A 72089-nucleotide genomic window follows, 5' to 3' on the forward strand; every position below is an offset into this window, starting at 1 on the left:
TGATTACTTAAATGAGGTGAACATTCCTTCGACGTTTAAGCTTGAATACAGCAGATTCCCAAACGTCTTATCTGAGGTTGTACCAGGACAATAAAAAAAGCCTCTGAGCACGTGACACCGTCTCCATGAGGCTTCTCTCTGCCTCCCTCTGGCGGCCGCTTCACATCACAGCGACAATAACGGAACAAATGATTTTGTACCGTAAAACCCGAATGAAATACACCGGGAAAAATCCCAGACAGGTGTCAGACAAAGGCACACATTTGAAGGAACCCGCGCGTCTCAGCCATGAGGGATGCGCTGGAGGAGGGAGGAGGTGAGGGACACTATTTCTCCCCCATTTCCCCTCTGCTCCTACTCAAGCACGAGCAAACCAATAAAGAGAGAGAGAGAGACAGAGAGAGAGAGAGAGGCAGGTATGAACTGGAGGTATGGAGGGGAGGCAGTCACCACTGGGGCAATCAAAGGACAGGAGGTGATGCGCTGTGCAGATGGCTCTCTCTCCTCCCCTTCCTCCTATAGCGCGTCGCCTTCTTTTCCAAACTGGGACGCAGGTGTAATCCTCCTCATCCTCACTCCGCCCTGCCAACTAACACCTCTGTGAATTGTCCATGCGCCGCGCGTCCCCGTGCAACCGGCTCCCAGTTCCGAGCAGCGGCGGCAGCAGCAGCAGGAGCAGCAGGAGGAGGAGGAGGAGGAGGCAGCTTTACGCGCAGGAGTGAGAGGAAGAATAACATGATCATGTCAGATGAAATGTGGTGCGTCTCTTTTGTGCGCCGTCTCTTGCCGCCGTGGTGAAGACGATGCCGGGTCTGCAGCCTGCACAGATGACCTGAGGCGGGCGGCGCAGGAGGTTGCAACTACAGCACTTGTTCCATAAAGAGAAGATATATTAATAACCATGGCTGACCAGGTAAGGCCACGCACCACACCTCGTGCGCTCCTCACAATAGACCAGACTACACACACACACACACACACACACACACACACACACACACACACACACATTCACACTCTCTCATTATCTCTTTCTTTCTCTCTCTCTCTGTCGGATGTGCAGCTCTGTTTGTATGCAGCTCACCTTAGTCCCTTTCAGTCACACTTATCTTTTAAACTCAGAATTGGGGGGATTTCTCATCTTCCCTCTCAGGAAAGGATTTCTGAATATTATCAGGCCTTCAGGGACACTCAGTGAGTCTGTACCACTCTGCAAAGACTTTATAGTAAACTTCACTTGCCCACATTTTTAGGCGCCAGCTATATTTTCAGCCTTGTGATTATAGCTGTGATGTGTTTGCAGTAAATCCTTAGTCTGGTTACAGGTATTAAATCCATAGCTCCAAGCGATCTTTGATCCCTCTATAGTGTGGACATGTTATTCATCATAAATGATTTCATATACCTACATTACAATCATCTAAATTGAAGTTTAAAGAACAGTGAGCATGGTCAGGAACATTCACAAGTTTACTAGATACTGTGTGGCTGCAGCAGGCTCACAGCAGCAGCAGCAGTGAGTGTAATTTGGCTGCAGAGACACTGCCTGTAGTATTAATTTTGTATTGTACACTGTTGTTTGCCCCAGTTTTCTCGACAGCCTGGCTAGAGAAGGAGATTAACCCCTGACACACTGGCTCAGAGTCTCCTGTTCTGCGTGTATGGCTCCCCTGAGCGCCACTGACAATAAAGGCCATGCTTAATTGATTAGCTCGTTCAATTAACTTAATTGAGCTTCCTCGTGTGTGTGTGTGTGTGTGTGTGTGTGTGTGTGTGTGTGGGCGGGGGAGCGTGTATGCTTTTGTTTGTTTGTTTGTGTGTGTGTGTGTGTGTGAGAGAGAGAGAGAGAGAGAGACAGAGAGAGACAGAGAGAGGGAAGAGAGAGATCAAGAAGCAAGCCAACTGTGTCACAAGAAGCCACACCTTAAACATATGCTGCAACACTACTACTATACTATACTGTACTGCTTTACAATACTATATATTACATACTGTCCTATATTATATATTGTACATTTCTACTATACTATAACATACTGTACTATTATACTATACAGAATATACTACATTTGACAATATATTAGCAATTAGTAAATTTATTTTTTAATACACTACACTCTCAACATGCATTACCCAAAACATCACTGAACACAATACTACACTACACTGTACTGTACCATAATCTAGAGTACTATATAATGAGATACACTGCTTTATTAACATACTTTACTGTACTAAGCTGCATGTTTTTTTAGTATTCAATTGAATCGATACAGAATTGATCATCTCATTATACAATATCAAATGGGAAAACAGAGCAAACTCATGAGAGATCTAAAAAGTCCCCAGTTTCTTGGGTACACCTGGACAATCTCACAATCCAATACAATCCTTTACAACAGCCCTGCAGTTGTTCCTAACCTTCTGAAACACTCAGGTGTTGTAGTTGACATTGTTTAAGAGAGGACCTGATTCAGCTCATTGCAATTTGTGTGACTTAACTTAATTTGGATTGCATTTTATTCTAATACATTCCTGTTATTGTGTCAATCCCCTTTAATTAAGCACCCGATTCTGCACTTAGCTTTTGCCGGCAGATGCCACAGTCGCCCAGGGGTGTCACTGGAGCTAGATTAATTACTGTATTAATATTGATGAGGGTCATCAATGGTTGACCTGCTGCGGTTGCAGACACACACACAGTAATGCACATGCACTCACACAGTTATTCTCATGCACTTTTTGGCAGCAACGTTATTGCTCTGGAGAACACCACTAACAGCTTTCTCAGTTTTAAATAACTAGGGATGGAGATCCAGACTTTATGTTTTTGACCTATTTTGATGTGTTCATGCTGCGCTCATGATGCACTCCATGTACAGTGTACAGCCACCTAACTGCACTTCTGCTCTTATTACACACTGCCGCGGCCTCTTCCTCTGTCCCTCCCTCTTTCTCTATCAACATACCTCCTCCTCTCTTTTCCTAACCCTAACCCTAACCCTGCTGTGTGTTGGGATTCTTTCATCCCCTTCCATCCTTTCAGCAGTGCTCCCCCCTCCATGTCTCCCTCATCTCTTCACCCCTCAACGTCGGCTCCACTCTTCCTCTTGAAGGTTTCCCTTTGACACACTGCATCTTCATCAGCATCTTTCTCTTACACTGCCACTCTCGTCCCTCTCACCTTCATTATTTTTACCTCCCTCCTTTTTCACACACAGAGACCCCCCCACCACACACACACACACACTCAGATACACACACACAGACAGACAGACAGACAGACAGACAGACAGACAGACACACACACACAAACCACTTCCACTACCACCCCATCCTCCAGGGTCAACGTTTCAGTTAGATTCACAGCCTGTTTATTTCAAGGTACTCCAGGTAACAAACCCCATATCTGGCTGTGCAGTGGCTCATCACTATATTTACACATACATATTTTTTTTGTGTTCATTTCATTCTAGTACAGTATGTTTCTCACCACGGCGCCCCCCCTGCGGCGAGGAAGCACACCTCTGCCTGTCAAACACCAGCTGCGGAGGGAAGAGGCTGTGTCCGAGGACTGCGATTGGATCCCGGGCTTGGAGCAGCCTGCCACGTTGCCCATCAGCGACACAGCGGTGGCTCGGGATGAGTCCTTCGGTCAATCGGCAAATGCACAGTCAACTTACCGCAGCCACGGCGGAGCTTTGAGAATTGTACTGCTGGGACAGAATGGCGTGGGCAAGTCGTCACTGGCCTTATCTCTGGCCGGGCAGTCCGACAGATCCCTCTCTATAGACTCTGAGACACAAGCATGTGGTAATAGCCTACACAGGGATGTGTGGTGTGTGTCTTTGTGTGCATGTGCATCTATGGCAGGACTGAGAACATTTTGAGATTAATCTCAAGGTCTAGATAAGCTTTGGTCAGACGTCTTTGTTGTGATCAATGCTGTATTTATCTCGACTCATTCAGCCTTCACACAGTCTAGCCAAGTAGGGGACAACAGGGTCAGACGAGCCTCTTTTTACATTTGATGATTTTACTGCTAAACAGAATTGTAGTTGCTTCAGTACAATGAACAATCAAAGAAAATGAGTCCTTTGGAAAATCTAACCCCAAGGTGGGGGTATTATGATCATCGTGATGGGGGGGGGGGGGGGGGGTGAATTGAGCCCTCTATAGGTAAATGGTGCCACCATTAAAAACTTTTATAAAAATGACACAAAATCCATGTCATCATTTTACAAAAGGAAAAACATATTTATTTATGTTGATCAACAGGTTTCTTAAACATTTTAGAGACAGATTTAACTGTGATCTTTGTGAGTTAACGGCTAGCTACAGAAATTAAGCATGTGTACTTAAACTTTTGTATACGGACGATTTAAACTTAATATTGGTCAACAAAGTATTCATTACATTAACATTGTAAGACTTGGAACAGTGTTCAAATACTTGAACAGTGTAGCAGTGACACAGAGAGAGTTAGTGTAGGTGTGTGTGTTCAGTGAACAATTACTGACCATTGGCTCAATTTACCCCCAGATCATTGGCTCGTTTTAGCCCACAACCACCATTTTGACAGAATTGTTTCACACAGTAGTTCAGATAAAGTTATGTTATGTTTATGACCTTGTTCAGTAGCTTACACCGACTTAAACTGACCTGCAGTGATGTCAAAAACATTTCTATTTTAATGAAGATAGATACAAGAATGATACCTTTAGCAACATTTTGTTCTGGTTTGCGTACCACTCTCCATGTGCTTGAGTCAAATATGGAATGAGTAATGTCGACTATACTTCCTAAATTTATGGTCACATGTTTGTTTGTTTTTTATGGTTATCTAGATACAGGGGGTGGCTCATCTTACCCACTGGTTCGACTTACCCTATTCTCCCGTACATCTTTAGACTGCTCAGATTTTCCCTTTAACTGCATTTCAAAGGATCAATATCTAGCAACTAGTTAGCTGGAAACAGGAGGAAACACCCTTAAAGGTATAGTTCACCCAAAAATGAATTATCTACTCACCACTGGGTGAAGTGTTTGAGTCCACAAAACACTTAAGGTGTTTGAGGGGTTAACAGCGCTGCAGCCAAATCCAATTCAATTTGAGTAAATGGGGACTTTTCATGTTTGGGTGAACTATCCTTTTAACGCTGTTGGTCTTGTACACACAAAAAACAAAGTGCAAAGTTTTTACAGCAGATTTGGCTTTTACTGCATATTTAGCAGCATCTCTTACAGGAATGAGACTGGTATCAATTAATAATTTGATGTTGCATGTTATCTTTGAATTGATCTATGCTTCTTGTTGCTCCTGTTTCTAAGTATGCTAAATATTGCTAACTAGCTGCTAGCTCACATCGATGAACTAAGCCATGCTACCTATGCAACGTTCCATTACAACTTGGAGCTCGACCCTCGGAATGACCCAAATAACCAGAGTTTATAGCGTTCCGGTAGCATCGGAAACATTTTTAAGTTAGCTAGCCATTGTTAGCAAAAACAGTTCATAGAAACGCATTTCTAACACAATAGTAACACGTCCTGAGACAGTAATTGGACAGTACTATGTGAACAACACGCCTAATGACAGTTAGTGCTAACTTTCCAGCCCTCGAGTAAAAATTCCGAGCTCCGAGGTTTAATGGACCGCAGCATTATTTCCCCAGTTTCTAGGTATGTTTGAGTTACCTAACTATCTGATAGCTTACATCTATGATCTGAGCCATGCTACTTGTATCTCTAGTTTCAAGGCATGCTAAACTAACATACTTCGTAAACAGATATGTTAGTAGTCAGCAAGAAAGCCAATGATATTCTCTTGATTGTGTAAATAGCTATTGAATCAGCCTTGATCCACTTTGCTGCCTCCCCCCCCCCCTCCCCTCCCCCGCGCCCGTCAGTCAGTAGGCCTGTCGCACTGTTTACTGCAACACCAGCGATAATCAGCTCTGGTCCTCGGCCGATCAATTTGTTAGTGTCACAAGGGCCTGGAGAAGCTCACAGGCCTCTTACTCACACCCATAGCTCACACCATACAGTATTCATTAGTGCAGATGAACTACGCTTGGATTCATGCATCATAAATGGGCAGGAAAAAGCCTTTTCATCCAAGTAGCTTGTACATGTTTCCCTGATAGGGATTCATATTATGCATGGGAATTTTAGAAGAGTGCTAAATTATTCTATGAGCTACACATGGAAATCACAAAAAGCATTCATCTGTTCAACGGAGCCTATTTGATACATTCGAATAGAAGCTCCAGCCTCAGATCAACCTCCTGGCTGGAATGACTCCTCGCTAATCAATACATGTCTTCACCAAGTAATTACCAGTAACAGACAGTCGAGGAATAACAACAGGAGCTTTGGCGTGCTGGTACCTTAAAATAGACCTGACAAACACAGCCGAATTATATTTTTCTTCTGTACGTTTTATTTTATTATTTTCACGTAAAATCGGACAGAAATAGAAATAGTGCCCAACATAGGCAGTATGTAATCCATCTTCTGTTCCAAATGTTAAAGACTACAGTGCTCTGGGGTTTTATGAATTTAGAGTACATGGCATTTTTACTGAGCAATGTTGAAAATATTATTTGTACTCAAACTTTAAAGATGAACATTTTCAGTGAGAACAAATGGGTTTTGGAGCTAAGAGCTCTAAAGTAGGCAGGGAGGAGGGGCCGGATAAAATAGACTGAAATATTGTTGGTTTGGGTTATTTAACAAGAGCTAAGTTGGAAAGACAAATGTGGAAGATTGCCTCTACATTAGAGCATAAAAATATCCTCACGAAGATAAAAAAAAGTGTCCAAAATAAGTTGGAGTTCCATTTTTAAAGATTTAATTTGGCCATCTAACCATTTTAAATAAATCGAGAAACTGATTCGTTCTGGAGTAGGTCAAGGACTCGACTTTTTTTAGAACTAGAATAACTTCAGATGACATTTTTACACTGGCACTATTATAATAAATGTACACTGTCACATTTTGTGTTTGACTTCGGTGTTTGTTTGCAGGTGAGGGCTACGAGTGCTCGGTCACGGTCGACGACGAGGACAGCAAAGTCATCATTTTCGACAACTGGAAACAGGTGAGATACTCGTTTGCTTCTTGCTTTGCTCATTGGGGCTTGTTTGTATCATAGAGTGTAGACTCTTCCTCAATCTTTTCCTGCTACTGAGCGACTGTTCCTCATAAGCCTTTTTTGACGTCTTCAGATATTGACATTGTGGGCCTGTGCTTTAGGTGAAAATAGGCATTTGTTTGATTTCCGTGATGGTCAAATGATTGGTGTGCACTGAAGGCAGAGAAAGTGTGTTCATACTTTTGCTTACACGTGTGTGTGTTTGCTGCACCATACAGGGAATCCTGCTGGAGCAGCTATGCTGACTGCTATTGAGCTTTTCTGACGCTCTTTTTCTGCAAAGTGGTGAGGGCCAAAATAGTTTCAGTGATGCATCATCCACCTTTTGAGCTGAACAGTGTGATTGGTTTTTGAGCAGGAGAGCGGCGCAAAACTACAACAGCTTGTCAAAAAGCTCCATGTGACACTGATGACATTATGTGAAATGAAAAAGTAAACAGTCATTAATGCCTGTTAATAATGATGATGAAATGTTAGAGCACTCTAATTAGAGTTTAGGGTGGATTATCCCTGATGCATCCTTTACCAGATGTCCACTCGGGTCTCAGGGGCTCCCGCCTTAAGGTTAAATTATTCACACGCTGCCACATTTCGCTCTGGGGAAGTCCACTAGAAGCTAGCTCGTGTCCTCACTTTTCCTGTTATCACGTTGTTATAGCGCTATCCTCTGTTCCTCGCCCCCTATTCCGCCGCCCTCTCCGCCTGCAGCTGTCATCATCTCCAAATCTCCCCGTCCATTCACACTCTTGTTTCATTTTTATGTGTCACTTGCTCGTCTATCTCCAGTGGCCCTTTTCCTGCCATGGTCAAGTCTCCCCAAGAGTTAATTACATTTGTTATTCTGTGCGTGTTAATACGAGGCAGGCCTTTCAGACTGAGGAAACAGACGCCGGACAGCGGGAGGCTTGGAATAACTCCAGGGCCGTCAGCAGTGGGGGAAGGCAGAGAGAACTGGACAGCATCCTAAAATCATCTGCTAATACGTGCCCATGTTTTTTGTGCTTTTTTGGGGGGAAGTGCCTGCAGATAGAAAACATGTACGCACACACACACACACACACACACATACATTGTGAGCACACATTCACTCCCTCACACGGTCAGACAGATGTGGTCCAGCTGCCTATCACACATCTCATGGACCTCAACTAGCGGAGTATTAACCGACAGCGCCCCCAGTCCCTGGAGGCAGAGCTTCTGGCCTTGTAGCGAGCTGTAAGGGTTCTCCGTGGGGCATCCAAACCTACACCAAGGTTACCATAGCAACTCACACAGACAGACACACACACACATACACACTGTTGTATGCACAACCAGGGCTTAATCACTCACTCAGGCATAACATCATGCTACAACAGTCAGCATCAAAAGCTGATGGCTGTGGGGCTTCGTCCGCTCTCTGACTGGCCCTGTCTTTCAAAAAAAGATGTAAAACTGTTACTTTGACACAGAGCGATGGTTTGTTCCAGTGATCTTATTGGTCTTGCTGATTTACTCATGGAAGTCGAGCTGGAGCTGTCACTTTCCCAACTGCAGTGCAAAGAGTGGTGCACACCAAACCCCAGGTTGCACTTATATTGCCAGTGTCGAGACATATATAGACAATGCTGGCAGGTGTGTGTGTGTGTTCGTGTGTGTCTTCATGTAGCACTGATAACAGTGTGTAAAACATAACACCGTACAAATGCACACAGGGTTGAGAGTCTGCTGTGCCAGATGCTGGGACGTTGCGAGCGTTGTTGACGTCACTGGGCTTGGATGGTTTAAATAAGTCATCCGTGTGCTTAAAATAGAAACACTGGCAAATTTGACCCAGCAAGACCGTGCCCTTCTCTGCTTTTAGCCCGACATTGGTTGTGTAATTGAATGTATCTCTCAAACCTTTAAGAAATTGGGTTCTGCATGTACGGGACCAAGTCGGAGATTGAGGTCACTGACGACTCGACGGACCTTCAGACCCTTCTCTCTAAAGTGTGTGACTGTGTGTGTGTCTGTCTTGGTGACTGTACGTTGGCGCATTACTGAATTTATACCTTCCCTGAGTCAGTCTAAGAGTTTCCATTATTATTTGATAGCCTGAAACTTAAATATTTATTAAAAACAACCAAGAGGGGCCGCCTGAGGCCTGGAGAAATGTAGGCCAGTGTCTTATATGTGTGTTACTATCAGTGCGCAGCGAGAAAAGCTGCCGCGGAGGAACGGATCATTTGTTTTGCTAAAGCGAATTAGGGAGAAGGTCCAGGATGTAATTTGGAAGGAGATAATTACTGCTTGACCACATTCTTTCACTCGATTAGGAAGAAAGAAAAACATCGTTCCACCATCCAGTTCTCGGAAAAGAGACTGAATTTGGCCTTGTGTCCTGGGAGTTTCTTCCCTGGACTATTTTCTCTTTCATCCTTCGCAGAGTTGTTCTGCTCCATTTACAGTTTCTCATTTATTGCCCTAATCCATGTAAGCTGCTATACTTTAACCATTTTGTTTGTTTTAGTCTCCGCAGGGAATCATTTCTCATTTTTCTTTAATGTGTAAAAAGAATGTGCATTGTATTTGAGGGATATCTACAAGGGAACTGCCAGAATACTATACCAGTCGTCTAGATCAGGTGTATTGAAGACAGAACCTTGGAAATCTTCAATTTTCTTTAAAAAGCTACATTGTTGTTCTTACTTGAGAAAGCATAAAATATATTTTGGTGAAAACCGTTCAGCAATATGATTCAAATTTGGAATCTACTATACTTGGTTGTCTTAATAGATTTGAACTTGCAATATATTTTCTTCTGCCTGGGAGGTTATTTTTTCACCCCTGTCCATTTATTTCGGTTTGTTGTTTGTTTGTTGTTCTTTAATTGTAAGCAACATTTCTCAAAAAACACTGGACAGATTTCCCACGAAACTTGTTGGAAGGATGTGGTATGCCTCAGGGAGGAACACATCACATGTTTGTGTAAATCTGGATCAGTGGGTGGATCCAGGAATTGTTATACTTTCTTGAACATTGTGAGATGTTTTTTTAACTTTTTCTATGATTTCTCTTCAAATAATTAAGAGATCTTGATGAAAAATTACACATATAAAGTGGATTTTTATTCATGAATGTGCAGTTTGGTGCAGTTTGATTACACTTAATGGGACCGTTGGGCCTTGGTGAAGGTTTACACCCTACTGAGTGCCATTGTAGTTGTCAAGTCTACTTGTGTGCCAAATGAGGTTCACATGAATTTTCCCAGCCAGGAGGAACTCTTTTTTGTATTAGTTACAACACCATGTTAAAGCATTGTCACGTCCCACTACAGCTAGCTACAGCAAGAAAGATATTTAACAATTTTTTGTTATTCCTAAAGCAGAGTCTCTTTGAGTGAATACATTATATACAGTCTATGGTAGTGTCATTTATTTATGCTAATGAATGTTAGCATGTCTGTGTAAATTGACCTTAGTGAGCTACCTAGAATCAGCAGCTAATGTTAAAAATAATCTTTTGATCAGGTTCAAACTGGTTGATTAATGATGCTGAAGCTAGTTGTAATTATGAGTTGAGTTCAACCGAGTCAAAGCACAAAAAAAAAAAAAAGCCAGTATATAAGCTAGTCATCTATAGCATAATAGTTAATGGTTAAAGTATCTCTAAGTGTAATTCACATTGTTTCACATAACCATTTGTGCAACATTGCATTATTTATTCATATTGTGTTTATTCGCTTCATTTATTCATAACCTCAACCATAAAGCAAGAGGGGAAAGGGTGAGAGGCAGAAGCTGATTGGGCCTTCTGTTCACATGCCAAGCACTGATTTGCAGCTGGAATGAAATATTATCTTTTTTTTTTTTTTTTATATATAATTATAAGGCCATTAATGTATGACCATTAAATACAGTAATTCAACACACCTTTCCCCCAAAAAATTTTAAGAAAATATTGCCACGTGAATAACTCATTTTGTGCAAAAGAAAGGTAGAACCTTTTTATTCTTCAGATCACATGATGTTGGGTATTTAACCAATAATGCAACATTTTATTGTGTCCTAGAGGGAAATCCTTTTTTATCCTCGCTGCACAGGGCAGGTCAGAGGTCAACTGCACACAACAGCTTTCCTGATACAAGTAATTCAGGGATTTGCTAATGGACACTTCAGCAGGGTGGAGGCTCTACATGCTGTCATAATAAAGCTTGAATCTGGGTCATGCAGGGACACTTTCTACACTACCCTTCTGTGTGTGTTTGTGTGTGTGGGTGTGTCTGTGATGTCAGCTGAATTCGGGAATGATGTGGTCATCGGTGGCCGTTGCTCACGCAGGCTCGTGTGGGCTCTGTGTGTACTCTGTGTGTGCGTTGTGTGTGTGTGTGTGCAGGCCAGATGGACTATGCAGGATATTTCCTAAGGGAATCATTGTCTCTGTGCAATATAAAGTTAGGTCAGAGCAAAACCACTAACTCAGCACTCTGTCCGCTCTAAGCTTTGTCATCCAATTATCAGATTTTGACTTAGAGCAAGTGGTTTTCCACTGTCTTTCTTCTGATCCTTGCTTCCCTTACTTCCTTTTCACTGCCATTCCCTCTTTCCTTTTGCTCTGACAGGCACAAACCAAAGAGGCAGATTGCATGTGTTTGCTTTTGATAAAGCCAAATGGTAGCACGAGTGTAACATGCATTTATCAGTGTGCGCTCTCTGTGCATGTTTGTGCAAGCAGGTGTGTGACCTTTTGTTTCCATGTAAAGGCTGTAAGCTGCTTTGCTCATGTATCTTACTCTGAAAAGCAAATGAGTTTGGAGCCAATAGATTGCAATAGTTCAGGATCTGTGTTCCAGGCAGGGGGGAGGAGCATTTTGTATAATAAGAAATACACTAACACCCGCGCAACACACAATCACACACACACACACAGACGTGCGCGCTCATGCACACTCTCAAAAAAAGGTCCGTATGCTGTGTTTTCTGCCTTTGTTCCCAACTGGGGGTAATAGCAGTTTGAGCGCTCGTGCAGGCGCACCAAGTTATGCAAATGAGATCTGATAAGTGATTCATTGTCCTCATATTTAATGGTTGCTGGTGTAGTTTGTTGGTGTTTGATGTGTTTTTGAGTGCATGTTAATGCATGTGTGTGTGCATGCTGTGTGTTGTTTCTCTGCATAATACAAAGCTTACGAAAACTCCAGTTCATTCCAGTTCAGCAGAATATTTAAGGCAGTTTTTCAACCACAGCTCCACAAGCTTTGAGCTGCAGCCCCTGGATGTAAGGTCTGCACATACCATAAATGTCCTTTTCAAAAGAAAATCATGTCAAGTCATGTATCCATACCATGCTTTCCATCACGTTTGATTGGATGTGTGTTTTTCTTATCTACATTTGCACCTGGTAAAAGGAAAAAGCCTGGCATGTGATCCTCTCTATCTGATTGAGCTTGATAGGACTGCATTGTGAACTTTCTATTTTTGAAGATGACATTTATCATGGTGGATGAGGGCCTGAATGATTGCCCTATACTCAGTTCATATAGAGTTAGAAGCTGAAGCTGATCACCAATATGTCTAAAGGTTTTCTGTCAGACCAAGTTATACCATTACAGATATTTCCATATTGCCGTACATTTCAGCTTTTAAACTGAAATTGCAGTACAGGAGGTATGAGGATGTGTATGAAAATGTGTTAGAGTTAAAAATACTGTATAAAGTTTTTAATGTTCAAAGGACAAATACTTATTAATGTTATGTTTACGGACTCAAATTCAATTTCAGCCAAAGTTTTTCAGCGAAACTGAAGCTATCAGTAAGATTGATAATCGTAAACAGTTATAGAATAAAGCCCAAAGCAACACTCTTCAAACAACAAAAATATCTATAATTTCAATGTTTTAATATAGAGCCAGCAATGCAAGGTTTTGCATAACAATCTGATGTTATTATTATTAGGTTACTGATCACTGACTATTTAATATAAGACTAAGATTAAAATGTAAAATATACCAAAGGGTCTGAACATAAAGCATGAAAAACACCTCCACACCAATTATGCTAGACATATTCACAGAATGTACTGTATGTCCACATACTTTTGGCCATTTAGCTTTGCAAGAAGTGTACAGATGTTGATCAAGGGAAACTTAACAAATCCCTGACATCACAGAGAAAATGGTCTGTTTAGCCAGATGAATTATTTGTCATTGAGATAATTTAATGAATATTTTTCCTGAATGCTCATTGATCTGAGTGCTTCTGTGTGAGCCAGGCTTTGTGTGTCAGTCCCTGTGTGTCAGTTCCTGTGTGCGTGTGTGTGTGTGTGTGTGTGTCTGCGTGTATTTGTGTGTGTGTGTGTGTGTGTGTGTGTGTGTGTGTAGGTATTGACAGATGGCCTGTTCTCTGTGAGACAGAGAGGAGCTGCTTAATCAAGAGGGAGAGAGTTGGCAGTGTCCAGAGTTGTGTTTCGATTTACTTGGTCACAGTTTTTTCCTGGACCCATTCCATCAACCTCCTAATCGATGTCCACTCATGTTGTTACTCCTTTGCCCACAAAGATTAGCTTCTCCCTCACTTTATCTCCCTGTGCCTTGTAGTTTCCATTCTTCGTCCTCCTCCCTCAGTCAGACTGTGACAGGTGGCGGAGCCGCCTCCCATGCGATTGGCTTGCTCATCTCTGTTTTTCGCCTCTCCCTTGTCTTTTCCTGTGCTCCATCATACAGACCGTGCCAAGGCACTTCCCATGAATTTCCTGCTCTGGGCTCCGATCCGATAGTACTTGGCCACTTGAAATGGTGTGAATTTTTCAGGCGTCTGAAACTCTCTAGGGGGCAGGAGTTTACCCTCAGGGCTGCGGATGTAGGGCAAGGGCATCCGCACGCGCACACATACATTATGACAATATGCAGTCCGAGGCAGGGAGGCAGATTGGGTTATCTGGTGGGGATAAAATGCTTTTGTATTGATCAGTCACTACTATTTATGGCTTCAGAGTCCTATTTTGAGCTGAAATACACATTGATTGTTTTTCCTGTTCTACAGGTCAGAAATAGACAATGTTTAGACGTAATGGAACCTAGAATTAAAGATTAAACCTAAAACTAACCCACAAATGAAATGAACCAGAAATACTTTGTCGACACAGTGGTAATACTTTGGATTGGATTTGCAGGATACAATGCTGAGTTCCATCTAGATGTGAAAAAGTAGTCACACTACAGATTTATTCTTTGGATAAAAATAAGTTTATTTCTATTGTACTTGGCGAACTTTACTTTACATAGTCTTTTGTTCTCATATTTTTAACCTCATACTATGATCTTAGTCTGGAGGAGCATTGTTAAACAATGTGAATTGAAAAATAGAGAGAGAGATAACATTTTAAGGATTTTAAAAACATACAAATTCTCCTGCTGGATAATTTAAATAAAAATATAGAAAATGACCTGAAAGACTTTAGTTCTGGGGAATTACTAAATCGGGGGATCAAGCAGATACAGATGTAAGCTGAGTGGGAAAAAGATTCCGTATCTCACTTTGGAGTTTCAAAGCTGTGTGGGTTTTGGATAGTCTTTGGGAAGTGGAATAAGCTGAAGGAAGAGTTTGATGTATTATTACCTTGAAGTTTTTAACTGAGAGCTGGGAGCATTTATCTGGATTTTTATTTCAGTATATATTCACTCTCTTTTTCATTTTTAATATCTTAAATGCTGCACAATTTTCTATGGCTAGTTTTTACCATGTCTACCTATTGTCTGGTGCTAGGCGGTTCGTAGACAGTGGGCTTATCAGTGCTTTTTTGCTATAACCTGCCATATCCCTCATTAATATGATAAATATTGACTTGTCCAACTTAAAGTAGTGACACTTAATTTAGTGTTTTAGCTTATGAAGGTTATTCTGCTCTTTGGTACTGGAGAGGTTGTGTGATTAATGATTATCTTTTAGTTTTTCACAATAAAGGCTACATGTCTCATTTGACCCATAATGTTTACATCAAAATATTCATCAGTGCATCTTTATACCAGGAAGCACGGGTTAAGGTTGACGTTTTTTTGGCCATGTTCAAAACATAGAAAGGGTGTAATATAAAAATCTACAATGCTCTGTGATATAAATGTGCATCTAATCCACATGACCACATACTTCAGACTTACATCCAAACCTGGGTTGCATTTCACAACCACACGGAATTGAGTTCAGTAAACCCTGAACCATATGGAGTCTCTGCATCTAATATCCCTCCTGCCATTATCTACAGAGCTAATCCTGAAGAGGTTGCAGGGGGAGCTGGAGCCAACACCAGCTGAGAGGCGGGGTATACCCTGTCGCCAGCACATTGTAGGGCCAACATGCAGAGGAACAGCCTTTCACTCTCACCTAGCCCCAACCTGCATGTGTTATGACTGTGGGAGGAAGCCAGAGTACCCAAAGACATGGGATGAACATGCATCCAAGAAAAGCACCTGGCCAAACTAGATGTTCTTGCTGTGAGGTGACAGTGTTAGCCACTGGAACACTGTGAGGCCCTGCATCAAATGTCACTGACAAATTACCAGATCTTTGACAGATAAAAGAGGACAACATATAATGTGGGGACTGGCTGTGAATGCTTCCTTAATGTAATCTCTTACCGTGAGATTGTGCTGTCACGTCTTGTGTTGATCAGCGAACAGGGAATGAACGATCATTAAAACTCAGGAATACCCAGGAGAACCTTGCAACGAGCAATTTTACACCCATGACCCTCCTTCAGTCAAATGTAAATGTAGCTGACAGAATCAGAGAGACAAAGCGAAAGAGGACAATGATGGTCCCAGGCACTTCCAAGCTGCTTTTTCTGCTGCAGCCACTCTTGCAAATTGAGCCTCTGTGACAGGAGCCCCAATGGGAATTTGGTGGTCACTGTTAAAAGGGTCAGGATATTCAAAGTGAAGCGTGATGTGCACACAGTCAGCTTGAGCACAGCCTCCTCTGTGTCCTCCCATGGGACAGTGATAAAAACTAAAGTGCCGTCCCCCTGGCGTTAGCATTAATTTCCTTTCAGTGGCAAAGTTCCAGCACAACAGAAAAATAACTTGAAGAAGGAGGTTGAGGTTAAAACGGTGTGCAAGGACAAATTGCCAATTTGGTGATGGCATGAAGGCGATCTTGTGTGCCGTGTTGCAGCTACGTGACATTCCACACCTATTCAGCCGTCACTGGATCTCTCCTGTGTGTGAGCAGTGCTAATCTTCTGAGCCAGGGTGTTGATTTATTAATGCATGTGTGTATATGTGTGCCTTTCTATCCCCAGGACCTGTCCGCTCTACAGTGTGACGTGTGTATCCTAGTCTTCTCGGTGACTGACAGGCGGAGTTTCCACCGCACCTCCCAGCTCCGCCTCCTCCTCAGGGAGGCCCAGCCACACACACCAATCATCCTGGTGGGCAACAAGAGCGACCTGGTCCGATCCCGTGAAATCAGCTCAGAGGGTAGGTGGAGTGAGGGGCGCTGCTCTCTAATGAAAAGCTGTCACACTCGCATGTAATTGACTGTTCTCCAAACCCCTCTCCTGTCCAATCAAGCTAAGCTGCTGCAACTAGGCACAGCATATTCGATTTCTCCATAGACCACCTTTGAAAATGAAACGTGTGTAAAGCTGGTGACTTGTTATATTATCATTTTTAATTCATGGAGGATATATATTTGTAAAAAAAGATACCTGTATAATATGTAACAATTCTTTATTAAAATGTCTAAGAACTACGAGACCTATGCTACATTTTTCAAAATATTACCCACAATATTCAAACCCAAGGAAATCCTCGATTTGAGTTTGAAAAAAACACACTGCTAGCACGTTCTTGGATCAGCTGTTTTTTTCCTTCCACTGTTTGTATTGGTCCTTGTTCACGATTATTCATTGCTGTTTGCTGCCTGACATGAATTAAACATAAATGCATTATGATTTGCACTTGAGTTGCATCATGTAGAATTTCATTGGTAACATTGTTGGATAAACTCCCATGAGCCCATGCTGCTTCACAACTTCCTTCAAACCAGTCCGTTAGTTATTGTTTTGATTGAGAGGACACCTAGGGGCAAAGTTACATATTGTAAGTTTGAATAATGTGTTTATAAGCTTGAAGTAAGATACTACCTTTAGCCTGTCTAGCTAACTAGCATGCTATTTAGACCACTAATGTTACCCATGTTACTTCCAAGGCCAGGGGTGGGGAGCATTTTTCCTATCAAGAGCCCAATTTAATTTAAATATCACACCAATCTCTTTAATCGAAGGCTGGAACAGTCTTTGGCGAGGTGTTGGATGTCAGATGGTAGTGGTGAGGATGATGCTACTCCCTGTTTGGGTCAGTGAGTCTGGAGTAGGACTGAGTCTCGCATGAATCGGTTGGGATAAGAAATGCTCATAGCAGTTGTAAGTAGCTTTGAGTTCATCGTAGATTTCCTACTCAGTGATTTCATGTTGTTGGTTGTCCATGTAGCTTTTACCACATTAAACATCTTAACAATACAGTTTAACAGTTTCTTTTATTAACTTTTCAAAAGTGAGAATCCTCACCAAATGTTTGAAGGAGCTTTGCAGAATCACTTCTGTATTAATTTGCCATAGCGGGTTTATTTTCATGCAGAGTAGAAGAAAGCACTGTGTGTGGAGGCAATGCATGATTTCACAAGTCCTCAGCTGCAACAAGGCAACTCCTTCTGAATGAGGTTTCAGCTTCTGCTCACTGAACAACTTGCCTGTGTAGGATGATCTCGTAATACGGTCTTGGAAAACGGATTTTTGGGCACATAAACTCCACCAGTTTGAGGTTTTAAGAGTATTAACTTTATCCGACCATTTGTCCTCCCAAAAGATACGGTTTAGCTGCATGTTTCCAGCTGTAGTGACGCCAGAGATTGACTTTTTTCATCATGCAACTCTGCTCCCACATTCTAGACACGCTGGGTTTTGTTTTCATTTCTCTTGGAAAGCGCAACATTGTGCATCTGCTTTGCTGTTCGCTATAATGCTTGTCAGCAAAACCACCTAACTGTGACATATGTGTTTGTATCACCCTGACCATGACCTGGCAGGGACACAGCTGAGGCTCAGGGCTCACCCTGAGGGACACGTTAGTGTCTACTCCATCCATCCATTACATTTATCCTTTCAGGCTCACAGGGGGAGCTGGAGCAAACCCCAGCTGACAAGAGGCGAGCAGCGGGAGACACCCTGGACAGGTCACTAGGATATTGTAGGGTCAACAAACAAAGACAAATGACACACACATTCACACCTATGGTCTATTTTGAGTCTCAAATTAACCCTGACCCCAATCTGCATGTTTTTGGACTGTCGGAGGAAGTCAGATTAAAATGTAAGTCTTGTCTGCCTTTTGCTGATATTAAGAACCCATCTTTTTTAAATGACCAAGTATTTCAAGTGGAATAGCTGCCACTGTTATGATTATAATGTGTGCACCCTCCCTTCCATGTGAGTACTGAAAGCTTGACAAGCAGTGCAACAGAGGCTTAGGAAATGCTTCTTCCCAGACAAGCAAACAGCTGGGTGACTGATGCAAGAAAAAGGAAAAACATAAGAAAGATTTGAAATGCACTCTGATGCTTCTTTCTAATGGCTTGCTAGTAGCTCCCAAAAGGGGACATTTTTGGTAATCTGGCAGTTATTGATGCTTTTCCATTGCTTATGATGCATGAGAGTGCTCATGTGCTCAAAATGCAAATATCTATTTAACAGACAAACCCTTACACACATTACTCATCTACCCCTTCTATTTACTCCTCTCTCTGTCGTCCCCTGTCCTCATCTCTTTCTCTCTCCATTCAGGTATTTTAACATAAATATTCCTTCAAGCCAACATTGCCTCCATTAAACAGACTCTTTGGGGATGTAACTTTGATCAGCAAAATCAATTTCCTATCTGTTTACAACATCCAGGGATAAATACTCTGTTGCTCAGGGGAAGGAATTATATCAGCTGTTATCGTTGTAAAGGGATGGAAATACGCATTGTCTACAAAATCTGTTTACCCCATAGGCTTTTTATTATGTTTTATTGTCCTGCCAAAGTGAATCTCGCTGGATGTTATTAGTTTATTATGTTGAAGAAATCAAATACACAAGAAGACCTAAAGCACAAAATAAGTGATATCTCAACAGCATTGTGTTTCAGCTGCTGATTTCTGCCCCGCAACACGTAAATCATCCAATTGTCACGTAAGCAGCCAGCTGTCATATATTTATACATAAGCAAGCTACATTCTGAAAGTTTTACCAGAACATTGGTATCGACAAGATTTTCTGGTGTGTATAGTGGATACAAATGTCCACATTCAGAGTTGCTCTAATTACATGGACACCAATACACACAATAGTGAAATTAGTAATGTTGACATGAGACATAATCAGACTATGCTCTGTTATATTTAAAGAGGAATATGTATGGAATAATCTATTTGCAAGTCAGGTAAACATCCATCAATCCGTTATCGACAACACTTATCTTTGAGGGTCATGGGGGGAGCAGGACATTGGGTTAGAGGTGGGGTACACCCATGTCGCGAGTGTTAAGTAGACCTGACATACAGAGACAAACGACCATTCACATTCACACCTTCAGAGTGTCCAGTCAACCTAACCCCATATCTGTATGTCTCGGACTGCGGGAGGAAGCTGGAGTACCTGGAGGAAAGTCCAGCTGACGCAGGGAGAACATGCAAATATGTAAGGAATCGCTTTTTGCTGTGAGGTGACAGTACTAAACACTGCACACCATGCACAACCCTTTTAAACATTATAATTGAAGTAATGTCTTATTCAGACTCAGGTCAAGTCAGATCATTGCTGTCCATGTAAATGTAGTCATTGATTGAGAGGACTACTTAATGCAGATTGTTTTGTTTTTAATTGAAATTATTGTGTTTGAGATTTGATCGATCTGAGAGCTAGCTTTACTCATTCATCATTGTTGCACAGCAAGCTTTGTAGACTTTTAACATTTTGGCATACGCACTGAACCAAGGTCCCGGCACAACACAATCACTGAGAATGCAAAACACAGCGACAAACAGAATCTGTTTAGCAATGTTTAGAATTCCCTTGAGCAGGGATCAGAGCAAAGGCAAATTATCATTTTATCTGGAGGTTATCATGGAAATATTATGAAGACTTGGCTGCAGAGTATAAGTGAGAAGATTGACAGCAGACCTTGATTTAAACTTGTATTTGTATGGTGTAGAAACTCTTAGGGTCACCACTGTGATTTCTGTCATCCTACAGTATATGTTTACTTTCTAAATGTCTCACATCATTAACATCAGTCTAAAGACATATTTTTGTGCAGCTGCAAACATTCCCATATCCTTTCCATCTAACCCTCTGGAGGGGTTACATCTCATTATATCCCTCGGCTCCGGCTCGTTTTCTTTGTTTCGTTTTTTTTTTTTTTTCCAGATCTATCCCTGTTTGAATTATCTCCCTCTTACAAGATGCTGCTCCCCCTATAATTATATATGTTTGTTACCACCATACATGCACAGCTGCATGCGTGCGCACAGACTCGACAAATGCACAAACAAGCAGGCGTACTCCCCTCATCTCTCTATCTTTTTGAAGCCGCCTCAGAAGACTGTGATAAGAGGGACGGGAAGAGGGGGAGTGACGGAGGCAAGGGCGAATGGATGAGAATGGTATGTGTGTGTGTGTGTGTGTGTGCGAATGGGAGCATTAGTTTGAAGAGGTTTGTGTGTTGCATTATGTTAGCAGAGTGTGCAGAGAGAGCCGGGCTTGTTTTGTTGTCCTTGAGAGTAACACTTAGTTTCAGACCTTCACAATGAGAACATTTCTCACAAGTCTATACAGCTACTGTTACACCGACAAACCTTCTTTCTCCATATGCCACTGAGGTGATGTCGAGCTCATTTAGAAAAATTGGATATTCTCCATATCTTTTCTTGCCGGTATTATAGAGGTTCCCCTGCGGCTCTTTTATGGAAGACATTCCTGAACCCCGGATCATTTTGTCAAGTTCTGCCTTTTTGTATCTAGTTGGAAAAAGTAAAATTGGTTCCCCGAACCACCGCAGCTGCTTGAGAATGGCTTTAAAATTAAACTGTGCAGAAATTGTCGGTGACCAGTGGTGGATTTCACTCTCAGATACAAAGGAAGTCAAAATAATGGATTAATGATGAATTCCTCACAATAATCTGTCACAGCAATATACAGTTCACATACACTTGACTCTGCTTTTAATGTTGATGTTCTATTAGTTCTTTTTTACTACCTAGGATATTGGCCCTTTGGGTTTTCTGAGTGCAGAGAGACTTTACTAAGTGAAGTGCCTTGAGATAATGTATATTCTGATTTGGCTCTATACAAATATAATTTAACTAAAAAACATGGCACAGGCCACAAAAGCCAGGTGGTTTGCTAGCACGTTAGCCACAACGACTTAATTTGCTTGTGAAGTGCAGATACCAACGGACCATAGCTTGTAACACCTCTATGAAGTAAACCATTTCATTATATTGTGGCAGATGAAGAACACCACATCACTGATGCTCCTGCCGTCCACTGCTGTTTTGAAAGAGGGCTGTGACTGCCCATCATTCCCCCAGCTGACAATTCCTTTGCCCCCTAGTGGCCACAATTTAGTTTGTGCACCTTTAAAATTATTTGCATCAACATAAAGTAAATGTTTGGCCTATAATGCTAGAGACACATGTAAAGGCTATTGCTTGACAATCAAACTACATTGGATTATGTATTATTATCACTGGATTACAAATGAAAACCCCCAAGACTTAATCAATATGACAGGGTCTTAAGAGTAGCTGTGTTTACTCTGCAATATGTGTATATTTAGTGTTTTCCAACAAAATGCAAAGGTGTAAAAGTAAGTATACAATTTCAAATGTTAGAAAGATATTTAGAAAAACTCTTCTGCTGTTTGTTGTTATCTCATAAGAGGTCATGTTGAGTTAAAAATGTAGGATTATTACTAGAGATCAAACCAGATTAATGTTCATTCAAGGGTTATGCTAATTGTTTGTAATAACTTAGGCTTTAGATGTGGAGTCAACCTCAGGCTTTGAATGTGAGGGTTGAAACTAGGAGCAAACACACAGTCAGAGGCAGATAGGAAAATAAATAAAAGTGAAATATGTGAACTTGTGTGTGTTCACTGTGCAGGTCAAATCTTGTTTGGCTTGCTTTGTCGTGCAGAGGCAGCAAGTGTAAAATGTGTGCACATCGCCCGTCGACTCGGTCAAAACTTAGGGTTACACTTAATGACACGAGTTGAAGGAGCAGGCAGGGACGTGAGGAACGACTAACGAGACATTCCTTTGCTCCATCTTTCCTTGCTTCATGACCACAAACAAAACGAGAGCGTCGCAGCGGTCACGGCATATGGAAATGTTCTGGCCTCGTTCCTAGGGGCGCCTGACATGGATGTTTGTTCTCTGCAGACAGACCACTTGTACTCTGATATGTGAGGCTGACAGAGGAAGCTGACGGGCTGCCCAGCGAGCTAACATCCTCCTTAAAAAAACAGTGGGGGGGAGGCTAAGAGTGCTGAAGTCATAAAGTCTATTTATGGCATGTACTGTGACACTTTTATTCTGCTATTTCTCACCTTCCCCCTCTTTGCTACACCTCTCTCTCCCTCCTTAACGCACACGGTGATACACACTGTCACTCACATATTTATCATTTGCTCAATATGTGTCTGTGGTGTGGCTCCCCAGGGCTTTGATCAATGTGAACTCTGGGTCCGTTTGCTTAGTCAACATTATTTTCTGTCTCTCCTTCTCCTCCCTCTCTCTCTCTCTCTCTCTCGCTCTGTCCTTCTCCTCCTCTTGCTCGTGTCATATGACATCTTGCCTGTCTTCTTCTTTCAGCATCCCCCCTTCCTTCAGCATGACTCACATTTCTTCCTATTCAGCTTAATGCCACTCTCACTTGATTCTCTGTCTGTATCTTTCTCCATCCCTCATTTTTTTTTACTTGTCAGCATACAGGAAGGGACCTTCCTCTGTTATTACCTTTGGGTGGCCTCCCGTCTCCTATCTTGTCCTCTCTTGTTTGCTATTATCACTCTCCTCTCCCCTCCATTAATTTATTTTTCTTTCAGTTTCTCCTTCTATCCTTCATTGTTTCCTTATCCCTTTACCCCATCTCTTCTCCTATCCTAATTCCTCCTCTCCTTGGTTCCTTTCCTCTACTTTTTACTCCTCTACTTGTTTACTCTACTCATCTTCTCCCTCCATCCTTATTTCACTTCATCCCCTCACTTTGTCTTCTCTCCTTCCCTCTCCTCTACAATTCAATCTCCCAAACACCCTTTAGAAGTTATATGGACTCGATCCAATTCAATCAGCTGTCATAGGTATTAGGATAAGCTTTGTTGATCTGGTTTGGGATTTGTATTTTGTCCTCCCACTCTTACCTCATCTACTATTAGGTGGCATGACTGTTGGTCGACAGCTGCTTTGTGGGTGGATTATTACACCCAGATCAAATCTCTCGCTGTGTGCTGTACCTGTGTAACACCAGTGCATGTGTGACCGTGCTGTAAAAAAGGCAGCTAAATCTGGATTCATTATTTTTCTGTAATTTATAACTTCATCACACATCAGCAGACAGAGTTCCCCTGTCAACAGATCTGTCTCCATGTCAACCAAGCAAAAACGTCATCCCCTGCTGATTACTACTAAGTAGTTGTTATGTCTAGTCCATAGAGTGTATAAAAGTGGGCAAGATTAACAGGTTGCCCAAAGTGAAGTCAAAGCGTCTCATCGCCCACTGGTGGCTGGGCACAGCAAAGGTGTTGAGGAGGAGACATGTTGTCTATCTTTATCTACAGTCTATGATGTAGTCATACAGGAACATTTATAACCTACACATTTTTTGGTAGAGTAATTTTTTTTAATCTGACCGTTTTGGTAATGTACTCTTCTGTTTCAAAGAAAACAGAAGTTCATTGTTTGCTAAGAGAAAATATAAAAGAATAAGAATTAATAGTGACGGTTGATGGAAAAACAAATTTTCTCCTCAGTGGTTCTGACATGTTAAATTTGAAATCACATTTTGGGCAATAGCCAATTGTTCCTGTTTTTTATGTCTTATTTAGGTAAGACAATTACCTGATTTGTTCTACTTGTGTTCTGTGTTTTAATTCTCTTGAGTAGATCATTTGATTTTCTGTATTGGCTCTTGCAGTATGTTATGTGTGTTGAAATCATTTTTCTAAACGAATTGACAGAAAAAAAGGCATGTTTTTCTGGAGCCCAGTTATTCCAAGTTCAGAGTGTCGAAGTTTAATTGAGTTATAATGAAAACCAACAGTCGTCTTTGTTCACACAGCTGCTCATAAGCTCTCAGATTGGCTTAGAGCATAGCAGGAATAAAGCAGAACCTTAATATGGTTGAAAAAAAAGGCTGTTTGCACTGACAGAGAAGCCTGTTTGTTGCACAGTGATCTGTATCTGTCAGCCTTCCTTATCACAGCGCCTTGTTTGACCAGAGACAATCAGGTGCTTTTAGCTGAGATACTGAGTGACAGCACGTTTAGTCACCTGTCCTTATCCAGGAGATTCACATTGAGGAACAAAATGTTTCCCTGTTTGAGCTGCAGCCAAGAGATTTGAGCTTATACCTCTCAGCTATTGGCAACATTAACCCCATCCTGACATCACTTATTCCTCTGTCTCTCTGGCTCTTATCGTTCATTTACTGCTCATGAAACCTATTTGCAAAAGGAATATGTACAATGCTGATTTCAGAAACATTTTACAGAAATGGTTATTAATGTGAGCTGTCCATATAAATACTAATTTTAACAATGTTTTGCTTTGGAACCTTTTTATTTGCAATTTTCCTTCCATTTCTGTATTCAGGATGAGTCACCTATTGTCTAAGAACCTTCACAGTGGCTAATATTTTCCTTTGGTTGAAGGAAACAATGCAATCTGGATTGAAATTTGTGCAAACTGAAATATTTATTCATTGATAAATACATTTTGCAGATTCTGGCTATTACTGAATCGCAATTATCAAATGTGACTTGATGAATTTCTAACTGAAGGTACACATACCATCTTTTTTCTAGATCTTTCAACAGTCTTCATCGGCAGGTAGTTATCTACGTTGTCATAGAGACAAATCCATTGAGTCGAAGCTCAGTGGCTGGTTTGATGTGATCCATCGCAGTTCTTTGACTTGTCCTGCCCTTTTTCGTGACCATTGAAATACTAGTTTAGAGGTTTTATTCGTATTAATATCAGTGCACAGAGAGAGGAAAGAAGATATCAAAACTCTAGAAAAAGCTGCCAGTTTTTTCATCATCACAGATCTGGAAAATGTGTCTCCTTTTATGACAACGTCAACATTTCAACAGCACAGTAAACTGAGAGGAGGTGTCAAATCCCCACAAAGTGAGATGCAGCAGACTCACTATTTGTCTTGATCTGGTGCATAAGAGGTGACAATCTAACACTTAAGAGTCTCCCAAACAGCTGTGATTCAGCCGTTGATAGCGAAACATTATCGTGCGGTGATACACATCGCAAACCAGCTGGGTCGCTGCCATGCTGTGGATGGTTTACATGCTTTCATGATCTAAAGCCCTTGCATTTCAAACTGCTGCCTCTAATTGCCATTTCCAGCTGCCAGTGTGCTAAGCCTCAATTATTTATGATGTGCACTGCACAGCAATGTTTACAGAACCCTCTCCTCTCTCACCAGAGGCCCAGTCCAGCGCCACGATGTTCGACTGCGTCTACCTGGAGCTCTCAGCCTCCCTGGACCACGGTACCAACGAGCTTCTGGAGGCAGCCATTCGGTCTGCAAGGGGCGACTCCGTGGGACCCGGTTGGACCGACGGGGACCCGGGGGCAGGCCGCAGGGAGAGCCTGACCAGCCGGGCCAAACGCTTCTTGGCAGGGCTGGTACCGCGCACGTACGGCCGAGACCGCGACAGGGATCGAGGCCGTTACCGGGAAATGAGCCGCCACCGGGGGAGCAAGATCTTCCGCCAGAAGTCTCGCTCCTGCCATGACCTTAGTGCACTGTGACACATATGTACACACAAGCAAAAAGACACTCCCACACAAGTACACACAAAATCAGATTGAAAGGTATTGAGGGGGAGGAATATATGAAAGAGGAGGAGAAGAGGGCACAATGGAAGATAGGAGCAAGAAGAGGAATGAGAGTTGTAAAATAAGAGTGGTCGGGGTATATACATTAAGCTATGGAAAATAAAGGTCAAGGGAGAAGAAAAGGAGACAAAACTGGGATAAAGAGATGGTGAGAACAGAAATCATCCTGGATCTAAGCACTCAATCTTTATCTTCTCCCTATCGATAAAACACACTTTGAGGTCAGGATTTAGAGATACAAGCAGAGAAACAGATTAGGAGGTGACCTTGGGTGAATCAGCCAGCGGGTTGGGTGGAGGGGGGGGTCCACAAATAAACACACACCCAAGTAGCACGCACTTATGTAGAGATTGTTAGCAATCTGATGTAAACATATTGTAGACCCTGTTTTATAGCATGCTGTAGAGGATTTTCAGAAATGACCCTGTAGGTTTTCCAATGACATGATACTGCATTTACCGTACCTCAGTGGCCCAATAGCTAATGCACAATCTAGCTAGTGTCTCTAGCAATGCCATCGAAAGCAAGACCCTTTATGTACAAACATGCTCCCTTTTTCTGCTCATACCATCTTCACACTGCATCCACCTTTTGTGTCACGTACGGACCTAATGAAGTGTTTGATACCACCATTGGCAAATGTTCCTCTTTGACTTTTATACAAAACTGAGAAGAAGAAAAAAACATCAGCGCAAAAGCCATACTTGCGCTGAATGCGTCATGAGTGAGCAGCACAAAGAACCCTTTACTGTAGGATGCGGAGCGCAAAGACCAAAGGGTCACAACAGCTCTAAAGCACGAGACGTTAACAGGAATGAACAGACTGAGCTTTTCTTCAGTCGGAGTCCAGTCACAGAACACTAGGGAGTTCTGGTTCGCTGGAGGACAAACTGGAGAAAAACCTAAAACCTACCTTTGGCCGTGTGGTGTTTTCATAATTGTCTTTTTACCCACTGACATTGTTACGTGTGTTAAGACTGATTCTGTGGGGTCCGGCCGCACAGGGGACCCAAGAAGAGAACGTTCTGGAAACGTTGTTTGGTTATCTCTTCAAGCGTGGCAGCATCACTGACATATGGTCACCCTTTTGTCACCATCTACGAAGCACCGTCATCTTTCCACTGAGAATAAATTCGGTTTTTCTTTGACATCCTGTATGAGCCTCTTGTCCTTTTTTATGGCAACATTTTGAAATGAATGTCTTGTTACAGCAATTCTCGAGGGGTGCTGTGGCAGGTCATCAGATGAGTCACAGGTTCTCGACAGACTGGGGCCTCTCGGGACAGTTGTTCCATTTAGGACTTGGCGGTTCAAAGACGCAACGTCAACTTTTTGCGGCTGTAACAAAATCTTAGGTTGAAAATAAATCAGGAGCCAATATGAAACAAGAGCAGGCAATATGAGGCACCAAAATTCAAGATATATACCTAACACATGAGAGCTCTGTAACGTGATCTGCCTAATCATAAGACTATGAGAATGATAAGACTATAAGAATATAGTTCTAAGGTTAAGTCCTCAATTGCAAAGGTGAATTCTCAACCTTTTTAGTCCCACATACACTCAAAGATAAAGTCAACTGTCATGTGCAGATTATGCTGATGTAAATTTACTAAGTAATGCATGGTGACGTTAAATCTTTAGGTTGGTTTGTAACATTTGCACAACTTGGAATATCACAAACTAAACCATTATGCAGGACTAAGCTTCCTTTTTGAACTATAAGTCCATTTACTTCAACCATTTATCCGTTTGGCTCCTTTAAGCTAACTGCATTATTTCAATCATTTAGCTATTACATGAACTACTTTGATTATCATTTACTAAATCTCAACTGTTTATTACTATAAACCAAGGCACTTTATTGCTACCAGCTAAACGTTTATCTTACCTGCTTGCTTGCTAACTCATGAGTTAGTTCAGGTGTTACAGCCAGTGTTGCCAAAAAAAAACTCCCCCGAAGAAGCTATTGGCTTTCTGAAATGTAGCTAAAAGTCGCTACGTAATGACGCCACATGTTATGTCGATGCGTCTTATTTGCATTCGTTGCGCTGCCTACCAGCTATATATATCTAGTCAAGCTATATATAGTGCATGGGGATGAATGGACTTTTCAGACATAGCTACAGAATGCATTTACAGACTTTGGTTTTAGCCACAAGTGGAGATATGCATCATAGCATCATGGATTTAAGGTCTGTGTCTGCCTGCAATGCAAACTGCCCTCCAATCACATCCCTGAGATGCGTGTTAAATCTGTACATGTACTTTAGTGTAGTCATAGCGGCTCATTCCACACAGGTGAGTTGCTGTGACAACACGGAAGTACAATTACAAATCTAACATAGGTGACGCTAGAACGCTAAGAAAGGCAAACGTGTCATCATTCACAAATCAGTGAATTTGATTTTGCTGTTGAAGTAGTTGAAAGTTACCAGATTAGGGAGACTTCATCACTCAACAGGTAAGTTAAAAAAAAACTAGATTTATTTAAACACGCTGTACCATGAAAGTATTTTCAATTAAAAAACATCTCTTTGTTATTAGTATTGTTAGAGATGAGTAGATTTTCTCTGAAAGGCTTCCTGAGAAACTTTGAAATAACATGGTATTCCTGTCTGCATGTAAAAGCCTTTAGACTTATTGCCGAAGATGGGGATAACTTCAGGCATGTTTCCTATACACACACTTGCACATTATGCTTTATTGTCTCTTGGGGTTTTGTCTTCCCTAATATTCTATTTTACATTTATTAGCTTCTTTTTTTTGCAGCACTGTCATCTATCTTAATCCGACATGTTGAAATTCTATTTGAACTGATCTTACCAAAGGTCCTTTAAGTGACACGTGATACTAACTCACCATTAGCCTCTGTGTGTTATATGTTTGCCTTATATTATTGCATTGTTTCGAGTTTCTTCCCTCCTCTGCTGCTGTTAGGGGTTGGGAGAGAGGCAGGGAGGGTGGGAGAGAATGTATGCAAATTACCCATTACTTATTTTTGTATTATGTTGATTATTTGCAAACCTTCCAAAGAAGATACCACAACTAATGACTCTTAATGAAATTATTCTGCAATTAACTAAATAACTGCAAATAACAGCCCCTCACCACCAACGCCTTTCTGCTCCACCCTAGTTTTGGCAGGTGTAGTGAAGTGACGACAGCCAATCACGTGCTATCACATGAGATGGCTGCAGTTTTCAGGTCCTGATACTGGTACAGGGACTGTCTGGAGGACTCTTGAGAGGAAGACAAATTGGCAAAGAGACAGAGGGGCTGAGGAGAGAGAGAGAGAGAGAGAGTCAGAGGGAGACAGGGTTGGAGAGATGCTTTGAGGAGTAATGGTTGCTTGGAGACTGTTGTCAAGGAGACGATGAGTCCTAGAGTCCTTTGGCATCTCATGTGTCCTATATTTATGTTGATTTTTCGGAAAGAGGAGCTTTTCGTTGTTTTTACCTTTTCTTACCCCAGTAGCTGAATCCGTGACAGCTGGTGATAAGCACAGAGGGACAGTGAACCCATCAAACCGAGTCAGTTTGGATTTTATACAATACGTCTCGCAGCATTTCAACTGCCACAAAAAGGGGACATTATCACACTCCGCAGGTCAGATAACTGTCAGATAATAGCATACGTTTGACAGCTACACAGAAGCCCACGGGAAACAGAAAGGGGATACAAGGAAAATATCATACAATTTCCTTATTGTCACACCCGATCGCTCTTTCAAATCGTGACAGAGATCCTCCCTCTCAGTTTCTTCCTGTCGCTGACTCATTCTGGGGGTTTCTTGGGCGGAAGAATCCTTCTCAATAGTGACAGAGACAGACAAGAAGACCCACCTGCTGTGTGCCTGTGAAAGCCTGTCGAACTAACTCCTCACTTCGCTCCAAAGGAAGACTATTTTCAGTGAGAGCTGTGCCTAACGAATGATGCTCATTAACCCGAGGTGTGGGTGTAGACACGTTAGCGAGGAGGTAATACTGGAAATAAGTGGAACTGGGGATAGAGCGAGGCATGCGGAAACTGCAGTGACGTCCATTAACTAGTCTGGCCAGATATTGAGTGGCATTGAAGGAAGTGTTGCTGAAATCCCCGGAGAATCCATGTGATTTCCTTTCAAGGACCAGTGGCTCGTAGCACTCCAAAGGTCATTGTTCCTCTGATTTGCACCGAGCTGATTATCTGTGCACGGAGCTGAAATAAAAGAACAACAAAAGGAAGCGAGGGCGAGCCCGGCCGTCCTCACTCGAAAATCACACTCAGAATGAAGCACATGCAATTAAAAAAGGGTTGTCAGAGCAAGAGGCTCGCAGTGACACCATCATTGTAACAGTGGGTTGAAAAAGAGGGCACCAATCAGCTTCATTATTGTCTGAATGCCTCGTGCAGGGTTTCCAGTAATGTGGATTAGTAGCAGGTCAAACGGTGAAAGCGAAGCAAATATGGAAAGACTAGATGCCTCAACGGTCATTAGTGTACATGGGTACAAGGTAGATCATTTTGTTATTTTCCGATAAGCGCTTTTTATGAAAAAGGTCAAATTGATTGATTTCTTGCAGAGAGTTAGATGAGAGGTTCAATGAAAGGTTCAAACTCTCGCATCTGTCTGATGAATATGAAGCTGGAGACGTTAGCTTAGCTTATCACCGAGGCAGAAAGTATAGGGACATAGGAAATATGGTTTTATACAATTGTAACAAAAGTCACTTAGCAGCAACTCAAAAATCTACTTTTTGTCTTGTGTGTTCAGAAAGTGAATTGAAAATCAATGTAGTTTTTCTTTCCCATGAGCAGTGATTTGTGAGGCTTTGTCCAAAATAACTTGCAGTTTGTTGTTTTATGGACGACATTTACAGGCTGAATCACAGTATGAATTATTTTCTCTTTAAAAATCATATGCAAAAAAATTATGAATAGATAATTCATGCAAAAATCCCTGCAGTGTACACTACATGCAATAAATCATATAAATGCAGAAAATACACATCCCAAATTTGCCAGACAATAAACAAATAGATAATCATTTATGAGTCACCAAATCTGAATTTACTATTTTCTATACTATAAATTAGTGTGTGTGTGTGTGTGTGTGTGTGTGTGTGTAAATCAGGAAGCGGTGAATCAGTGAATAAAGGTGTGATTTCAGAGTTCACAGTGATGTTGCCTAGCAACAGTCAATGACACCTATATCCCAGGTAACACATGGTTATTGTCTCAGCCAGGATGTGGTTCGTCACCTTAACACTATACAACAGCATCATCGCTTTTACTCTGGTGTGTGTGAATTAAAAAATGACAGGTGTTAAACCCAGAGGTTCGGATGAGCTGCTGGATGTTTCATTTGAGCCGGATCAGCTGTTTCCCACTACTTTCTGTCTTAAAGGCTAATCAACTTAACTCCAGGGCATCACAGCATTATCACACACAGTATATTTGATCTCTTTTACCTACACTGAAGAAACTCTCAAGCTTCCTCCAACCCCATGCTTATATTACTCATTTTAGCAAAGTTTGTTTCTAGTTTTAGTAACACAGTAGATCAGGATTGACTAAATAAGTCAAAGTGATACCTCCAAGTATCAATCGTCAATCAAATTTTATTTGCAAAGCCCATATTCACAAATCACAATTCGTCTCATAGGGCTTTAACATGGTGTGACATCCTCTGTCCTTAACCCTCAACAAGAGTAAGGAAAAATTACTAAAAAAAACTTTTAACAGGGTAAAAAGAACGTAGAAACCTCAGAGAGAGCCACATGGGAGGGATCCCTCTCCCAGGACGCACAGAAGTGCAATAGATGTCAAGTGTAAAGGAGAACATCATCAACATAAAGGTTTTAGCAGCATTGATAAGGGTAAACATAACGAGTAGCTGCTTATAATTGCCTCTAGCTTCGAGAATTATTATTCAGACTTTTATTCCAAGAGTTGGGAACAATTTCAGTTTCAGTATGCCTATGGAGGGGTGGGTGAAGTGTTTGAGTCCACAAAACACTTTTGGGGTTTCAGGGCTAAGCAGCATTGCAGCAAAATCCAATACAATTGAAGGTGACCACTTCTTCAAATGTAAAAACAACAGGATTAAAAACACAAAATGCCTCCACACTGCTCTTGCTACTTTACCCCTGAAACTCCTCAGTGTTTAGTGGACTCAAACACTTCACCACACCCTCGATCATAGCATAGGGGTGAGGATGAGTGAAGTTTCATTTTTTGGGTGAATTATCCATTCAAATTATATGAAGTTTATTTCAAATGTTTGCTGACTTGTCCAAGGTTAGGGACAGAGGATATCAAACCTTCTACACATTAGTAAGCCAATGGTAAATAGTGATTTGTGAATATGTGCAGCAGAAATCAAATATGGTAGATTTAGAGGATTCATTGGCTGAAGTGGCGACAGCGTCTTTTAGTGGACCCATAGTAAAAAGATGTTTCATCTTAATTGGACCATGAGTGAAATATCCATCCATCTATAATATAACTGTGCATAGTTGACAATTTGACTTTATATTCTGCAAGTGGAAAGGTCAGGATGTCTGAAAAACAAAACAGGATTCTCCCTCTCAAGTCTTCATCATCGGTTTCTGGACAATTTACTTTTGTGTTTTTTCCCCCAGTTGTGATTTTTCGAAGCTTTCAGCAACACAAATTAAATTGTATTCAACTCAGGTGTATTCCAATGGTTGCATATGGTAAAAATGGTAAATGCAGCTTTTCTAGTCTTGATGAGAACTCAGAGTGCTTTGCACTACATTTTTTGCCAATCACAAATTCACACAGTGCATCTATGTGCAGCACTTTCTCTATCACACACACTCACACACAGCTGGCAGAGCCGTCAGGGGATCACAGCCCTGCATACGACAGTTAGATGCCATAGATATCTGACATATCTATGGCATTTTTTTTTTTAAATGATGTTGGTGAACTGATCTTTTCTATACTCTTCAGTGGCAAGCGGCAAATTGCTCTCTAGGTGCAGTCATGCTTTAGTGATGGGAGGCTCTCATCACTTTACATTCTGACTGAAAATGGAGACGCTTCACTGATGCAAAGCAATGCCAAGTAGACTTCTGTGGTTGCACTGATGTATGTGTTATGGGAGCTTTGTGACATCTGCACTCTAATGTATTGTACTACATTGAAAAAAATATGTTTATATACCAAAAAACATACAATTAGAATATAATTACTATAGAGTAGACAACTGTGTTTTGTATCCACACCTCCACACAACACTTTCATAAAGATTTAATTTATTACACGACTGACTTATAGCGCTTTGAGGTTTCTATGTTGCAGTCCATCATGCTGATCCTCGCTGTTTTGCTTCAAAAATCAGGGTTGAAACGATTTGACCCGTTTGTCTGAATCTGTACATTATGGAAGAGTTAGCCGACCATGTGTTTAAATCAAACTAAATATATTGCCAAAGTATTTACTACATGGGGTTAAGGGGATCTTTCTTGTTGTTCCAGAACCAGTAACACATGCTGGAACGTTACTTCTTGGCTCTGTGTGACAAGCACCTGTCAGGATAAAGTTCTCTCTTCCTCCAAATTAATTCATAATCAATGATCTGTGCTAATGTGTCTCCATCAGGCCTGGGACAAAATACTTTATTTGGATTTTATCACAGCAGGGACTTGTTTTTTGTTTCCATTGAAGAAACACGACATTCAGAGCAACTGAAGGATCAATTATAGCTTCAAGGGTTTTTCCCATTATGCTCATCCCAGCAATGCCAATGACAAACAACATGACTCTAGAGGATAAGATGTTTCAGCTGTGTTCCTTTGGCTCAGAGTTTCTGACAGTTTTGCAAGTTTAATGTATGTGTACACATTGGAGCCAGTGCTTATGTCAGAACCGAACCCAGACCTCAGGGAAACATTGAATGCTCCACTAGCACCCCCTACAGGCCATGCGGATTCTTGCACCTAATGGCACAACAGTGGTTTGAGCTAAAGACTGAGGCTGTATTTACTCACCTGAGACCACACAAAGACAGACAATTTGCTATTTTATTTTATGAACATGTGTAGGAAATAACAATGAAAGCTGTTAAGAATTTCTATTCCAGAATGTCGCTGAAAAGTTTCCTCTTCTTGGACTCGCCCGCCTGTATTTCCTGCCAGTGCGCTCGTCTGTGCACAAAGTGGGAGAGAGCGAATTTGGCCCACACGTGACGAGCGAACTGATGCGACCTCAGCTGGTTTTCACTTGGAACTGGAAGAGAAGGAGCGATAGGGGAGGGAAAAGATTGCATTTGAACTGGATACAATGTGAAATTCTACAGAAAAGTAAGTGAAAGCCTTTGTTTGCGTTACCTAGGTCCTGTGCGATGCTTTGCCTCTGATTCACGGATGCACTGTTCCATATGGCTTCCAGAACCCGACTGCCCAGCCTGGAGCACGCCATCTGAACATGCAGACCCTGTGAGGAGAAATTGCTTGATGAATAAGCTTCTTGTCCTGCCTCTTTCATAATGTTAAACCCTTTGCTTTTCCCCTCTATATCAAATTATTTCTGAGATATTTTCATAATTTTAACATAGATAAAGTCTGTAACTTAAAAGTCCACAGAAGAGAGGAGACTGGAACTTTCCTCTAATTAGAAGGCGTATTTTACACCCTCTGGGGGGCGTATTCTAAAGGCATGTTTGGAATTACTAATAAATTACTAATGTGAAAGTCAGTCATACAAAACTATCAACAGTATGGTCAAGCAACCATGTCTAAAAAGATGTCTGATTTAACTGACAAAATATATGAATGGATAAAAAAAACATTTATTCCCAGATTCAATATCAGAAAAGCTGCATTCAGACATGCACTGAACTCCACAGCTCTTTTCTTTTCTCTGGAGGAGCTGTATGTGTGATTGCAAATGTCAGAGTGAGAGGCTCCACAGTATCCTTGGACTTTCTCAGCCTGGTCCCCTAATATAAAGCCCTTAGAAAATTTGTGGAAATTCACCACACAGCGTGTTCACATTTCTCTGGACTTTACCCGCAGGTCATGAAAAAGGCTAAATAGAGGATAATGACCACCACAATATCCTCAAGTCCAGAGGAACATCTCCAAATTGCTTGTTTTGTCTGAACAACGGTCCAAAGAGATCAACTCCTCGACCAATCGTTTCTGTTTTGAATATTCCATTAGCACCCTTGTTCTCGTACCTCCAGTCTCCTAAGGATCTTGCCCCTCCCTTTGTCGCTGGATGTGGTGATGAGGGCCTGGAGGACGTGGCTGCCCGCAGGGTCAGAGGCCAGCGTCAGGAGGTCAGCCGGGCTCAGGGTGCGCAGGCTGCTGAGGAGGACCGAGCGCTCCTTGAACTTGGACAGTGCCTGGACCAGCCGCGAGCCATGATAACAGATGGACGACAGCGGGACCTGGAAAATTATCAAGAAATCCAAAAAGTCACCTCCCAGCATCTGCAACATGTATTTAACATCAACAATCTGTAGCATTCATTCATAAATGATTAGATTCCTCTCAGCTGCTCACCTCTGTTGATGTGCCGCCCTCTGCTGTTTCAGAGTGGTAGTACACATCGTAGGTCAGCAGGGACATGAAAAGGGGGAGGCAGCTGACTTGTCGCGAGCCGGGCTCAGCGCAGTGGAACGCCTGCGAGTCAACAGGATCCCGATTAATCCATAAATCAAACATTTAGTAGTTTTATAGTGTTATCAAGTTTTGATCTCGGTCGTAAAAGAGGAATAAACAGTAACAAGGATTTTGTTATATTGATTCGACACCCGTGTGGACCTTTAAAAGTCAATAACATATACTCTTTAGGGCTTACACGCAGGAGACACTGCAGCATCTCGTCCTGTTTCTCTTCGCTCTCTGCACAGCTCTCCGCCAGCTGGACAATCACCCCCATGTGACCTGAGGCCAAGACGGCCTCCACACCTTGGATCAGCTCATCGAACAACTTCAGGAACTACAGAGACAGAAGATGGGACAGAGAGAGTTTAGTTTCACCTGGAGTTCAATATTCAGTTACAATTTATTACAGATTTTCCACAACAGGCACGCTGACAAACAAAAACACAGTATGAACATACAAGTCATTTAATGCTCGACATATTTGACACATAATGTGACCATAGGTACACATGCATTCTTACTTTGCTCCATCACATAAATACTGTGGCTCAGGGGGGAGAGTGGGTGTTCCACTAACCAGAGGGTCAGCGGTTTGATCCCAGTGTCCTTGGGCAAGATACTGAACCACAAATTGCCCCTGACAGCTGATGCTAGATGCATTGTATGGATGTGTGTGTGAATAGATGAATGGCAAAACTGTACTCTAAAAGCACTTTGAGTGGTCATAAAGACTAGAAAAGACCATTTACCATTTAAATGCACATTTTTTAAAGATAGTAATCCCTTAATCATACATGGATAAAATGGGATTATGACTAAAATATGAATTCCAGCCCAGTAACTATTTTATTACAAAGAGAGGAGAGCATGTTGTTGACCTCATTGTGACCCATAGCACCCCACTTGTCTGGATACATCAGGGATGCTGCAGCTTCTTCTAAATGTAAGGTTTAGGAAATTCTTCATCTCATTACTCGAATTAAAACAAACGACCTTTATGACTTTCCAGATAATAAGGATATATTGTTATGATATTTATTACAGACTTCCAATTGATGTCGTTGGGCAGACTGCACAACAAGTCTGTTGTGTTCATGTTCAAAATAAGAGTGTATCACTGACTATGTCGCAGAGGGCTGGACAGTTAGTACCTACCATCTTGTATTTGGCGGACGCTGCAGTCAGACGCTGTATGGGAAAGTTGGCGATGGGATGGAGGGCTAGGTCGACCATGTGACCCTTGAGATGGTTCTTGTAGAGGTCACGCAGAAGGGGCTTGTGGGATAGTTGTATGATCGTCTCAATGAGGTGACTCGAAGCCTGATCCTTCAGGAAGACCAGAAGTGGACTACAGCCAAAAGAAAAACAATACCCCATGTTACACTGGAAATAACATCATCTATAAAATCAATAAATGTCAGGTAGGATTCGGAACTGACCTCAGTCCCGGGGCAGCACTGCGACTCGTCAGGTACGCCATGATTTGTTTGAGGAGCTGTTTGCAGAGCTTGGGCCTTTTCCTGTGACAGACAGTCAACATGGTCTGGAACACTGCGCTGGCAACAGCATCTGTCACGCTCACTAGACAGGAAAGAGAGGAGAAGAGAGAGAAAAGTAGTCAATCTTTCTGCCTTTTGTTTAGTTACCCTGTGGCAAACTGTTGTACTTAAATCCTGTGTGTGTATCCTTGAGGTCTAACAAGCTCATATGCAAAAGAGTTGTTTTGAATATTTACATATTTTAGTCGTTCTTCATTCTGTTGTGGTGACATGGGGATACCTTGGCAGTGATAGAAAATGTTTTGAAAACTGCAGGTAGGGTTAAATCTACTTAGACAGGAACACTGGCAGTTTATGCAGATTATCAGTGTATTAATACCAAGTGCTAAAGATGAGTCAGAAACAGCCTCCAGTTATAGAAAGGCTCACCAAGTATCCAACAAGTATCCAAGTGTTTATATCAATTACAGCACATACCCACAGGAGGGACGCAGCGGCTGATACAATCCAATATAACCACTGACTGAGCCCTGCTGAGGACTGTATGAAGCCAAACCTGCTCGAGATGCAGAGATGCAGGGACATGAGTCAATGTCTTTTGAATTTAGGAATAATTGTCAGGTTGTTGATGGTCTGGTCATTAATTATTTACTTATTTATTCAACGGGATTCTTTCTATGCTTCCTGAATGGATTCAGCCATTATGCTGGAGAAGGCTGCTATAACAATGGAAGTTAGTGTATCCAATAACTTACATAATGCTATATCCTGATTAGCATTAATTACTTTAAAGGGGACATATTATGATAATTCCACTTTTGTAGTGCTTCTACACGTTAATTTTTGGCATGTGTACCATCCCAAAAACTCTGGAAAAAAACAACTCCCGCGATTTGTAGTGGTTCCTCTATGTCAGAAAAGATACACTAGATGACGTCGAATGGGATACGACCCTCGCTACATGGCCTTGGTAAGAGGGTAAGAGGGGGGTGGGGCACTCAAAACAGGTCAATCTGAGGAGGGCTGTTTTAGACAGGGTAAAAAGGTGCTGTTTTAAATTATCCTTGTGGTATTTTGACAAAAGTATGTTACAGACAATTCATTAAGATCCCAAGGAACCATATCAACTTGAGGTAAAATGGGCATACGATGAGTCTTTTAATGTACAAACGGCATCATTTTCTTTGATGGGTAGATCAGACAAGTGTTAAATGAAATGGGTAATTTTTCTTTCCCATTTGAATGGACCTAAGATATATCTAAAGCTCAGCTCTATAGAACCGTAATTACATAACGTTGTAATAATCGTAGATAATAATGTAAATAATTGTAGTAATAAATAATTATTCCTCCCTCCCTTCTCTCTTTTTGCTGCAGGCTGTCTTTAGTGTGTGATGGTGGGATCCAGCCCTGTCATTTATTGACGTTCAAAATCCAACAGAGGGTACCGAGGCCTTCAGGTACCGAGGTTATGTTTGTTTGTTAGTTGGCAAGATTACAAAAAAACTGCTAGATGGATTATCATAAGATTTGGTGGAAGGATGCTTTATGGGTCAGGGAAGAACATATTTCTTTAACCATGTTTTGCAACACTTTTCTTAGAGAATAATTAATGAATCTTTATAAAGAAAATCAGACATGTTTAGAGCACTGATTATAGGAGTGTTTAAATTGGTGCAGATCAAAATAAAAATCTAGATGTAGTGAATGTAAATGTGGTTCCATGAGGGGACTGTTGGGCTTTGGTGGAGGTATTTGCTCGACTGAGTGACAGTCTAGGTTCAATCAGTGCCCTGAGTGATGCATGGAGGATATTGACACAGAACAGAAAGAACCATATGTTGTGTCTCTCCTCAGTCATCCAGACTTGTTTTCTCTTTATGTTCCTTAATGAACAGATGAGCAGGGAGAGAATTTATTGACTTCATTTTGTTGTGATATTAAAACTTCATGGTTGGACTAATCGTATGAATTCTAAGCAGCTTTCTATTACAAACTACTGCCCTCCAGCTCTACCCCACTGACTCTCCTGTGAGTCCTCACTTGCATTTAAAAGACTGTTGTTTTGATTCCAGAAATATGCTCAGCAGAGGACAAGGAGACAGCACTTCTGACAGCACCTGTTATGTGAAATATGTGGTCGAGCAGAAACTATGAGATAAATAGATAAATAAAATGTAATCCTTAATATGTAGATACTAAATACAACTCTAAAAATCACATTTAATACAAATGTAAAAGAAAATTGTTAACTTTACTGATATTTGTTCCATATATATCTTTATATCCACCGCACCAAGTGCATAATTTTCTCATTTCCATGTTTAAAAAATATTTAACAATCATTCCAGATCAAAAGTTATCTTTTGGAAAATCTAAATGTGTGTGATGAGGTTGGCCCCATGCCTTTTTTTTTGTGCAATACCACAATGCTTGTGATTATACATGTCGGGTCGGGGTTTGATGAAAGATGACTCACGATTAATGTTGTCCAACAAGGTCTCCGTCAGGCTTTTCAGTTCGTACCAAAATGACGTGGGAATCTCAAAGTCTGTCAGCGGAGGAGGGACCCCGCGCCCTTTTGCACCTGGAGAAAAATGAGGATATCAAAAAGGAATTCAAGATTAAATCAAACACGCCTCTGGGTGTAAATGTCCTGACACACGCGAGCAGCCTCAAAGAACGGGCAACAATAAAAGCTCTATTTTCTTCGTGTCATGCTGGAATGAAAAGTAAGGTGCAGAGTGAAGTGAAAAAAGCCACACGCAAAAGCCCTTTATATCCAGACAGTTGTCTCTCTGTCTGGTGAGGGTTGACTGGAGCAGAAACGCAGGGTCACAGATGTTCAAGAAGAAAAACTGGAAAACTGAATAAAAGGGGAGGCTTGGAGTGAGAGATGGGAGGTGAAGATGCTACATGAGGTGAAACTTCCACAGCCAGAGCTCTGAATACAGCTTAGTTCTTTATTCAGCGATTTGTCCTTTTGATCAACACAAGCAGCAGTTGGAGCAGCAGCTGGAGACCAGTCTGGTTCCAACAATCTGACCGAGTTCACATCGCTGTGATGAAATCTTTACTCATTTCTTATGTGAACATTAACTGAAACTCCATATCCTGTAGCTGCGAGATGTTGTACATGACACTGCTGCCACACGATGGCTGATTGAATAACTGCACACTTTCTGGGGATACTATTATATCAGTCATGAATTAACCTGGATCAATCCAATTAGAAATCATCTGCAAAGCAGACTATGTAAAGCTCAGCATAGTGAAGTTTTAAAAGTAATTCAGAAACATTATTATTCCTGTTTATATCCCCAAAAATATCTTATGAACTGTATTTCCAAAACAATTTGAAGTTACAGATCCATTGAAATTTCATTTTTAACATTGCTTTATAAATACTTTTGTCCCTGCTTAAGCTCAAAATGGCTCAATGACACAAAAGGGATTGGCCGCAATTAATTTGGTCTCTCAGACTTGTCCTGCAGAGAAACTCTGCAGAATCGGGTCTGAACTTTCTCCGGAATTTTCGTTTCACACATACACAACACAGCAGGGGTTCTCTGCTTGGAATTGATCACAACACCGACAAATAATCTGCAGGCTTCAGGTGAGGGTTGAAGCAGTAGACAGAAGCAGGAACTAACGTACTTATTCCACTGTCGAGCTCTGACGATATTGTTTGAAGAACATCAGTGTCAGCCACGCACTAAATGTGTGTGTCTGTGTGTGTGCGTACCTTGACGGGATTCAGTGCGGGGGGGTCCGAGGCAGCCTGCCAACAGGTGTAGAAGTGTGCGGACCACGTGTGAGCCATGGACATGTTGGATGAACTCTTCAATGTTGTCTCTGACCACCTGACTGAGAGACAACACCTGCGCCTCCAGCAATTCAAAACTCTCCTCTTCTCCTTCTGCGGGATCAGATGACTCCTTCTGTGAAGACTCTAAAAAAATGGAAGCAATCGATAGAGACAAGCTGAGGTGTTTTGTTTGACTTTATAATTTTACTAAAAAGAATTTGGCACAGTGATGAGAGAGGAATCTTACCCGTCCACCTGGACATCTGTCTGACTGCACTTTCCACGACGTGGCCCCCGCAGCGATCGCAGGAAACCACCGCAATGTCTGAGCCGGATTCTCCGCCCAGTTCAGCCAGCACCTCTCCCACCTGCTCAGGGCTGGACAGAGGGAGCAGCCGCTGCAGGGTGATGCTTCCTGTGCAGTCCATCGCCACCAACATCGCTTTACCTTTGACTTCAGAGAGCACATTCTCCACAAACATCGCTATGGGAGCGACAGTGAGAGAGGAACCAGGGTCAACAGAGAAAAGCTATAATGATAACGACTGAGCGGGGGGGCAACATTGAAGTCATGAATATCTCAAGATCTCAATGCAAAGAGAAAGATACACCTTTCAGTGAACATGGATGAAATTTCTTTAAACACTTTTCTAAAAGCATATTTGGAACTTTTAAAGCTGAGAGCTAAATGACAGATTATCCGGTCAAACAAAAGACAGATCGACATAATAAGCTGTTCCTGTTCAGTAAGAACTGGGGCTACATATCATTTGAAATGAAGCTAATGAGATTAGTCGATTTAATAACCAGACCCTCAAATAATTGAAGACATTTTTCAGAGAAATGCTACATGGCTCATTCTCCGACTGCAAGTTTGAATTTTTTATACTGAATGCCTTTAGGCTTATACTGACAGTTTATTGGTTAAAACAAGCAATTTGAAGACTTAATGCACTTTGGGTTCTTGGAAATTATAATGGGGTTTAAAGATTGACATGCAACAAAGGCTAAAGTGGAAAAAAGAGGTGTCATACACGTACAAGACACAGAAGAATATTTAATCTGGAAAGACATCTGAGAGCTTTTGGTGATAAGGGCCGTCACTGGTGTCGATGTGATGTAAACAGTCATGTGATTTGTACGTTATATTCGGCCTCCTGCATGCTGTACTCAAGCGCCCCCTCCCCCCCCCCCCCCCCTATTTTCCTGTTTTAGCAGCATTCTTCATATGTGAGAGGCAAACTCAGGAAATGTCTAAACCTAATATTCCGGACATTTTTCAGAATTCATGTCTAAAAAGGGCCTTAATAGTGTTCTCATATGGAAGTGTACTACTGTAATGTCATGTGTTCTTCTTCTGCACTTTTCCAACCTTCCAGTTGCTCACATCATCAGAACACTTATTCTCACCTCTCTCCTCTTTATCTTCAAAACCTTCAGCGAGTCTCTCTCCGACTCGGCGGAAATATCCCACACTCATGGCGTCCAGGCGCTTCCTGCCACCGTCTCTCTGACTCCTCTCTCCTTCTTCACCTCCCCACTTCTTTCTCTCTTCTCCCTCCCCATCATCCCCACCGGGGTATTTCCTCTTCTTTCCTCCTCCTTCCTGTGGGTTTGTTTCCTCTGCTTTATCCCACATAGCTTTCGCCTCACGGTGATGAGTTGAAGGTAATCAGGTCAACGTCTGAGACAGGAGATGTTTGATCTTGTGTCTGTCACAGGAAACAAAAAACTCTATTAAATGAACATTGCTCAGATCCATCTGATTCACCAAGTGAATAAGTGATAGTTAGGTTTGTTAATGTTAAATGTGAAACCCTTAAGACTAGGACTAAGAGGAAAGTATCCCGTATATTTACATCGGTGTATTCAATTTCATGGTTTGATCGAAGACTGATACCAGTTGCAAGCAGGAAATTAAATGTAAACAAGGTATATCTATTTGTTTTGATCTCCAGCTTTAAATGTCTTAGGTGATATCATAACGTGTGTTTTATGAAAATTGAATTGACTTGTTCTGTAAAGAGTTTGGCTGAAACTCGACCGACAGCCGTTACTTAAGGCTCTGCACGAGAACTTAAACGGTAGTAAACTCTGAATTTATCAGACAGTTTTGATAAATAGTTAAAGAAGAGTACGAGGACCCAATCAGCCAGATTCATGTGAAATGTGACTCGATACAAACAGTCAACACGAACCAGTTCGACTCACGTGTCAGATGTGTTGAGCTGATGGTGGTTTCCTGACGCGGAGTGATGACGTAGAAGGACCGCGACTCCCGCTCCTCTTCAACCACTAAATATGAATATTATAAATGTATATAACTAAATATACACTGAATACAAACAGTCCTCTTGTTTTTTTTAATCGATGTTTTTATTTAATTTTTTTTAGTTTTCTTTATTTTCAACTTAATTTTTAAATCTAAAAATATATGTAGTTGATTATGACTCTATTCACAATGTTTAATATTTATTATGTTAAGGAATTTCTTATAAATTAAGTCTTGAAAAAGCAACAAAATTCCACATTCACCTTATTGTTATTCTGACCAGACAGAGACAAGACAAGACAACATGTCAGACCAAGACAGTATAACTTAATTAAATAGAATCTGCTTCATAAGTTTGGTTGAATGCAGTAGGACTAAATCTATCTCAAGATATAAAAAAAAAATTGTATTGCTACTGAGATCAGCTTATGCAGCTGAAGTCTCCTTATTGTCGGAAAAGCTGGAGTCTCTAAACAGCCCAAAGAAAAATACTACTGAGAAAATAAACCGTGTTATCTATTTACGTATCTATTTATTTATATATCTTAACTAACATTAATGACATGATTGTTAACCAAGTCAGCAGTATGAGGTGAACAATGAGCTGTGGTCATGGCCACCAGGGGGCAGCATAGTCAGCTGAAAATGGTCAGAGATGAGGAATAGCGCCTCAGGCATGTAACAGTAACACTATTGACGTCAACAGGGTTTTTGACACACACGAAACCTCACACCGTCCTTGATGGTTGTCAGCTTCACATTCAGTCGAAAACATATTGTCATTTTTTAATTTGTAGGCTCACTATCATGTCATGTTAATGGTTTCATAGCAAGATTTATTTTAGGTGCTGCTGAAAGAGATCCAGAAAATGACAATATATTGACACAGAGCTTCAATACCTTTATCGACTGTAAAGATGCTTTACTTCGTGATGAATCAATACATGTCAGTAAGTCTTAGATCTATTTCCACCTTTGATCTAGTCAATTATTTCCTGTAAAATTGTATAATAGGTAAGTGTGTCCCCCCCCCCCCCCCCTAATGCTTTTGACAGCCTGATGATTTTTTTTGTTCAGGTCACTGTCAGCTGCGTCTTATTCTGTGGGAAACTGCAGCTTTTGAGAATGTGCAATGAATGCTAATGAACAGAAAAAGGAACTGGAAGGGCACTCTGACAGCACATTCCTCCACCACGGCTGATTGGCCACTTTATCACCATATGCCAAATACACGTATCGAGATCAGATTCATATTCTGTGTCACTTACAAAGACATTTTCTGCAAACTGCTTGCAATTCCATCTATTCATATGCATATTAGCACTCTACATATAAATGATTTTATTCAAGAAGCTCTTTGCGTAATTATCATATAGATGTTAAAAAAAACGACATTAAAGAAAAGAACGACCTAATTCTGCCCCCTTGATCAAATCCACTCGTGGTGTGTGAGCCAAAGAAGTGTTCTTCTTTGGCTCACACACCACCCTTCAGTTTACTTTTGTTTCAAACTCACAACACAAAGTTTAGGACCAGGGACTTGACGATCGAAACAATAGGGTTCTTCCTCTGTAAAGGGACCTACCCTTGGTTTCAGTATGTATACTGTATGTCTGGGTGTGTTATTAACTGGAACAGTGATGAGTCAATTTGAAGTATGTTTGTGATTGGATTAGAAACACAGGACCTGTAATATTTTCCAAGAGTTAACAGCAAGACCAGAGGGAAGAGGGATTTCTTTACATGGTCCACGGCTGTATTCACATTCAAATGGTTTTCATTTGAGCTGAATGAGTTTGGCATCGTAACTTTAGGGTTGACAATGTTCTCTATGAGTTCTCTACTTTGGTCTTGATCAAATGATCTAAAACGTTGGGATTGGTTGTGAAGGAACATGGAGCTATGGAGCTATACTCAACCTAATTCTTATGCACATGATTGCCTGGTGCTCAAGTGTAGTAAATGCAACACCATAAACAAACCACAAACCACCATTTTTTTTACAGACAATGTAGAAGAAAAGAGCAGAAAGCTTGAGACAGATTTTTACAATAGGACCAAGTGGTACACAAAACTGTGGAAAGCGTAATGTGGTCTGTCCATCTATACATTTTTACTTTTTGAAGAAGTACTTCCTCAGTGAAGGCATTATTTTACCTTACAAAGGAGGAACATAATCATGTACTCTTTTTCTTTGTTCAGCAGCAGAGCTCCTGTTGGCTTTGTCTGTTTGTGTTTGTCTCCTGAGCAACTGCAGTGCATGAAATCCTCCGCCGCACAGCGAATTGTGAATGAACAGAGCAGCAGCTGATTAAGACTTTTGCAAGACGCATTTCATCACACTGGTGTTACGCAAGTTCTTGATGTCACAGACTTATGAATCATTCAGATCAAACACTGCACCTAAATAATATGGAATGATGAATTCTTTGTAAATTAGCATTAAACATTAAAAAAAATTGTGTCTCATCTCTCTAACGGTCTCTGGTTGCCTGTCAAGATGTTTGTGTGTAATAGGGTTAGAGGTCCTATTCTTCATAAAGGCATGGAAACAATGGGCTATTGCAAAACACTTTGACCTCTGATATCACTGACCTTTATAAGAAACACTCAAAATTAATACTCAAATGTCAGAATGTATATATATATATATATATACTGGAAACAGATGGACAGAAAACAACTACCCTGGCCCTGTCGCAAGATTTAAAAAATCAGAATTTGCTAATCAATACATTCTATCTTATTTGTTTAATTGTTACAAACCAAAGCATTCAAAACATAATTAGGAGTTTTATGGGTTTATGTGTTATTTTGAGCTGTTTGCCTGTTCTCCATCTTTAGCAAGAACTGACATAAAGTTGGCTTAGGAAACAGCTAGAAACAGCCAAGCTAGTCAGACAAAGGTTTTCCTTCATAATTAGTTTTTACCCTTTGAAGAGCTCCAAGATAACTGCTTCACCTTGCTTTCAGCCTTTACAGGGTTAGGGTTATTTCTAGATTACTTCTTTTTAAAAGTGTTTGTGTCTTTTTTGTTGGCTAATCCATGAATAGCAATCAATCATAGCTGTTTTCAGACATGACCTCCAGGTTTAAATCTGGAGAATTGGCCGCAGTCTTCACCCCAGTTGGCTTTTCACACATGCGTAAAACAACAGGAGGTTTCCTGATCAGACACGTTCACAACAGCATCAAATCCTCTTCATTATTCAGGCGAGAGGTGGAGCAGCTGGGTGCAGCAGGCAGAGACAGGAGGCCACGTATTAACTCCGCTGCCCAGATCACGTGATCATGTTTACAGCACCCCGACGCCGTCATCAGCTCCTATCACTATAAACTCTCTAGACATTTTTCTCAGTGTGTTCTACGTGTGTCACCGTTTTTTCACAAGCAGTTTTTTTTTCTATTAGTTTTCTTTCATTTGTGCGTCTGTCACGTGTAAGAAGCATTATGAGCTTTCTACAAGGAGGCCAGGCAGAGAAAGTCTGCAGAAACTACTCTTAAACATCTCATTTACACATTTGCGTTCACACTTGAATCTCTTCCGGAGAAAACTCGGAGGAACTTCTGAGCTCTGTGCATGTCTGAAAGCAGTTTATGTTAATCTAAGCAAACCGTGGTGGTAGCTTATTAAGCATGAAAACATAGGCCTTCGGAGGAGGTAAATGAATAAGCATATTTCCCAAAACAACAAAGTAATTGCTTTTACACTACACGAGCCATCTTTATGTGAGGTTTTCATCAAGGGTTTTATTTTCATTGGCTTTTAAGAATGTTCAACCCGTTGTACAGCGTTGTGTGTTGTGTGTTGTACATTTTTGATTCTTGTGTAACAGACAATGCCTGGAGAACTTGAGTTATAGTTTAACAATGAAGTGTCAATAGAGCACATTCCAAAGATTTTCTCCCTGACTCACATTAGCACACGGACAATAACCATCGGTATATGCAGAGAAAAATCAATGCTCACACCAATACTAGATATTTTCTACATACCATGAATCTCATTCCTTGATGGTATTTTTCACTTATATAATAAAAGGGTGCTTTCCCCATCATTTGATTGTGTCTCTTACAGTCAGGAAGTTTCCTTTGGCCTGCTGCTGCCCGGTTTCCCATGTACAGTGTGAGAGCCAGGACTTGGGCCCATCTGTTACACTCAGATACTCTGTGAACCCGAGTCACCTTTATGTTTCCTCTCACGCCCACCGCTTTGCAGAAGCCGCAAATGTTGTCCATGTCATTTATCACACTGGTGTCAAGCCAGCAGAACCAACGATGAGACGGGAAAATGGTCTGCATTTTTCAAAATGCAAATAGTCGTGACAAAAATCTAATGTATGGCTTTAGCAACACTCCTTGTAAGACTCATCTTTACCGTAGCAAAAATGATGAATCAGTTACTCTTGGTCGCCTTATTACTCACAGGTTTTTATTCCCCCAACAGTAGGCGCATTATGACGTAATAGCAGAAAAAGCACAAGTTTAAACTGGTATGCCGGGTGAGCACGTACAACAGATGAACCCTGGAGTAAGGACAGCAGGATGGGATTTAATCATGTTCCACATTCGTAGCTACACAGGAGCTGTTTCTGTTAAAACTTGTCGAACTGAAGATAAAGGATAAGGGACAGAACTAAAGAACTGATTTGCAGTTGGGCTTTTGGGTCATTACCTTTAGTTGTGTCCTTGTTGCGATGCTTTTTGCTGTCTGTTTTCTGTTGTATTTTCACACTGCACTTGTAAAGATTAACTACTGGCCTTGACTAACTGTTGGACTTCCTGTACGGCCTGCTCTGTGGCAGATGATACAAAATCCTAATGTTTCCTCTCTCGGGTTGACTGCTGAATGGCTTAGAGCCACCAAGCACTCAAAACACGACTAGACACATCCAATACAAGTGCAGTCAACTCTGTGTTGCTTGATTGAATTATGATATATAACACAGTTAGTTGTTTGCCATGCTTGCAGTGTTGCTCTAGATGACAATTTGTTGGTCTTGACAGAAATATCTCAACAGCTATTGGATTGACTGGAATTTTGCTCCGTTGAATTTCTCATCCGTTGATTCAACAATCTAAATTTGTAGTTTGTAAAAAACAAATATCCCTCTGTTTTAGCGTCTTTGTGTTTAGTTCTAATAAATAATGAGGTGTTGAACATTTTGGAAAATGTGCATGCAGACATTGACGTACATCACATTTCTTTAAACATGTAATGACAAGTAAACTTGAATATAAATGTTCAGTGTGACTGAGATCCTACACTGCTCTATGGTAACCATACCACGCAACCCCAGTGATTAAGAGAGGAAGGCAGACTTAGACATGAATGAAGGCTTCAGTTTGCCCCAGGCATCATCAGCCCTCATCAGCTATGTCATCATTATGATTCCCTGCCAACCACAAAGCTGAAAATCAACCTCAGTCATTCACAATCAGTGAGAGCAGAAGGGTGTGGATTCCTCGAGACAGATTACCTGTAAGAAACATTGAATCACGCTGTAGTTGGACTGGAATCAACAGCGTGTACAGTCTTGATCCAACCCTATTCTAAATATTATGGTTTGATCATTTTAGCCTTGGTTTAAACTTAGGATGTGGCTTTAGTGGACAAGAGGTCAGGAAGGGTTCGTCCTCTGAGGTTTCTCTGCCATGTGACCAGCAGAGGGGAACTGACAGTGAGTGTGCAGGGAAAGTTAAATGTCCTGCAATGTGTTGCACAGTGAGTACAACAACATTGAGGGGAATTCCTTTAAGGTTTGAGCTTGAATCAATCAGTAGCCCCTTTTTTGGTGAAATTTCAGTGTTTATGAATGTTTCATAAATGCACAATATTCTATATGGTAATAAAAATAACTTTACAATTCTATATAAGCATGTATAATCTATTCAAGTTTATAGGCAAAAATGGCCTAATGTATGCTACAATGTTTGGCATCTCGGGAAAATATCACACTTTGATCCTTTCATTCCATTTGGTTCACATTGAGATTGTTCATTGCATCGAGTACTGGTTGTTTCTACTTCATTAACTAACCTTAACCCTAACCCTACTTTTTTTTAAGTTGAGGATGTGGATTCTTTGAATATGTATCAATTTGGTTAGAGTATCTATTAAATGCCACTATATTCTGGAAGGATATGTTGTAAAAATAAAGGATGACCTTTAAAAATTATCGGGATGGATGGGGAGAGTTTTTCTGTAGCCGAGGGCTGGACTGAAAATGTTGGTACCAGAAAGAACATCAGATTTAAAGAAATGCGGATGTCGATGATCTCAGACACAAAGAAATGATCTGAGATCTGTGTTACCCTTATTGGGCCTGTTGATAAGGTTATGATAATAAATGTATCGGTCGGATTTGGTACAGTTTTGTTTGAGATTGGTGTGGTTTATAGTTTGTGTCTGTTCTATGGTGAGTATTAGAGGTATTCATTTATGACGTTTTATTTATTATTATTTATTTTATCGTAACATTAACATTAACAATATTCAAGCATTACAGTCTACTTCCGGCACTCCACTTTCTGTCCCACTCCCTTCCTGCATTGGAAACGTTTGGCTGAACATTGCGTAACAAACTTTAAATCCTCAGTGTGTGCGTGTGTGTGAGAGAAAGTGTGTGTGTGTATGTGTGTACGTATGTCTGTGTGTGCGTGTGTGGTTGGTTATAATTCACTACGTGCGCTCTTTTACGCAGCGCGTCCCCGTTGCCAGGACCTCCTGGTGGGAGTGGGGGAACTCGAGCCGCGCAGAACAGGGTGGGGCGCACTGGGCTGAGCTGGGAGTAGAGAGGGGTGTGTCCGAGGCATATAAGTATTCAGATCCGAGAACAGAGCGAGTGAAGAAGAAAAAGGTTTTCGTACGCCGAAGGAACAGAGGAGAATCCACGAAGAGAAAGTAAGTCACTGCTACTTTAAGAGTTCCTTATTTCAGAGACCTAACGGTTTCCTTATTTGGTCCAGAGAGAGTCTATTGACACAGTGATGGTTCGTCCACAGAAAGAGGGGGGGGGGGGGGGGGGGGGGGGATACATGTTTACAAAAGTAGACATGTCAAATATATATATATAAGTGTGGAACTTATTGTCTTATTCACTGGTTTTTATCTTTCATTTTGTTGGACTTGAGCATCATCAAGCTTCTGTCAGCTCCAAATAAAAGCTGAACTTTTTCTGTTGTCACAAACTGCAACAACAATCCAATTAATCACCTCACTTGGCTCAGTTAATAAGAAGTTAGGCCTTTCTGTCCTCTCAGAGATGTTGTTTTACTATTAAACCTGCGTATAAATCATCTCCCCATGTTCATTGAAACAAACAACAAGTGAAAGTGATTTCATGTGTTCAGCCTGGTTGGTCGTGGGCCAACCAGCTGCAGCTGATCATTCCCCTTCTCTCAGAGATAAAGCTGGAGGATATGACCAAAATTATATGAAAATCAAAAATAGTAGATATTGATATACAGATTATCACAATAAATGTTACAACATTATTTCTGTTAATTTTAAAGATGAGGATTTCGGCACCTGGGTCAGGTTTATGAGCGGAGGATGACAATCACTTGATAAACAGCAAAACATGGAAAAAAAAGAGAACTGATAGGACAGGGGTCAATCAGATTTCCGTTGGGGTCCAAACCCTGCATTTGCCCTGTGCAGATCAATAGTGTGCTATAGATCCTCACTGTGCTCGCACAATGCACAAGTTATACATTGATATGTATTGAACTTTTTTGCTTGGGATAAGTTATTTTCTGATAATAATTGATAAGGTTTAATGGCCCAGCCACAATTAGAAACATTGGAGGATGAGGAATTTACAGGATTTCAACTTTTTCTTAAGACATTCTAGAGAAAACATTGTTTTACTAAATGCTTTTTTCTGCTTTTTTGAGTTAAATCAACTAATCAGTGTTACATGGGGACAACATCACATGACATACGAGCCCAGCCAAAGTTTCACTTATCTCAGAGGCCAGTGGGTGTACCAGGCGTGAGAGCATGCCAATCCAAACTGACTGTGGAAGAAGTGCAGAGCTGCAGAAGGAGACAGGACACATGCACCACACATGATGTATGCTGCAGGGTGGCGATGGGCAAACCAAGAAAGCGATGAAGAAGTAACACTTCATTTCAAGCTTGGCTGATGGCTGTATTATAAACCCATTTAAGTTTGTGCATTAAAGCGTGAGGGAAGAGCAGCGCTGCCAAAGACAAAAAGAGGCTTGTGGCTTTTCATGGTTTTATGGGGTTGAGTGGGTGACTAATTGGCTAATTTATAGGCCACCTAAGGTGCAGCAGGGAGATATCTTGCCTTTTTGTAAAGCCTGTGAAGACACAAACAATGAGCCGAACAGCATGAAAAGCTGTTAGGTTTGAAAAGCATCATTGTTGCTGTATTTTTTAAACAATTATGTTTTTACCTTTTTATTTTTTCGCAAATATTCAGTCCCTTATTTTCTGTGAGTATAAAGAGGAATACAAACTTCACTGAGGTTAGGAGAATGTGTTTCACTTTGTTTCGATCAACATCAGGTTAGAGAGTGTGACTTCTGGATGATGATCTGTTAAAGACAGAGGACATTACATTGACTTACAGTGATATCCTGGAGATTTACTTTAACCTTAACTTTAAGTTGCCGAACTGTTACCCTAATCTTAACCTAAACTTAAACCTAATTCTAAACCTAAACCTACACCTACACCTACACCTATACCTACACCTTCACCTACACCAAAACCTAAATCTAATCTTAAAACATATCTTTACCTAAAAATTCAATGATTTACATTGATTTACATTGTAAAAATTCAATGATTGAAATTGTAAATCATTGAATTTTACTGTACTGTAAAGAATAATGTGATTCTGTAAACAGATTTATGTTACTACAAAATGAGTAATACCTGGACCACACACACACAGGTTTGCAAAGTTGTCCTAATTAGAACTTTGCATTGACTTCCATTCATCATGGACGGCCAAAACCTTACCTCTAAACTTAACCGATTTACGACACAGTAGGGCCATGTGGAAGAAAAAACTAATTGGGGATTTCGAACACAAAGAATAAAGTCACAATAGTACATGAAAAAGTTGTAAAGTTAAGTTAAAATAAAGTTTATACTTACAAAAACTGAGTCATAATTGTAAGAAAAAAAAATGTTTTTAGGAAGTAAAAGGGTAACAAGGATAACTCATGCTCACTGAAGTTCGACTCTTTCAGGCTCCAGTAAAACTTGAACTTGAATCATCATCCAGATGTGACGATTCTTCTTGAAATGTCGCAATTATTTTTCGTCAACAACAAGTCAAGACAAGCCAAGGATCTTTGACTGAGATAATCACTAACACACCATCATACTAACTAACTTGCTTTCTATAGCTGAGTGATGTATTAGTGATTATCTCAGTCAAAGATCCTTTTTGGTTAGAAAATAAATCTTCTGTTCACTTCTGTGTGACATTGACGACCCATTCTATTAAAAAATTATACAGTTTTAGTGTGAATCTTCCACTCTTCAAACTGTAGAGTGCTACAAAATGGAAAGTTTTACAGGAGTACCATCAGCATCTAATGGGAGGCATGGCTCAGTAAAGGGTGTTGTGAAAAATGCGAATAGTAACCCCATAAACCAAACATTGTTTATATGTGTTTGCCTTACAATGCTCCATTTCTCCTGACTACGTGCATTACTGCAGCTCAGTGTTTTACAAGAGTCAACAAAACTCAAACGCTGCTTTAAAGTTCGAGCAAAATAAATTGTATTTTGCTTGCAGTGCTCAGCCTTGAGTGTTTTACGCAATGGACAAGTTGCAGATGTTGAGATTAAAGCGCGAAAGGAGGGGGGGAAAGGGAAAGGCCTGCTCCATCTGCCTTCCATTTATGTAAACACATTTTGTTTTGGCTTCACTGCATGACATTTAACCCTGAGTTTAGAGGCTCTTATGTTTCTTTAATATGTTTGTTTGTTTGACAGGGGCAGTGAAGACGGGCAGGAAATGCAGGAAAGAAAGTAGGGGAATGATATGCATTAAATAGTTGAGCAGATTTGAACCAGGAACTCAGGGCTCAGGGAATTTGGGGTATGTGGTATGCACCCTAATCATTTGGATATTACGACGCCCTAGGACAGGCTTATCTTTAATGTGACAAATGATCTAATTCCTGAGTGATCCCACCCTCACTGTATGAGAGGGAGGAACATGGCAGTGTGATAGATGTTCATATGATCCATGGTACACCTACACCCACATGCACGGAAAGCACATTACGCAGCTGGGGTGAGGCAGATGGAATCCAGTTCCTTGTAGGAGGCGTGTTGGATAAAGGCTAAATACCCCAGAATGCTTTGGGAAAGCCTAACGACCGAGGAGAGCGCACGTCTGGAACGTGGTAATTGTGGGAAAAAGTGACAGAGAAAGTAGAAGAGATTTTTTTTGTTATGGATACAGAGTTCGGTGGAATGAAATTCCATAACGTCTCTATAATGACCTCTACAATGTCTTGTGTTGTCCATGTTCTGTCTGCTGCACCTACAAAGTTGATGAGCTGCCTCAACGTTTTCTCAACCAATGCCCTGTTACAGATATGTTTGGTCAAATTTTTCAGCTTTTGTGCCAACAAAGTTGAGACGAATGAAATTATTGTAATTTCAACTAGCTAAGCTCGCAAGACCAGCAACACTTTGATAAAATGCAACTGATACAACCCATCTTCTCCCAATGGCCGTCTAGCCAAAGCTACACCCACATGATTGTGAACTGGCTATCATCTCTGATTCGGCCAATCATTTAATTTGGTCCAAAGAAACAAATTGCCAACCATATCTTTAAGTTGCGAAACAATTTTTTTTCCAAAGAGTGGGATGATTCAATCGTCTTCTCTGGGTAATAATAACAATTCAAGCATTCTTTTATTTGTCCCCTAGAATGCCAAGCGAGCGGTTGACAGTCAGGGGCGCGTCGGAGGTAGGACGCTTCCCCGGAGCAGCCCCGCCCACCAGGGTGGAGTTCAGCATTCAGAAAGAGGGGGAGAAGAAACAGGAAGATGGATCCTGTCGCCGATGGTTCAGGAAGATGTGTCCGTGCTGCTGTAAGCGCCAGAACAGCACCTCCTATGATATCACAGACAAGATTGAATTGGTCAAACCTCCAGCCCCAGAGCCCGCCAAGCCAAAGCCTGAGAATGGAGAATCGAAGGAGATGGAAGGTAGCGTGATTGACTTTTTGGATAAGCTTGTAATGACCATAAGCTTAGATCAAATCTCTAAATGTTTTTATATCATGCACATTTGATAATCCAGATAGCAGCAGCAATACAGGCAGAATCTAAACCTGATGTGAAATGTTCTCTTTCAGAAATAAAGCTGTCGGTGCGTTCTGTTGACCAGCTGAGCTCCAAGACCGGTCAGAACAGACAGGAGCACCACACGGACTTGTATCACGGCGACGAGCTGATCATCCGCAGAGGACAGACCTTCCAGATTGAGCTGGAGCTCAACAGGCCCTTCAATGCTGAAACTGACAAAATGCATCTGGATCTGAAAACAGGTATGAGATGAATAGCTGACTGCTTCAAATTCACCAAACCTTAAAGGTCCAGTGTGTACGATTTAGGTGAAAGGGATCTATTGACAGAAATATAATATAAAATAATCCAAGTGCTGTTTTCACCAGTGTGTTTCATCTAAATTATACAAATTATTGTTTTATTAACACTAGAATGGACCTTTATATTTAAATACTTTATGTTTACATCGGGGGGGGGGGGGGGGGGGGGGGGTTCTCTATGGAGGCCGCCATGTTTCTTGTAGTAGCCCGGCCTGGACAAACTAAACACCCTTTGAGTTTTTATGAAAATTGAAGGTTACCAAAGGTTCTCTTTCATGTTTGGAATGGGAGAGTGAGGGGTGTTCAGCTGCATCATGCAGCTTCACCACTTTATGTCACTAAATGTTACACACTGCACCTTTAATAATGAAAATGACTAAATGCAGCTGATTGATTAACAATTAGAAGTGTCTGTTTTCTATAAACCAAAAAATGTGGGCATGGATGTTGGACATATAGTTGGCCCCCTCCTCGTAGTATTGTAGTGTATTGTAAACTTGACCAGACCAACCTATGGTTCAGTCCAAAAACAGATTGCCTAATCTAGTTAAGAGTGTTAAATAAAAAGAAAGTTGAAATCTACTCAAATTTGTGTGGAGTTCATCTGACTTTTTTTTGACAGATTAAGATTACCAGTACATGAAGAAAAAGCTAATGAAAATGTGTACAATTGGTGGACTGTCCCTTTAACCAGTATTTATTGCAAACCCATGTTAAATGTGAAGGACCGAACCCCTGACTCAAAACAGAGCCTGGGAAATGTGGTCAAAATTCTATGCATACCGATCACTTTTAAATAGATCAGCAGTTCAGACGTACACGCAAGTTTTGGATTCCACCACCCGGCACAGTGTTTACACTCTCCAGACCTCAGGCCACAGAACACCTCCCTCTGGTATTTACAGGCCTCACGCTGCTACGACCGGCTGAGGAATAAAAGGCTATTACATCACCAGGGAGAAATGATTATCAGTCAGCGGCAGCCTAGATTATTACATGCTCGAGAGGAGAATAACTATCAACCACATTCAACATCCACTCATTACCTTTGAACTAACGTTTGCATTAGCATCGTCCCTTAGTAAATTTGTAGAAGAAGAGAAAAACGTCCATGTCTGTTGCAGTGAAGGCGACTACATTCTCCGAAAAGACACAACATGTTTCTTTAATTGATTTCCTTTTGAATAAGTCCTCAGTGGTGAGAAAGGAAGAATGGGGTCTTGACTGGGGTCAGCTGGGGAACAATGAGATCCTGGTAAACTCCATACTCAAATAAAACAGCAAATAGCTCAGAGCACAGCTTCCGATAAGTCTTCATAGCTGCTGGGATAGAAGGGACTTTCTGATGAACCTAATTGAAAGTTGGTTCAGCTGTTTTGGAGTTTTCCTCAACAAAACATCGGGTCACGTACACAGGAACATCTACGTTAGTCCCCCCAAGATAAATCTGTCAGAAATGTGCTGGACTATCTGCAGGGAGGTGTGTCTTATGCAGGACTGGATGTCTTCCAGACCCAGAGTCCGAGGAACGTGCACAGCTGGAAATGTGATTCATATGTGGTTTACAGTTTGGTAGGATTTTCAACCACTGTGAGAGTCATACACACAGATAATAAAACATTGGGTTTGTCCCCCAGCCAGAAGGACTTTATTAAACATAAAGTCCTTCTGCTTCCACAGCTGCTGTATAACTTGAGTTCATCCAAATTCAAAGCTAACAAAGATGGAGAAAACCACTTAAATTTTTGACTCACTGTGAAAAAAAGTGTGATTAAAATATAATATTTTATTATATTGGATTGTCTTGTCTTCCTCTTTCTGACTATCTGCTGCGGTGAATGGTTATAGTCTTTATGCTAAGCTCAGCAACAGTCTCCTGTCTGTTCAGATTTAATGGACGGATACAAGAGTGCTATCAATCTTCTCACATATTTCTTTGTGAAAAAGTATATATTTGCAATAACAAAAATGAAAATCGTATTTGCATTTCTATTACTTCAAAAGAAAGTACATTTTACAGTAGGCTGCCATCTAAAGTCACAACGTAGAAACCATTACAATACAGAACACAATAACATGTTTCTTTATATTTCTTCCATCATGGTGCACTCTGATTCAAGTATCCCCTCTCTGGTGTAGGTCCCCTGCCCATGGTGTCCAAAGGCACCCACATCATCATTCCTCTGGTGGATCACCTGGAGGATGAACGCTGGGAGGCAAAGATCGTAGAAGCGAACGGCACCAAGGTCAAGTTGTCCGTCAACTCTCCAGCCAGCGCTGTGATTGGCCTGTACGGGCTCAGCGTGGTCACTTGCTCTATAAAGGGAGAGGCCGCAACTACCTACAACACCAACAAGAACATCGTCATGCTCTTCAACCCTTGGTGTGAAGGTAAGGAAATAAATTGAAGAAAATAAGACGGTTAATGGTAAAAGGCAGACGGTGTTACATAACCTGTCTGGAATAAATAATGCCCTAACATTAGCTTTAAAGGCCTTATAGCTTTAAATGAAAATATAGATTTTCGCTGGCTGAAAAACTGCTGAGCTGCCAGCAAAGATGTTCCCAGAAAATAGCTGTCGTGTAACAGCATCATCATTCAGATGGCAAATACTGGCACAATATACTGTAGATGTTTGTACAGCCCCCGAATCTATGAGAGGAGTCCTGATATAATGTTACACATGGGTGAAAAAGGCCAACTTGATCCGTGTTGCTGTCAGTCAAATAGCTACAGCGTGATCCTGTAACTATGGGAGTTATGTAACTCCACTGGCTACAGCTCAAGACAGCTGGTAAACTTGGTTGTGCTGTTACAGCTCCACCCTGAATTGTGTATAATTTTATAATATTATTTTGGCCAATTGAGGGCAGCAAAAACAAACTGAATATAATAGTATGCTAACATCTTACCCAACTGCCAGTTAATACAAACCAGCAGTAAAAAAAATGTCATTCATTTAGAGCTTCTCTGGCCGTCTGAGGAGTGTTAGTCATATATTTGTTCCTCTTGACTGTTGTTGCACTATATAATTAGCATTGTTAGTAGGTGTCAATGATGTTATATATTTTACTTTTCAAATATGGCAGTTCATACCACATTTACCAATTTCCAACTAGTAAATACAGTTTACCTCAAGTCTAAATCGTAATTTTTGAAACTGGGAAGGTTTTTTCTCAAAGTTTTGACAGATTTGTTTTGCACTAACAATTAAAGAAGTGGCCCAAAGATGTTAACAATTGACATAGCGCTTTGTGGAAAAAGTATTATTACATCATTAGCGTTATTACTCCATGTACATATGCCACTCCAGTCGTGTGGCCATTAACTGTTATTTTGAAAGAATTTGCTCCAAATGATGGTTTTTGCTGGGAATAGTATTTTTCCTCAGTTCTCAATTAATTGTATTTAACAAGTAAATAAAGGTCCGTCTTTTTTATAAATAATGTATTGGGCAGTTATTATTTTCTTATTAATTCAAATAAAAGCTTTAGGAAATGCTATCCATTGTTTATTCTCCCGACTCTCTTTCAGTTTGCTGAGCACTGCAAACTATACCCACAGGAAATTTAGCAGAAAAGCAGTGAATTTGCGACACAGCTAACAAAAAAAATATGGACCTGGATTTGATTAAAAGATGGTCTTTTATTATGGGGTTGCTGCTTTTGGCAGCACTCCCAATCTCCTCTTCCCTTTTTCAATCTTTTATTCCCGAGACCAATTTCTCCCTCACGCTCATAAAAGTCTAAATCGTACAATGACTGTATAAAATGCCAGGGGGCGAGCTCAGAGTAATCCCACAGCTGGTGACAACCTGTCCTCTCCCTCGATTTTACTGCCTCCATGTGTATTTCCTTCCTTTGTATGCCTCGCCCACTCTGTCCTACTCCCTTCTTGCAATCTGCTGACCCGACCCTCGCTGCATCACCCCACTGCCCCGTTTTGTCAGCCTCCTCCTCATTCTTCATCCTGTGGTGGGTGTGGGGGTTTCGTCATACATTCCACGATGTTCTGAGAAGAAGAGAAAACCAGAGTCATCCTAGCCGCCAGATAAAGTCAACTTCACCTCCCTCTGATCTCTCCTTTAGAAATCTCAAGATTCTCTGCTACGCTCCACTCTCTCTCCCTCCTTTCCCTCCCAAGCATAACATCCCTTCTTTCTCTGTCGTCCCTCATGACCTCTTCCCTTCACTTTGGACTGTGGGCTTTTTTCACCTCCATCCTGAATACTCTGCTACTTTAACTGCTTCTCTTTGCCGTGTTCCTTTTTCGCGACCCGCCACTATCCACTGTGGAATCAGCAGGAGATAATGAGATGGAAAAAAGAAAGACCGTGATTGTGAAACTCATGTCAGGGGTGCACGCCCAAGTCTGAGGCGCTGATGTCACTCAAAACAGACTACTTCCCATAAATGAGTGTGGGCCCCATTTCGAGGTCGAAGGTTTCTTTGTGTTTCTTAACCATTTCCTGGTCCAGGAGACTCTTGGGGACACGATTTGTGAACATTCTTTCGGGGTTTAGTCACTGAAGAGGTGAACAAGGCGAGGATTGTTGGACATTTTCGCAGACAGGGAATAAGCCAAAGTCTTCACTAGGGTCCATGTCATTAAAATAAACCCATAAGAATAATTAAAAGATGTGCCAGTGTAGAATCTTACAGAACAAATATACACACACACACACAAACACACACACACACAAAAACATGCACACACACACAAACACACACACACACACACACACACACACACACACACACACACGCACACACACAAAGACAGACAAAGACACATATGAAACACTGTATTGTCATAATTGTTTTGATGATGATAAATGATTATACACAGATATATAACTGTCATGTGTTTCCAGAGGATACAGTGTTCCTGGATGATGAGGAGGAGAGGAAGGAATATGTGCTGAATGACACTGGGAGGATTTACTACGGCACAGAGAAACAAATTGGGGCCCGGACATGGAACTTTGGACAGGTAGGCACTATCATGACACTCAGCCCGTTTGTCCATATACTGATGTTGTTAATCTTTAAAAAAGTTTTGTTTTATAAAAAAAAAAGCTCAGCTGGGAGCTATGCTGCCTGGCTAATAGGATCACACATATGGTCCCAGCTACTCGGGCAATGCTTGGATAAACTAACCGCTGGTTTTGGTCTTTTTATGGGATTTATGGATAAGTAAATATAGAAATATAAAATATTGAACATCAACAGGGTTAACCTACTTGTTAGGCCTTTTTTCAAGCATGAAGTTCATTGTTATCAATGTAGTTTTTTTAATCTTTTAATGTTTAAATGTTAAAATAATGATCAATTGTGGGGTTTCTCTTCACCATAGTTTCATGAAGGAATCCTGGATGCGTGTCTGTTCATCCTGGAGAAGAGTGACATGCCTCCGTCTGGTCGAGGGGATTCTGTCAATGTGGTCAGGGTCGTATCTGCCTTGGTAAGACACTTACATGGACATACTGCTGAATACATTAATACAAAATAAAAATGTATAGTCATATATTTCACACACAGATAATACAGATAAGCATACTGCATATTATTTAATTCAGTAACAGTCAAAGTAGTGAAAATTCAAAGCAATCTACACTAACTTTACCCATCAAAGGCCATTTATAGGCCTTGAGCAGTGCAATGTGCACATATTAAAGAAGTTATATACAGTAGTGTTTAGTTTGAAGTCTTTTCCATTTGGTTTTGTCTGAAGTATACTTCCTTTTTTTTTTTATGTAAAGGATCTGTTGGTGTGGAGTTAAAGAGACGTTAAATTACTAAACCTCTGTGGAAAGCACAGCTCTTCTTTGCTTGAGGCTCGAGGCCTTAGGCTACATTAGCTTCTAATAGCATAAGAAACCCGATTCTCAAGTTGAGCAGTTGAGTTACATTTTGGGTAAAGTAGGCTCTCAATCTTCAAAAGGAAGAAGAATATCTAGAATAAAGAAGAGATGGAAGTGTTATCTCTGGTTTCAGACGAACTATCCAGTGTCTACATTGTGTATATTACTATTAAAATAGCTACAACCTAAATGCACATGTGTATTGCACTTTAGATCAGTTGTTGCAATTTAAGTACCCCTCAACTGATATAAATTAGACCACAGACCCCGATTTGAAAAGATTTGTGCTTTTGGATGTTTTACTACAGGAAATGTATGAAATTCAGAACCAAAATAGTCACTCATTTTATTAGCGTGTTACTTATAGACCACACCCCAGGTTGAGAAACCGTGCAGCAGACGAAGTGCAATGCTACATCAGTAAATTACTTCTAAATACATCAAAACTAAACTTTTCACTTTCACATTAAATGTAACATTATATCTTAAATTTTAAGGATTGACTGTCTCACTGTCTTTAATTTTAGCTACAGCCAAAATAATTTTTAGCGTCCTGTTTGAAAACGGGATGATGGCAGTCAGATGTTATTGATTGAGTCTCCACCCTCTTTCCAGATTAACGCTCAGGATGACTATGGGGTTCTGGTCGGGAACTGGTCTGGGAAATACTCCGACGGAGTCTCTCCCTCGGCGTGGAGCAGCAGCGTGGAGATCTTGAGGAAGTACCACTCCTCCAGCGGCACGCCTGTGTCATACGGACAATGCTGGGTCTTTTCTGGGGTCACCACAACAGGTGAGCATGTGAAATAAATCCTGTGATGGTGTTTTTTTAGAGAGGCGGGAGCTTAGTGGGTGGTGGCCGAAGGCATATGAAGAGATTGTATTTGTGTGTATGAATGTGTGTGAAATACCACAGAGAATACCAGTTGTATCTCCCAGTGTTCCCATGAGCTTGACTCACAGTGTCTAAATGAAGCGTACTCCTGACTTCCTGTTTATGAGGCTCCGTTAATCAGATCTCACTACTCTGAAACAGAACGTTTCATTAAATCAGTGCTTGCAGGATTCCTCACATGATAGCACAACTGCAGCGATGCTCCTGATAGCAGGACGTAGCTCATGTCCACCATAAATACCTTGCATTGGCATTCCTGTCATACCTCCCACTTTTATCACAGATAGAGCCACATGTGTTGCTTTCATTCATGCAGGTTTATCGGCTTTCTCTGCAACCAGGCAGATGCCATCCTTGTAGAGATGTGCCATGTGATTGCTCCACATCTTTTGCATCTGGAAACATAATTCGACTATTGAATGAGTTTTCATTATTGTAAATGTTATTCATGTGTCTGTCTTTGTTTCCAGTGTTGCGGTGTCTTGGAATACCAGCCCGCAGCGTGACCAACTTCCAGTCCGCTCACGATACTGACGTGTCCCTCACCACCGATGTGTATTTCGATGAGGATGCGGAGCCAATCGACTACCTCAATAGTGATTCCGTCTGGTAAGATGTGTATCTTTACATTGACAGGAAAACCCTGCGTTGAAAATGGCCCTCTGCTAAATCCATACCTTTGGAATGCACCTTATATTTAGATCTGCTTCGAGCGCAGCCTCCTAACTTGACTTGACCCTGAGACGTTGTGTACTTACAATTATCTGCAGCTCCTTTCAGACTCAAGAGGCTGAACTGATATCCATCTCCCATATGTGTAGTACAGTCCTTAGATTGATGGGTACCATTTATTGTCCCTCTATAGCTATGAAGCAAAAGTACACCAGGGCAGTGTTAGCCAACTCCATCTGAATCAATGATTTAGGTTGAATTTCATTAAATCCATAGCTGATAGGGCTGGGCAATATAAAAATTCTCTAATTACCACAATATAATTTTCATGAACAACAATATACCATAAGTCCAATTTATATTGGTATATTGATAATTCATTGTACAATCAGAGTGAGGTTTGACACATAATTGATCTACCTCAGATTTCTTTTGCTGTTTATCAAATGCAAAAATTTGAATATTGTGACATTTATCTTGATCATTTTCGATATTGACTGATATGAAATGTTTTATTTAGGTATAATTGTGGCCATATCGTCCAGGCCTACAAGCTTACCCATAATGCTCTTTTTTGAAATTACACTTTATCTGTACCTGCTCTGTAAATGCTTGACACAGGTTTTGCCCGCTATACTTAAACGCTAATGGACATTTAAATAATGCAAATCTGAAATGAAGCTTCGAAAAGTATAATTGAAGAACATGTAATATTCAAGAAACAGCTTACTGGGAAATATGCTGATTTAGTAAGATTTTCTTCCTGAGCTTTAGATAAGAAGAATGATTTCACTCTCGTATTTTTCAGTTAATACAAAACTAATTACGAGACTGTTGGAACCATTTTATTACCTTATCCTTATCTTTTACTTATCTCTTTTAGTATTTCATTATTATGTCCATATCATTTTATCTGTCTTTGTTTTCCTGTCTTTGCTGTATCCTCATTTCATACTTATGAGATTTACGATAACGCTCCCTCACTTCCTGTTAATTTTGTCTTGCTGTGTGCGTGGATGGGGTGAGTGAAGGGACGGAGGATGTTGTTTTTATGCTGTTGTTCTTTAAAACACTTTGTGTTACATTGTTTGAAAAGTGCTATACAAACGAGGGCAGGTGATTGATCTGAATCTGAAATGGGTGGCACAGAGCAGGCTGGTGTAGATCATCCTCTTCCAACTTTTAGTAAATCAGCTGAAGAGCATGTTTCCCAAAGTGTCACACTGTTCCTCTTAAAACAACCTCACATTAAAACCTCTCATTTCCATCTTCCCTCAGGAATTTCCACGTATGGAACGACTGCTGGATGGCCAGACCAGACTTGCCTCCTGGCCATGGAGGCTGGCAGGCTGTTGACTCAACTCCACAGGAAACAAGTCAGGGCACCTTCCGCTGTGGCCCCGCATCCGTCAACGCCATCCGTTCCGGCCAAGTCTACCTCAAACATGACACGCCTTTTGTGTTCGCTGAGGTGAGTGGTATGAACTGGCAAGTGGGACAGGAATCTTGTTTTATTCACCACCATATAAATAAGAACGTGTTGCCACAGTTAGAGACAGGTGGACAAACTAAATCTCTGGGATTAAGGATATGAAATATTTATCTTTGACAGGAACTATTTCTTGGGCCCCTGATTCTGCCCATTTAATTCAAAAGAGAGATAACCCCTTACTGCCTGAATTAATTTCCAATCACAGAAAAAAAATATTATTTGTGTTTTTGGCTTTTGTGTCATACAGATGCTAAATTAAGTTGAGATTGTTGATTTCAATATAGCATTTACAGTAGATATAAAATTAAGGTATGAGGCAAATTAGCGACATTAGGCATAATGGGGCATAACCTCAATTTAACAAATTTTAATGTCTCTTGTATGTAGATTGATGCTGCTTTTGATTGAAATAGAATAAAAACATATGTTTCTGTATAATCATTGCTGTTCCATCATCACAGTATTTAAAATACAGCTTAATACCTCAAAATAACTTTGCTGCACAGTCCCAAGGGGCTAGTATGTATTTTCCACTTCGACCACTAGATGGCGGCCGAGTGCTTCCAATACCTTCCTTGGTATGTGTAGTATTTGCACCATCAGGCACAATCGTCACCTCGGCGGCATAGAAAAGCATAGAAACCCCATAAGACCGAAATGGGGTTTGAGGCAAATTTGAGACAAACGTCTACAAGGGGTTAAAGAAAACATAATTTCTTTACAACTGTACGAAAGGATAAAAATAATAAATAAGTGTGACGTATACTTTGTTTCCTCTTCTCATGACCTTTTTTTCCCCTGTTTTTCCTATCAGGTCAACAGTGATAAAATCTACTGGAAGAGAAACCTGGATGGCACTTTCGACCAGTTCCACATTGAGAAGAAAGCGGTCGGCCACTGCATCAGCACCAAAGCCGTGGGCTCTGACGAGCGGGCGGATATCACACACCTGTACAAACACCAAGAAGGTGCGGAAAAACAAGTTTATTCAGATCGATGTTTAAGAGCATCGGAAATCATTCCAACATTATTAAAATGTAGTGATTTATTAAAACAAGTGTTGCTTTGTTTGGAATGGCTGTGTGCCAAATCTCTCGCCTCTGTCAATAATTCACTCGGCATCTCCTCCCTCCACCCAATCAGGTTCAGAGGAGGAACGCTTCGCTGTGGAGACCGCCAGTCGCTATGGCAGCAAGCCAGAAGTCTACTCCACACCCATGGCTGAGGACGTGGTCGTGGAGGTGAAGATGGAGGGCGAGGGGCCGAGGATGGGCACAGATGCTAAGCTGAGCATCTTGGTGAAGAACCTGAGCTCGCAGCCGCGTCAGACAACCCTGCACAGCCAGGTGGCCGTCATGTACTACACCGGTGTGCTGAAAGGAGCCCTCAAGAAGGAGCAGATACCTGTGGAGCTTTTGCCCAATGAAGGTCAGATTTCCACTAAGCCTTAAAGTATCAACCTCTTATTAGTGCCGTAGTCTATATATTTTATATTAACAATATATCAAACGATTAAGTGTTTAAGGCTAATTTTGCTCACTGTATAGATGAGCAAGTGTTTGCAGTTTGTCTGATAAACTGCGCAGCTAGTTCAGTTCAACAAGATCTCTTCTGGAGATTTTTGGTAAATCTTGCTTAAAGTGACAATGGTGACATGATGGTAAAAGTTAAAAGTAGCACAATTGTTCACGGGTAATGACTTCATTAAACTGCGCCTGTTACACAGCTATATCTAGATAAAGTTAGCTAACATTATTCACCGTAAGCTAAGCTGGTGATATCAGACTAAATGAGGCTGAAGCAAGTTTACTTTATTCAGCAAAAGTGTGTTTTATCATGAGCAAACTTTTTATTTGCAAAAGGAAGAAGTGAATCAAAACATTTATAGATTTCTCTCTCTCATTTCAATAGGCTAACTATTGAACTACTTTAAAACATGTCATTTTTTTAACTTTTGGAACGAGGCTAGCTGTTTCTGATTTCAATTTGAAGATAGCTAACTAATCATTTGAAAAAGAGTAACATTGAATATTGAGCTGTGCTCATTTCCAGTATCTCTTTACACAGAAAAAACCATTGAGTGGGTGCTGCCCTACCAGCAGTACCAGAACGAGCTGATGGATCAGGCCGCCCTGATGCTGACCCTGTCTGGAAGAGTCAGCGAGACGCAGCAATTGTTGGCCAACCAGACCTCGTTCAGGCTGCGCACCCCTGACCTCAACATCACGGTAGGTCAATTGGCAATTCAGGACAGCATTGCTACGGTAGCGTTATTTCAACCTTCACTCTAAAAAGATGAGAAAGGTTTTGTTCAACCCTTTCTGTTTGTAATCTGTGCCTTGCAGCCTTTGGGAGAAGCTGTCGTTGGCAAGGAGATGGCAGCAAAGATCACCTTCACCAACCCCCTGCCACGTTCGCTGAAGGACGTGGTGTTCAGGGTGGAAGGCTTGGGTCTACAAAAGGGCCATGAAGTGGTTGTAGGGTAAGAATATGAGAGGTCGCCCTCTCTTTTTGCCTCGCTGTCTCTTACCCTTCAAAATTCTCCTCTACTTTCCTTCTCCAGACTAACCCTTCTCTCTCGTTTGTCTCTCTCAGTGACGTTAGTGGTCACTCCACGGTGACACTGACAGAGCACTTCATCCCCACCCAGCCCGGACCCAGGAAGCTGGTGGCGTCCCTCGACTGCAAACAGCTCACGCAAGTGCACGGAGTGGCGGATATCGTCGTTCTTGACAAATAAGATGGAGCCTGTGGCCTCACCATCACTCCGCCTTATAAACTGAAGCGATTGATTATATGAAGTCTGCCAAGTTCCTCTATCTTAAACTATCTTGTGTATTTTAAATAGCAAAAATATGAAATCATGATATTTTTAAAACTATGAATAGACACTTAACAACTGTAGCATTATCAGTATTATTTTTTACCTGAAGAAATATAAATTCATTTCTGCCTCGCTCTTAAATGTTAAACCTGTGGTAAAGAGGTATAGGGCAGGATTTAAGAGCATGCCTAGCCGATGCAGTGCTGCAACTAACAAGCATTCATATATTGAATTAAACTGTTCTAGTTATTAGACTGATTCTAAACTAGTGCATTTCAAGACATTGAACGATGTGAAGGTGCAGTGAGGTCATCAGTATTGCGTGATAATGAAAATGCTATATGTGCGTCATACATGTATCTTGTCATAAGGTGGAAAAAAAAGAATCTGTGAAAACTATTTTCAGACAAAATGAACCTCACATGGCTTAAATGAAGGAAGGGTACTGTGAAATGTTTTGAAAGGAGACGTTTAAATTGGCGTTTTGCAAATTGCACACTGGAATTCCCCACAGTTTAATTTTTCTGTTACATTTGACAGAACATTTTGTTATCAAAGTTCAAAGACAGAGTCATTTTTCAGGACTAGTCGACATTGTGTATTTGAAAAGAAAATGAATGAGGAAGGACATGGCTGAAGGGTTATTTCAGTCTGAAGATTCATGCAAATTCATAACGCCGCCTTTATTTTGAAAAACTTAGCACTCATTAAACCCAAGCGTCTCCATTTGCAGAGTGTTCCTTGTGGTTGAACTGAAGAAGATGTTGCCCTGTTATACGTTGTGTGTATGTCTCCACTATGTGTGTTTAATCATACTGACATCAGCTTTACAGTATTTAGCAATTTAGCTACAAGATTGGATTTGCCCCTGCTGTGAATTTGAACAACCGTGTCACAGCAGAGCCCAGAGCGGCCTGAATTCACCCAGATTTATTTGTCTATTTGACTTAAGCACTCAAAGTACAATGTGAAGGAACTATTGAATAACATGACATTATTTATCTATCTTATTTAGCGGGACTGTTTTCTGTGTCGTTTTGGTAATAAAATTTACACTGAAATGACGGCTCTGACTAATAGTTATTTTCTTTCTGCACACATTCTCACAGACACACCCAGAGTCCTAGTCAGAGGAGGGCTGTGTTGAAATAAGGATATCCACAGATCAAGTGTGGGCCTGTACAATTCCCATTCTATAATCCCACTTGCTTTTTTGATTTGAGGAAAGAAACTGTTTCATGACAGGTTACCTCATGGTGATTCATTTCAACAGAAGTAGACCAATGTGACACACCTTCACTACATTTCATCATTTTTAAGATACTGATTTGAAACATATTTATCTTTTGCTCAGAACTTTCAATGCAGTGATTGTATTTTACCTTCGACTTACATACTGCACTGAGGCTTGTCGTTCTCTTCGCTGACATGATGTGCATATTCATTGCTGTCCTTTGAATACCATATATTTCCAAAATGTCCATGTACCGTGATATCCAAAACTTCTTACAGAATGTGACACGCTGACACTCATTACATAACCACTTTACACTAGTTCATGGTTTATTTAGTTAAGAGATACATTTTCTTGTCTAAGACAGTGGAGGAAAATATTCAAGTTTTCTTACAATGTCTGAATCCTCACTGTACAAACATTACATTTTACAGATATACTCAGATGGCAGAGCTCCTTCTTCTCGACTTTTACTCTCTCATTGAGCATGTCGTTCACAAAGGATATGTTTGACCTGATGGCCATGCCAGATTAAGTAAAATAATTGAATATATAATGTAGTGCACATGCAGCGATGTAAGGAAATACTTTTACCTAAGTACTGTACTCAAGGACAATTGTAATATAAATGTAAGTACATGAATATTCCAATTTCATGGTACTTTAAAAACTACTAATAGCAATTGTATATTGTTTTAAATCAAACTAACCCACTATGCATATTGCCTTTACATTCATTACAAATATTAACTAATGTAATGACAAGGGCTGCGCTGTCTGCATAGTTGAGAGTACATTTACTAGTAAGATATATGAAGCTGAAAATAGTGATATACTTTTATTTGTGCAGCAGTTTGATCAGAGGACTTTCATGGGGACGACACTTGTTACTGACCTCTGCTGGCTGGGTCACAAAGTGCAACACATGTGGAATACTAAAACAGCAGAGAGGGATAGCGTCTGTCAAATAAGCTTTTATTGTTTACAATGTATAAAACACCATCATCTGTTTAATACAGTGGGAAAGGTACAGAAGTCAAAGAAAATATAACATACAGTGTATTAATGTTTGACGTGAGGCATATATAAAATGTGCGTATCAGTAGACTGGTGTCTGCTTTGTTACAGACAGGCGGCACTATTTCAGTGTTGGTTTAATCAGATCATTTAATGCTCTGTATGAACACATGGCAGATTAAAAAAATTACATGTTATAAATAAAGTTTCTAATTCTAATTAAATTGGTGTAATAAATACCAAACAGCAATTTGATGCCAGTAATAACTTGTTACAGAGCAGAGCAACATCCAGGATGCTTGACATGCATAGATTACACTGCTAAAACCACCATCATGAACTGTCTCTATACATTCAGTGCATACACAAGCACACGCGCAGACACACACACACACGTTTGTACTTCTTTCTTAGTGAGGCCAGTCATTCGCATAATGCATTCCCTAGCCCCTAGCCCCTTACTCTAACCTTAACAACTAAAATGCCTAACCCTGACTTTAACCTGATTCTAAATCTTACCCTAAAACCGAGTCTTAACCCTCAAACAGCCCTTTGAAGAAGTGAGGACTGTCCTCACTTCTTCAAAAATGTTCTCACTTTGTAGGGTCTATGCTTAAAATGGTCCTCACAAAGATACAAGTACAGGAAAACACACACACACACACACACACATATAAACACAGAGTCAGTTAACAGAGTTACATATATTTTCAACTGCTCTGTTGAACTCTTCTGGTTGATCAGCATACAAGTGATGAGAGGCTTCGTTAATCAGCTTCAGGTAAACACAGATAACAAAGACAGTTAGTTATGTGCTGAAGAAAATTCATTGAATTAAAATGATACCAATTCAGTGATGTGCTGTAATAGACATAATTGGACGACATCCGCCTAATGTCTTTACTTGTCCACTCACCAGCATTTTGGTGTTGGCCTGGTTCCTAATCTGGACCACTCTGTTCCCCGATGAGCTATCCACCCAGGAAGATTCTCCATACAGCATGGAGAGGGGCATGGAGGGCGGCAGCAGGTCAACCCGATGCAGCATCGGCCTCTTGGCCCAGCCCAGAGACTCCGACATGGCACGTAAACCCACTTCACCACTGGGAGGAGGACGGGGAGAATGAGGGCGATGAGAGATGTGTTGGCCATTATCAGGCACTATGTTGTATTGCTAAAAATTCTACCGCACGATGTCTGCATACCTTGGGGTTTGTGCGTTGCAGTGGTAGATGTACGACGTCATTGTGTCGTCATCAAACAGATCTTCAAATTTCCTTTTGAAATCGGGGCGGAATTTGTTCACCAGACCCGGACCTGAATCAGGGACATACTCTGATGTTAGTGGACAGAGTATTATGTGGCCCAGCGTTCTACTAGATAAACAATCACGTATCTTACCCCATGGGCCTGCTGCTCGAATGACAGCCAGTGGATTGAAGAGGGAACCCACCGCTAGAATAGCTTTCACCCAGCGTGGAGGTGACGGCCTCCTCGCCACCTCTGTCCCCTTACCGCCATCCGCCTCAGTCTGTGCACTGGGGTGCTCAGGGAAACCCCAGGGGTCTACCAAGATAAGATGTGATACTCTGGAAAAGGACAGCAGAAGACAAATTATTAAGTACCATTTATTTGCTTACTCATAACGTGGTACGCACTGCTGTCTTTCTTAATACTGTAATTAGGAGGCTGGGGTGAATGGATTTTAGGGACAGAGTATTACAATTTAGAATTTTGTGTTAGTTGTATCTCTTTACCAGACAATACAGATGCACATTTGAAGGAGCATAACCTGAGAATAGAAGGTCAATATCGAAAGATTCCTTCTTGGAATTTTGTACAATTTAGTCTAAATACAGGTTTAAAGCTAGCCTGACGTTGTCATACTCACAATTCTAGTCAGAATGTGAGTCTGATACCGCTCCATTGGGCTGTGATTATGGGGCGTGTTTCAACCGAACCAGGAAATAAAATTCCTCTTCGTTCAATTGGATAGACCTACAACCAATCAGAGCTACGTAGTATGTGACGTATGTAAAGCGACAAACGATTTTTGCCGGGGTTGTAAAAATAACTTAAGGATACACGGAGAGCTTACCAACACGATCAGCATTTTTGAGAGAAACAGTTAATGTAACAGCCCCCCCCCCACCCCGAACATGCCGCAGAGTTTCTCTACTGATGGCACACGGCTCTTTATTGTTCACTTCATCGTAGCCGTAAATACACCGTAAAACTGGAATGACATTAAGTATACGATATTTTAATCCATAAAACCAAACACAAACGTTAAAATACAATAAACAAACAAATCACCACGAGACAAGTCTGATGCATTAACGTGACAGCGACTCCCGTTCCGCGCTACCTGCAGCCAAGTACATGGGACCAGCTTCCTTACCTCGTTCCGCTGGCGAGGGGTGTTAAACTCTAGTTTTTGAGAAATGCCGCACAGCCGGCGTCCGGTCGTTGTTCCTGCTCCTATCCTTGTGCCGGCGCTGTACGGCAGGTGTCTTATTGCACTGGTCCGCAAGCGAGGGATCTGGTGAGTCTATTAACATGGTCCGCAAGCGAGGGATCTGGTGAGTCTATTAACATGGTCCGCACCTTAAACCTCAGGTATTTATGCGAGAGGAGTCGCTACGTGTAAAACAAAATAAGCCCAACACAAAATAACAGAATAAAACAGTATGCATAAAGTGGCAGGTGTAGCAGTGAGTTACAGTAAAGGTGAATGCACGTACGAACAAGCTCTCCGTTTAGGATTCCAGCTCCACAACACATCAAACAAATCGTATCGCATTTGTCGGTCCTGTAAGAACTTAATAACACGGTTGGAACGCGACATTCCCGTGTCCCATCTTCTTCGCGACCATCGGGGCCAGCTGATAGATTAAACTTTTTCCGAATCCCGTAGGAAGGACGGCAAAAACATAATTTCGATCTACAAATGCCTTGATCGCGTTTCTCTGTTCCTCTTTCAAA

General features: G+C 41.1%; 4 protein-coding genes across 5 annotated transcripts in view; 2 read left to right on the forward strand and 2 right to left on the reverse strand.

Moving 5' to 3' along the window:
- Positions 1 to 270: 270 nt before the first annotated feature.
- On the forward strand, positions 271 to 27441 carry rem2 (RAS (RAD and GEM)-like GTP binding 2). The gene is made up of 5 exons (XM_053438296.1): positions 271 to 913; positions 3477 to 3813; positions 7029 to 7102; positions 16412 to 16589; positions 25871 to 27441. Exons 1-5 carry the CDS (start codon positions 902 to 904, stop codon positions 26197 to 26199), a joined length of 930 nt encoding a protein of 309 aa, XP_053294271.1. The 5' UTR covers positions 271 to 901; the 3' UTR covers positions 26200 to 27441.
- Positions 27442 to 33534: 6093 nt separating this feature from the next.
- LOC128454528 (nucleolar protein 9) lies at positions 33535 to 43481 on the reverse strand. 2 transcript variants are annotated; one of them, XM_053437945.1, is made up of 12 exons: positions 43428 to 43481; positions 42627 to 42928; positions 41464 to 41700; positions 41154 to 41360; positions 39888 to 39995; positions 37349 to 37490; positions 37065 to 37257; positions 36103 to 36243; positions 35805 to 35924; positions 35477 to 35689; positions 34626 to 34731; positions 33535 to 34524 (listed from the first exon to the last, which is right to left on the reverse strand). In XM_053437945.1, the coding sequence occupies exons 2-12, from the start codon at positions 42853 to 42855 to the stop codon at positions 34370 to 34372; spliced, it is 1851 nt and encodes a 616-aa protein (XP_053293920.1). In that variant the 5' UTR covers positions 42856 to 42928; positions 43428 to 43481; the 3' UTR covers positions 33535 to 34369. The 2 variants fall into 2 exon arrangements, with proteins under 2 accessions (XP_053293920.1, XP_053293922.1); XM_053437947.1 differs by having other exon boundaries at positions 43415 to 43461.
- A 6618-nt stretch (positions 43482 to 50099) lies between these two features.
- tgm1l1 (transglutaminase 1 like 1) lies at positions 50100 to 67917 on the forward strand. Its single transcript, XM_053438422.1, has 14 exons — positions 50100 to 50392; positions 54425 to 54705; positions 54855 to 55046; positions 57246 to 57497; positions 59981 to 60099; positions 60463 to 60570; positions 61586 to 61763; positions 62336 to 62474; positions 63816 to 64008; positions 64844 to 64997; positions 65173 to 65457; positions 66097 to 66257; positions 66375 to 66511; positions 66625 to 67917. The coding sequence occupies exons 2-14, from the start codon at positions 54426 to 54428 to the stop codon at positions 66767 to 66769; spliced, it is 2343 nt and encodes a 780-aa protein (XP_053294397.1). The 5' UTR covers positions 50100 to 50392; position 54425; the 3' UTR covers positions 66770 to 67917.
- Positions 67918 to 69045: 1128 nt separating this feature from the next.
- The window catches only part of abhd4 (abhydrolase domain containing 4, N-acyl phospholipase B), a 6154-nt gene continuing 3110 nt past the window's right edge, over positions 69046 to 72089 (reverse strand). The window contains exons 5-8 of the mRNA XM_053438714.1: positions 70506 to 70693; positions 70310 to 70421; positions 70021 to 70207; positions 69046 to 69879 (exon numbers count right to left, since the gene is read on the reverse strand). Of these exons, the coding sequence (XP_053294689.1) occupies positions 69790 to 69879; positions 70021 to 70207; positions 70310 to 70421; positions 70506 to 70693 (577 nt within the window). The 3' untranslated portion in view covers positions 69046 to 69789. The remainder of the gene's footprint in view (positions 69880 to 70020; positions 70208 to 70309; positions 70422 to 70505; positions 70694 to 72089) is intronic.

The sequence above is a fragment of the Pleuronectes platessa genome, chromosome 13 (genome assembly GCF_947347685.1).
Source record: "Pleuronectes platessa chromosome 13, fPlePla1.1, whole genome shotgun sequence".
Lineage (NCBI taxonomy): Eukaryota > Metazoa > Chordata > Actinopteri > Pleuronectiformes > Pleuronectidae > Pleuronectes > Pleuronectes platessa.

Coding starts and splice junctions, on each gene's coding strand:
- tgm1l1 (XM_053438422.1), top strand. CDS start 54,426: ATGCCAAGCGAGCGGTTGACAGTCAGGGGCGCGTCGGAGGTAGGACGC. Junction 61,764..62,335: donor TTCTGGGGTCACCACAACAG/GTGAGCATGTGA, acceptor CTTTGTTTCCAG/TGTTGCGGTGTCTTGGAATA. Junction 64,998..65,172: donor CCTGTACAAACACCAAGAAG/GTGCGGAAAAAC, acceptor CCACCCAATCAG/GTTCAGAGGAGGAACGCTTC.
- LOC128454528 (XM_053437945.1), bottom strand. CDS start 42,855: ATGTGGGATAAAGCAGAGGAAACAAACCCACAGGAAGGAGGAGGAAAG. Junction 41,701..42,626: donor TGAAGATAAAGAGGAGAGAG/GTGAGAATAAGT, acceptor TCGCTCCCATAG/CGATGTTTGTGGAGAATGTG. Junction 37,491..39,887: donor CTTGTTGGACAACATTAATC/GTGAGTCATCTT, acceptor TTTCCTGTCTAG/TGAGCGTGACAGATGCTGTT.
- rem2 (XM_053438296.1), top strand. Junction 3,814..7,028: donor CTCTGAGACACAAGCATGTG/GTAATAGCCTAC, acceptor GTTTGTTTGCAG/GTGAGGGCTACGAGTGCTCG. Junction 16,590..25,870: donor CCGTGAAATCAGCTCAGAGG/GTAGGTGGAGTG, acceptor CTCTCTCACCAG/AGGCCCAGTCCAGCGCCACG.